The sequence below is a fragment of the Nerophis lumbriciformis genome, linkage group LG33 (assembly GCF_033978685.3).
Source record: "Nerophis lumbriciformis linkage group LG33, RoL_Nlum_v2.1, whole genome shotgun sequence".
NCBI classification, from domain to species: domain Eukaryota; kingdom Metazoa; phylum Chordata; class Actinopteri; order Syngnathiformes; family Syngnathidae; genus Nerophis; species Nerophis lumbriciformis.
The window spans coordinates 24,299,207-24,365,000 of record NC_084580.2 but is presented as its reverse complement, the minus strand read 5'-3'; the positions used below and the strand labels follow the sequence as shown (position 1 = coordinate 24,365,000).

The window sequence follows — 65,794 nt, the reverse complement described above, 5'->3', positions numbered from 1 at the left end:
AAGTTGATCCGGACATTTAATTGCTGAAAGTAAAAAATAAAAAAAACGTATTACTTATTTTTAACACTTTTATGAGTGGGACCCTTTTTGGGGAAAAACAAAATATTCAAAGTTTTATTGGACAAAAAGGGCAATAAAAAAATGAACTAAAAAACCATGAAAATAATAAATCATAATTTTAACACTTTTATGAGTGGGCCCCTTTTTGTATCCCCAATCATTTTAGTAGAATTGTTCTTTAAAACTGTCATTGCTCTAAAAATAATAATGAATCAAAATCAATGTTGTTATGATTTATTGACATATTTAAGGCTCCAATTACTTCACATCAAATATTACACTTTGAAATATTTTTTGGGGAAAAAAACAAAATATGCCAAGTTTGATTGGACAAAAAGGGCATTAAAAAATGAACAAAAAAACATGAAGTAATAAATAATAATTTTAACACGTTTATGAGTGGGACCCTTTTTGGATCCCCAATAATTTTAGTGGGATTTTTTTTTTTTAACTATCTTTGCTCAAAAAAAAAAGAATCAAAATCAATGTTGTTTTTCAATTATCTTTGCTCAAAAAATAATAATGAATCAAAATCAATGTTGTTATGAATTATTGACATATTTAAGGCTCCAATTACTTCACATCAAATATTACACTTTGAAATATTTTTGGGGGGAAAATCAAAATATGCAAAGTTTTATTGGACAAAAAGGGCATTAAAAAATTAACAAAAAAACGTGAAAATAATTTTAAAAAATTGTAATCAACCAATTGATGTAAAGTTGATCCGGACATTTAATTGTTGAAAGTAATAAAAAATATATATATTACTTATTTTTAACACTTTTATGAGTGGGACCCTTTTTGGATCCCCAATCATTTTAGTGGGATTTTTGTTTAACTATCAAATCAATGTTGTTATGAATTATTGACATATTTAAGGCTTTAATTACTTCACTTAAAATATTACACTTTGAAATATTTGGGGGGAGGGAGGGCAAAATATGCAAAGTTTTATTCGACAAAAAGAGCATTAAAAAATAACAAAAAAGCATTATAATAATTTAAAAAAATTGTAATCAACATATAGATGTAAAGTTGATCCGGACATTTAATTGTTGAAAGATTAAAAAAAAAAATGTATGACTTATTTTTAACACGATTATGAGTGGGACCCTTTTTGGATCCCCAATCATTTTAGTGGGATTTTTTTTTTTTTTAACTGTCTTTGCTCAAAAAATAATAATGAATCAAAATCAATGTTGTTATGAATTATTGACATATTTAAGGCTTTAATTACTTCACATCAAATATTACACTTTGAAATATTTTTTGGGGGGAAAAGATTGTTTTCTATGGAAAAAACACAAATATGCAACGTTTTATTGGACAAAAAGGGCATTAAAAAATGAACAAAAAAAACATGAAAATATTAACAAATTGTAATCAACAAATAGATGTAAAGTTGATCCGGACATTTAATTGTTGAAAGTAAAAAAAAAAGTTAAAAAAAAAAAAAAATGTATGACTTATTTTTAACACTTTTATGAGTGGGACCCTTTTTGGATCTCCAATCATTTTAGTAGAATTGTTCTTTAAAACTGTCATTGCTCTACAAAAAATAATGAATCAAAATCAATGTTGTTATGATTTATTGACATATTTAAGGCTTTAATTAATTCACATCAAATATTACACTTTGAAATATTTTTGGGGGGAAAAACAAAATATGCAAAGTTTTATTGGACAAAAATGGCAACAAAAAAAAATGAACAAAAAAACATGAAAATAACAAAAACATGTAATAAAAAAAATAAATGTAAAGTTGATCCGGACATTTAATTGTTGAAAGTAAAAAACAAAACAAATGCATTACTTATTTTCAACACTTATAAGTGGGACCCTTTTTGGATTCCCAAATAATTTTAGTGGGATTTTTTTTTTTAACTGTCTTTGTCAAAAAATAATAATGAATCAAATCAATGTTGTTATGAATTATTGACATATTTAAGGCTCCAATTACTTCACATCAAATATTACACTTTGAAATATTTTTTGGGGGGAAAACAAAATATGCAAAGTTTTATTGGACAAAAATGGCATAAAAAAATGAACAAAAAAACATGAAAATAACAAAAAAATGTAATAAAAAAATAGATGTAAAGTTGATCCGGACATTTAATTGTTGAAAGTGAATAAAAACAAATGCATTACTTATTTTTAACACTTTTATAAGTGGGACCCTTTTTGGATCCCCAATAATTTTAGTGTGATTTTTTTTTTAACTGTGTTCGCTCAAAACATAATAATGAATCAAAATCAATGTTGTTATGATTTATTGACATATTTAATGCTTGGATTACTTCACATTAAATATTACACTTTGAAATATTTTTTGGGGAAAAAACTAAATATGCAAAGTTTTATTGGACAAAAATGGCGTAAAAAAATGAACAAAAAAACATGAAAATAACAAAAAAATGTAATAAAAAAAATAAATGTAAAGTTGATACGGACATTTAATTGTTGAAAGTAAAAAACAAAACAAATGCATTACTTATTTTTAACACTTTTATAAGTGGGACCCTTTTTGGATCCCCAATAATTTTAGTGTGATTTTTTTTTTTACTGTCTTTGCTCAAAAAATAATAATGAATCAAAATCAATGTTGTTATGATTTATTGACATATTTAATGCTTGAATTACTTCACATCAAATATTACACTTTGAAATATTTTTGGGGGAGAAACAAAAAATATGCAAAGATTTATTGGACAAATAGGGCATTAAAAAATGAACAAAAAACATAAAAATAATTTAAAAAATGTAATCAACAAATAGATGTAAAGTTGATCCGGACATTTAATTGTTGAAAGTTAAAAAAAAAAAATGTATGACTTATTTTTAACACGTTTATGAATGGGACCCTTTTTGGATCCCGAATCATTTTAGTGGGATTTTTTTTTTTAACTGTGTTTGCTCAAAAAATAAAAATGAATCAAAATCAATGTTGTTATGAATTATTGACATATTTAAGGCTCCAATTACTATACATCAAATATTACACTTTGAAATATTTTTTGGGGGGAAAACAAAATATGCAAAGTTTTATTGGACAAAAAGGGCATTAAAAAATTAACAAAAAAACATGAAAATAATTTTAAAAAATTGTAATCAACCAAATGATGTAAAGTTGATCCAGAAATTTAATTGTTGAAAGTAAAAATTTTTTAAAAGTTATTACTTATTTTTAACACTTTTATGAGTGGGACCCTTTTTGGATCCCCAATCATTTTAGTGGGAATTTTTTTTAACTATCTTTGCTCAAAAAAAAAAATGAATCAAATCAATGTTGTTATGATTTATTGACATATTTAATGCTTTAATTACTTCACATCAAATATTACACTTTGAAATATTTTTTTTGGGGGGGGGGCAAAATATGCAAAGTTTTATTCGACAAAAAGAGCATTAAAAATTAACAAAAAAGCATTAAAATAATTTAAAAATGTAATCAACAAATAGATGTAAAGTTGATCCGGACATTTAATTGTTGAAAGATAAAAAAAAAAATTTATGACTTATTTTTAACACTTTTATGAGTGGGACTCTTTTTGGATCCCCAATCATTTTAGTAGAATTGTTCTTTAAAACTGTCATTACTCTAAAAATAATAATGAATCAAAATCAATGTTGTTATGATTTATTGACATATTTAATGCTTGAATTACTTCACATCAAATATTACACTTTGAAATATTTTTTGGGGGGAAAACAAAATATTCAAAGTTTTACTAGACAAAAAGGGCATTAAAAAATGAACAAAAAAACATGAAGTAATAAATAATAATTTTAACACTTTTATGAGTGGGACCCTTTTTGGATCCCCAATAATTTTAGTGGGAATTTTTTTTAACTATCTTTGCTAAAAAAAAAAAAAGAATCAAAATCAATGTTGTTTTTTAACTATCTTTGCTCAAAAAATAATAATGAATCAAAATCAATGTTGTTATGATTTATTGACATATTTAATGCTTGAATTACTTCACATTAAATATTACACTTTGAAATATTTTTTGGGAAAAAAATAATACATGCAAAGTTTTATTGGACAAAAATGGCATTAAAAAATGAACAAAAAAACATGAAAATAATTTAAAAATGTAATCAACAAATAGATGTAAAGTTGATCCGGACATTTAATTGTTGAAAGTTAAAAAAAAAAAAATGTATGACTTATTTTTAACACGTTTATGAATGGGACCCTTTTTGGATCCCCAATCATTTTAGTGGGATTTTTTTTTTAACTGTCCATCCATCCATCCATCTTCTTCCGCTTATCCGAGGTCGGGTCGCGGGGGCAGCAGCCTAAGCAGGGAAGCCCAGACTTCCCTCTCCCCAGCCACTTCGTCCAGCTCTTCCTGTGGGACCCCGAGGCGTTCCCAGGCCAGCCGGGAGACATAGTCTTCCCAACGTGTCCTGGGTCTTCCCCGCGGCCTCCTACCGGTCGGACGTGCCCTAAACACCTCCCTAGGGAGGCGTTCGGGTGGCATCCTGACCAGATGCCCGAACCACCTCATCTGGCTCCTCTCCATGTGGAGGAGCAGCGGCTTTACTTTGAGCTCCCCCCGGATGACAGAGCTTCTCACCCTATCTCTAAGGGAGAGCCCCGTCACCCGGCGGAGGAAACTCATTTCGGGCCGCTTGTACCCGTGATCTTGTCCTTTCGGTCATAACCCAAAGCTCATGACCATAGGTGAGGATGGGAACGTAGATCGACTGGTAAATTGAGAGCTTTGCCTTCCGGCTCAGCTCCTTCTTTACCACAACGGATCGATACAGCGTCCGCATTACTGAAGACGCCGCACCGATCCGCCTGTCGATCTCACGATCCACTCTTCCCTCACTCGTGAACAAGACTCCGAGGTACTTGAACTCCTCCACTTGGGGCAAGATCTCCTCCCCAACCCGGAGATGGCACTGCACCCTTTTCCGGGCGAGAACCATGGACTCGGACTTGGAGGTGCTGATTCTCATCCCAGTCGCTTCACACTCAGCTGCGAACCGATCCAGTGAGAGCTGAAGATCCTGGCCAGATGAAGCCATCAGGACCACATCATCTGCAAAAAGCAGAGACCTAATCCTGCAACCACCAAACCAGATCCCCTCAACGCCTTGACTGCGCCTAGAAATTCTGTCCATAAAAGTTATGAACAGAATCGGTGACAAAGGGCAGCCTTGGCGGAGTCCAACCCTCACCGGAAACGTGTCCGACTTACTACCGGCCATGCGGACCAAGCTCTGGCACTGATCATACAGGGAGCGGACTGCCACAATCAGACAGTCCGATACCCGTACTCTCTGAGCACTCCCCACAGGACTTCCCGAGGGACACGGTCGAATGCCTTCTCCAAGTCTACAAAACACATGTAGACTGGTTGGGCAAACTCCCATGCACCCTCAAGGACCCTGCCGAGAGTATAGAGCTGGTCCACAGTTCCACGACCAGGACGAAAACCACACTGTTCCTCCTGAATCCGAGGTTCGACTATCCGGCGTAGCCTCCTCTCCAGTACACCTGAATAGACCTTACCGGGAAGGCTGATGAGTGTGATCCCACGATAGTTAGAACACACCCTTCGGTTCTCCTTCTTAAAGAGAGGAACCACCACCCCGGTCTGCCAATCCAGTGGTACCGCCCCCGATGTCCACGCGATGCTGCAGAGTCTTGTCAACCAAGACAGCCCCACAGCATCCAGAGCCTTAAGGAACTCCGGGCGGATCTCATCTACCCCCGGGGCCTTGCCACCGAGGAGCTTTTTAACTACCTCAGCAACCTCAGCCCCAGAAATAGGATATATATTATAGTATATATTATATTTATTATTCTACTTATTTTGTGTCTGGTTTTGTATTTAATTTGTATCATCCTGTGAGATGTACAGTATATTCTTTTTGTTATATTTGGATGTATTTGTTTAGTTTGTATGCTTGTGAATCTGGGCTATCCATTAAGTAAGACTACTTATTATGTTGAAGGGGGCAGGAAATGTAAGGTTTTCTTCATCATGTTCCTTCTCAAGCATAGGTGTGTAAATATGTGTTTAGTTGCTAAAGTTGAATTGTCTATTGATAATGAATGAATGAACTACTGGCCCCGGGAGATAGTGAAGAAGCTAAATTCTTTAAAAGTTGAATAACCAAATCTAGTGTTAACCATATCACTCCCTGTTGGACAAAATAGACCGCCCAATGCCACACTGTTCAACACATCCAGATGCGGTTTCCAAATATGGGCATGGTCAAGTGGACTAGACCCATATTTCCCGGTGATTGTTTGCATAAATCAAACCATGCCCAACACCGAACAACCCAGAGTGAACACCTATACTAAACGCGCTGGAGTCACAGTTGTAAGCGTACCATTTGATGATGTGGATAAATGTTCAAAGTAACAACTGGTGTGTATTAATTGGTTCCTCCTTTGGCTGTTAATTGGTTACTCATGGCAAAAAAAGTTTCATTGAAGTAATGAGCAAAACAACTCCTTTTTGCAATTGCACTACATATGACAAAATCTAGCCTGTAACCAAAGAAACAAAGCAGAAACCAATATTTGATAAACACGTGACAAAAGCTCATTTCACCTGCATTAACATGCTAGACTCTGGACAACAGTTAGGAAACTTATCATCAGACAACTGCTTACACATAGTAAATGTGTCTATATTTGTACGAAAATTGTTAACACGTCTGAACAGTTTGATACCCGGACATTGGAAAAGCCTGATGTAAACTGACAAAGTGTTGGAGATCCAACTTATATCGATACAATAGGTGTCCCTAGAGGTGTACCTGACGAGTACAAATTGGTAAATGAAGTTGCAGCTGGATTCAAATCATCCGTCTGCTGGTGGTGTACGTGTAACAAGAATGTTGACAGAATAAACTACGTCCACTACAACGTACAGAGATTAGGAAATTGGACGCAGGCCGGACTTGAAGTCGTCGCTGATCAACTCACCGCAACCTCCCTTATGGCCTTTCAAAACCGTTCGGCGCGTGTGCACAATATTGGGTGAACATTGTTGCACTTCATACCAAACTACACTGATGCAGAAGATAGCCTGACCAGAGCACTGGAAGGCCTCCGCACCCTCAACGGTAAAATGAAAGAGCACTCATCTATGTGGGATGGATGGTTGGATGTGTTCGGTAAATACAAGTCCTTGGTATCATCAATTCTAGTATCTATGGCTGCGTTTGCAGCGATACTGACGTTGTGTTGTTGTATTCCCTGTCTGCGTTCTCTGATTACAACAGCGATTAGCCCAGCAGATGATAAAACTGTTGAGATGCACCTTCTGGCGGACGACAAGAAAGATGAATCTGATGATGAGGATACCTACCTGGGCGGTGTTCCTGATCTGTTTCCAGACCCTGGTGATTATATACAGGTATATATAGAAGAAATATGATGATGTTGAACTCTGAGTGTAAACATAGCTTGGCCCTAAAGAAATGAACTTTTAACTGAAAATTGCAAGAGGAAGTTATTGGGGATAAAAAGATTCTGGGGAAGTTATGTGATAAACAGGAGGGAAATGTTAGAATAATTATGTATATATTATCATCATAACTTTATGCTTAAAGGTTGTTGCTATAAATTATTGTCAATTGTGCTGAAGTGGTATTTTTGTATCTGTGCAAGCTGGCAATCCAAAAGCCGGCTTTATCGGTATTGTGTCCAGCCTCGGCCTGCTGACTGCCAAGGCCGAACACCGCCGTGACGCAGACAGAGCAGAGACAAGACGATATCTCCAGCGTCAATTAATTTTCATTTATTCTATAATCATATATTGTGTCCAACTGGAGTTGTCGAGATTACCCCCTTCCCTCAGCGACAGCTTCAGTGATGTAACAGGGACCTTCCAAATAAATAGAGGTGGCACGCGGGCTTGACTTTTAGAACATAGTTTGGATCTGTAACTAGAATACAGCCCAAAACACGTGTCTCCTCATGAGCTAAATTGAACTCTGTCTCTGCATGATTCCTTGCTTCTTGTCTGATTATTAGATGTCATCAGTCTTTGAACCTGACATAGTGATGTGTTTGTTTATTGTTGTTTAATGTTCTTATTCACTAATATTGATGTTCATTTTATCATTATTATTGATACTCTTATTGATATTTTTCAATTTTGTTTGTCCTTTTTTTTCATGCATGTGTTGAATTTGTGTGTTGAAGTGTGTATTGTTATTTCAAGTGTCGTTGGTTTGGAGTTGTACGTTATTCTTTTCAATGATTATTCAGTGTGATGTTTGGCAACACAATAAAATCAAAAATAAAATGATTCTTCTCAACAATCATTGACGATCCGCAGGTAAGAAAGATGATTTATTACCATAACAAGGCAAGAATACAAAAATAGGAACGGAAAGCTAGAGAAAAGCTTAGACCAGGACTAGCCAACACGGGAACTAGAAGCAAAAATAACCTGTTGGGTGTAGCAAACAAAACTGCCAGACAGAGTATGACGTGAGGCAGGAATACATATCTCTCTGATTAGTGACCGGACGCAGGTGAGCGTCCTGACCACTAATCAGAGGCAGGGGTAAATAATCAGCATCCATGGCAACAAGGAACACAAAAACAGGGGTGCTGAAAAGAACTAAACAACTAAGAGAATCTCAAATTAAACATGACATAATCCGGGTAACGGATCATGACAGAACCCCCCCCCTCCCCCCCTTTAAGGGACGGATTCCAGACATCCCAGAAAAACAAAAAACAAAAAAGTCCATCGTCCATCGTCACGGGAGGGCGGAGGGAGGCCTAGGTGGTGGGTCCATGAGCCGACTGGAAGTCTTTGTTTTGATGACTCTTTGTTTTCCATCCATCGGAAGAAGGTGCTTCCTTGTACTCAACACTAACTGGACTCTGGAGGAGTACCCTGTGTCACCTCCGGCTCCGGCAGCAAGTCCTCTCCTGGGTCATAATAATAAATTGAGTCATCAAACAAGAGTCAAGGCCTTTCATAGACTTTGTGATACGCTGGCATCGTTGAATTAAAAAGGTGGCAAACCAAATATTACATCATTACATAACAATATCACTAATACTTGGTTAATATTCAAGTCACCAAATGTAAATCAAGTTTTCTTGGCGCTTTTGGGTGGTTATTTATTGGGTTCTACTGACGGAACAGAGGACCTACCATTGACTCATTTATGTTAACATGCCAGTTAGAGTGCATTAAAAACAAACATGTTTTCGTAATGACACATCTTGGCCACTGGAGGCCAGTGTTTGTCTAAACCAAGGGACAAAGTAGGTGTACTGTCACCACCTGTCACATCACGCCGAGATTCAGTTGGACTTTTTTGCTGTTTTCCTGTGTGTAGTGTTTCACTTCTTGTCTTGCGCTCCTATTTTGGTGGCTTTTCCTGTTTTGTTGGTATTTTCCTGTAGCAGTTTCATGTCTTCCTTTGAGTGCTGTTCCCCACACCTGCTTTGTGTTAGCAATCAAGACTATTTCAGTAGTTTTTATCCTTCTTTGTGTGGACATTGTTGATTGTCATGGCATGTACGGATGTACTTTGTGGACGCCATCTGCTCCACACGCTGTAAGTCTTTAATGTTACTTTGTAATGGTACTTTCACTTTAATGTTACTTTTTAATGGTACTTTCACTTTAATGCTACTTTTTAATGGTACTTTGACTTAAATTCTACTTTTTAATGGTACTTTCATTTAAATGTTACTATTTAGTGGTAAATGTACTTAAATGTTACTTTTTCATGGTACTTTCACTTAAATGTTACTTTCTAATCCAACTTTCAACTAAATAATACTTTTTAGTGGTACTTTCACTTGAATGTTAGTTACTTTTTAAAGGTACTTTCACTTAAATGTTACTTTTTATGGTACTTTCAATTAAATGTTACTTTTTAATGGTACTTTCTCTTAAATGTTACTTTTTAATGGTACTTTCACTTAAATGTTACTTTTTAATGGTACTTTCTCTTAAATGTTACTTTTTAATGGTATTTTCACTTAAATGTTACTTTTTCATGGTACTTTCACTTAAATGTTACTTTCTAATCCTACTTTCAACTAAATAATACTTTTTAGTGGTACTTTCACTTGAATGTTACTTTTGAATGGTACTTTCACTTAAATGTTACTTTTTATGGTACTTTCAATTAAATGTTACTTTTTAATGGTACTTTCACTTAAATGTTACTTTTTCAACGTACTTTCTCTTAAATGTTACTTTTTAATGGTACTTTCACTTTAATGCTACTTTTTAATGGTACTTTCACTTAAATGTTACTTTTTAATCCTACTTTCACTTTAATGTTACTTTTTAGTGGTACTTTCACTTAAATGTTACTTTTTAAGGGTGCTTTCACTTAAATGCTACTTTTTAATGGTACTTTCACTTAAATGTTACTTTTTACTCCTATTTTCACTTAAATGTTACTTTTTAGTCGTACTTTCACTTAAATGTTACGTTTTAGTGGTTCTTTCACTTAAATGTGACTTTTAAATGGTACTTTCACTTGAATGTTACTTTTTTATGGTACTTTCACTTAAATGTTACTTTTTAATGGTACTTTCACTTTAATGTTACTTTTTAATGGTACTTTCACTTTAATGCTACTTTTTAATGGTACTTTGACTTAAATTCTACTTTTTAATGGTACTTTCATTTAAATGTTACTATTTAGTGGTAAATGTACTTAAATGTTACTTTTTCATGGTACTTTCACTTAAATGTTACTTTTTAATGGTACTTTGACTTAAATTCTACTTTTTAATGGTACTTTCATTTAAATGTTACTATTTAGTGGTAAATGTACTTAAATGTTACTTTTTCATGGTACTTTCACTTAAATGTTACTTTCTAATCCTACTTTCAACTAAATAATACTTTTTAGTGGTACTTTCACTTAAATGTTACTTTTTCAACGTACTTTCTCTTAAATGTTACTTTTTAATGGTACTTTCACTTTAATGCTACTTTTTAATGGTACTTTCACTTACATGTTACTTTTTAATCCTACTTTCACTTAAATGTTACTTTTTAGTGGTACTTTCACTTTAATGTTACTTTTTAGTGGTACTTTCACTTAAATGTTACTTTTTAAAGGTGCTTTCACTTAAATGCTACTTTTAATGGTACTTTCACTTAAATGTTACTTTTTACTCCTATTTTCACTTAAATGTTACGTTTTAGTGGTTCTTTCACTTAAATGTTACTTTTTAATGGTACTTTCATTTAAATGTTACTTTTTAATGGTACTTTCACTTAAATGCTACTTTTTAATGGTACTTTCACTTAAATGTTACTTTTTGGTCGTACATTCACTTAAATGTTGCTTTTTCAAGGTAATGTCATTAAATGCGGAGAACGACTCTCTGCGCCACACGCTGTAAGTCTTTGCTGTCGTCCAGCATTCTGTGTTTCTTTACTTTGCAGCCAGTTCAGTTTTAGTTCCGTTCTGCATAGTCTTCCCTAAGCTTCAATGCCTTTTCTTAGCAGTACTCGCCTTTTGTTTATTGTTGGCGTAGATACCTTTTTACCTGCACCCTGCCTCCCGCTGTCGTCTGCATATTGTGATCACGACACACCATGTTCCCGACATCTACAAAGCACTTATCTACCTGCTGCCACCTACTGGTATGGAAGAGTATTACACGGTTTCTCTGCCGAGCTCTAGACAGCACTGACACTCAACAAGGACACATTATTTGCGGGTTATAATTACTGGTTTGTATTAACCCAATAAGTGAAATGACATAATCACCCACGTTGACAAACACTGGTCGACACACGTGATCAGTTGGTGTTGGTGGTGATGTCATCATGGTGACTCACCTGCGGCTTCCCTTTGAACGGGAGGTGTGACACGGGCCGGGGGCGCTGCTTCTGCCTGGGCCGACGGGGCGGGGGTAAGACGTGAGACGATGTCTTGTACTACATGACGACAACAACGCACACAATTATTGTCAATGCACACCTTCCACATTTTTGCCATTTCCACTGTCAACAACAACAACAACAAAAATGATTGGTCAACAGAAAAGCAGCCACATCACTGTGTACTAGAATGTTGGGTTGCACGACATTACACATGTTTTAACTCATATTTGTTCTTATGTAAGAGAAGAAAACTACAAAATCAGCAGAGGATGAAATAATTACAAACCCCAAAAGCAGTGAAGTTGTCACGTTGTGTAAATGGTAAATAAAAAGAGAATACAACAAATCCTTTTCAACTTATATTCAATTGAATAGATTGCAAAGACAAGATATTTCATGTTCACACTGAGAAACTTGTTTATTTAATTTTTTTGCATGGCCTTTCCTTTTAACAACACTCAGTAAAGGTTTGGGAACTAAGGAGACACATTTTTGAAGTGGAATTCTTTCCCATTCTTGCTTGATGTACAGCTTAAGTTGTTCAACAGTCAAAGCCACGCTGTTGTAACACGTGGCTTGGAATCGTCTCGCTGAAATAAGCAGGGGCGTCCATGATAACGTTGCTTGGATGGCAACATATGTTGCTCCAAAACCTGTATGTACCTTTCAACATTAATGGTGCCTTCACAGATGTGTAAGTTACCCATGCCTTGGCCACTAATACACCCCCATACCATCACACATGCTGCCTTTTCAACTTTGCGCCGAGAACAATCCAGATGGTTTCTTTCCTCTTTGGTCCGGAGGACACGACGTCCACAGTTTCCAAAAACAATTAGAAATGTGGACTCATCAGACCACAGAACACTTTTCCACTTTGCATCAGTCCATCTTAGATGAGCTCGGGCCCAGCGAAGCTGGCGGCGTTTCTGGGTGTTGTTGATAAATGGCTTTGGCTTTGCATAGTAGAGTTTTAACTTGCACTTACAGATGTAGCAACCAACTGTAGTTACTGACAGTGGTTTTCTGAAGTGTTCCTGAGCCCATGTGGTGATATCCTTTACATACTGATGTCTGTTTTTATGCAGTACGGCCTGAGGGATCCAAGGTGCGTAATATCATGGCTTACGTGCAGTGATTTCTCCAGATTCTCTGAACCTTCTGATGATATTACGGAGCGTAGATGGTGAAATCCCGAAATTCCTTGCAATAGCTGGTTGAGAAATGTTGTTCTTAAACAATTTGCTCAGGCATTTGTTGACAAAGTGGTGACCCTCGCCCCGTCCTTGTTTCATGGAAGCTGATTTTATACCCAATCATGGCACCCACCTGTTCCCAAATAGCCTGTTCACCTGTGGGATGTTCCAAAAAGTCTTTGATGAGCATTCTTCAACTTTCTCATTCTTTTTTGCCACTTGTGCCAGCTTTTTTGAAACATATTGCAGGCATCAAATTCCAAAAGAGCTAATATTTGCAAAACATAACAAAACGTTTCTCAGTGTGAACATGAAATATCTTGTCTTTGCAGTCTATTCAGTTGAAAAGGATTTGTTGTATTCTCTTTTTGTTTACCATTTACACAACCTGACAACTTCACTGCTTTTGGGGTTTGTATTGTCCAGGGTGTACCCCGCCTTCCGCCCGATTGTAGCTGAGATAGGCTCCAGCGCCCCCCGCGACCCCAAAGGGAATAAGCGGTAGAAAATGGATGTATTGGTATAATGCATATTTAAATCTCAAGTAACAGAACCTTTATTGTGAAACATTGTAATCTACTATATCATGACACAAGCTGAAGAGTAGGAATCATTGTTTCTTCAAATGTAAAACAACAACCTGGTAATAATTCATGATAAATGTTTCACTACTGCTCTTTCTTTTCCTTCTAGAATACTTCCTTGCGTCACTAACTGCTAAAATATGATCAGTAACATAACTTCCTGTAAAACTACTAACTCAAAACTTGGCATATCATTTGATCAAATACACATTTGAAGTCTACTGACTTTAAATGAATAAATAAATATATTAACACAGTTCTTGATTAAGATTAATTTAACTTTTTTATTATTAGAGTTACTTATAGGACAAAAATAATCCAAAGAGTTAAAAAAAAGGTTTTTCAAAATATATTAAATGTTTTTGTATTTTAAGGTCACTTGTGAAAAAGTATGGTGTTTATGTTTGTCGTTGTCTAATTAAATGTATTTGTGTGATTGATGCTGTGTTGCTACCATGTTACAAAGTAAAATCAAATAAAAAGACACAAGTAAACCTTCTTCAAAAATGTCATTGAATCCTTCCTTGTAGTATTTCAACATCCACTCCTGGTGGAAGTACATATCTTTGAAAAGGATCCAGTTGAAGTCTGGCAGAGGTGAGGACGTAGACGAGGCTTTCAGGGACGGAAGTTTCTGCCGGCAGAGAAGAATTAAATGATTGTGATGGACTGTAATGTTAGCTTACATAGCTATGCTAATGTTGCTAACATTTGTGTGCCTCACTTACTTCAAATACTCTTTAATGTCAATTTTATATACACTTGTCTCACTCTTTTATGTTACATTGTTGTATGTGATATATGACATCTATTACATTGTTGTATGTGATATATGACATCTATTATATTGTTGTATGTGATAATGACATCTATTGCGTTGTTGTATGTGATATATGACATCTATTACGTTGTTGTATGTGATATATGACATCTTTTACAATGTTGTATGTGATATATGACATATATTACATTGTTGTATGTGATATATGACATCTGTTACATTGTTGTATGTGATAAATGACATCTATTACATTGTTTTATATGATATATGACAACTATCACGTTGTTGTATGTGATATATGACATCTATTACGTTGTTGTATGTGATATATGACAACTATTGTGTTGTTGTATGTGATATGCGACATATATTACATTGTTGTATGTGATATATGACAACTATTACGTTGTTGTATGTGATATATGACATCTATTACATTGTTGTATGTGATATATGACATCTATTATATTGTTGTATGTGATAATGACATCTATTGCGTTGTTGTATGTGATATATGACATCTTTTACAATGTTGTATGTGATATATGACATATATTACATTGTTGTATGTGATATATGACATCTATTACATTGTTGTATGTGATATATGACATCTATTACATTGTTGTATGTGATATATGACATCTATTACATTGTTGTATGTGATATATGACATATATTATGTTGTTGTATGTGATATATGACATCTGTTACATTGTTGTATGTGATAAATGACATCTATTACATTGTTTTATATGATATATGACAACTATCACGTTGTTGTATGTGATATATGACATCTATTACGTTGTTGTATGTGATATATGACAACTATTGTGTTGTTGTATGTGATATGCGACATATATTACATTGTTGTATGTGATATATGACAACTATTACGTTGTTGTATGTGATATATGACAACTATCACGTTGTTGTATGTGATATATGACATCTATTACGTTGTTGTATGTGATATATGACAACTATTGTGTTGTTGTATGTGATATGCGACATATATTACATTGTTGTATGTGATATATGACAACTATTACGTTGTTGTATGTGATATATGACATATATTACATTGTTGTATGTGATATATGACATCTATTACATTGTTGTATGTGATATATGACATCTGTTACATTGTTGTATGTGATATATGACATATATTACATTGTTGTATGTGATATATGACATATATTATGTTGTTGTATGTGATATATGACATCTATTACATTGTTGTATGTGATATATGACATCTGTTACATTGTTGTATGTGATATATGACATCTAATACATTGTTGTATGTGATATATGACATCTATTACATTGTTTTATATGATATATGACAACTATCACGTTGTTGTATGTGATATATGACATCTATTACGTTGTTGTATGTGATATATGACAACTATTGTGTTGTTGTATGTGATATGCGACATATATTACATTGTTGTATGTGATATATGACAACTATTACGTTGTTGTATGTGATATATGACAACTATCACGTTGTTGTATGTGATATATGACATATATTACGTTGTTGTATGTGATATATGACAACTATTGTGTTGTTGTATGTGATATGCGACATATATTACATTGTTGTATGTGATATATGACAACTATTACGTTGTTGTATGTGATATATGACATCTATTACATTGTTGTATGTGATATATGACATCTATTATATTGTTGTATGTGATAATGACATCTATTGCGTTGTTGTATGTGATATATGACATCTTTTACAATGTTGTATGTGATATATGACATATATTACATTGTTGTATGTGATATATGACATCTATTACATTGTTGTATGTGATATATGACATCTATTACATTGTTGTATGTGATATATGACATCTATTACATTGTTGTATGTGATATATGACATATATTATGTTGTTGTATGTGATATATGACATCTGTTACATTGTTGTATGTGATAAATGACATCTATTACATTGTTTTATATGATATATGACAACTATCACGTTGTTGTATGTGATATATGACATCTATTACGTTGTTGTATGTGATATATGACAACTATTGTGTTGTTGTATGTGATATGCGACATATATTACATTGTTGTATGTGATATATGACAACTATTACGTTGTTGTATGTGATATATGACAACTATCACGTTGTTGTATGTGATATATGACATCTATTACGTTGTTGTATGTGATATATGACAACTATTGTGTTGTTGTATGTGATATGCGACATATATTACATTGTTGTATGTGATATATGACAACTATTACGTTGTTGTATGTGATATATGACATATATTACATTGTTGTATGTGATATATGACATCTATTACATTGTTGTATGTGATATATGACATCTGTTACATTGTTGTATGTGATATATGACATATATTACATTGTTGTATGTGATATATGACATATATTATGTTGTTGTATGTGATATATGACATCTATTACATTGTTGTATGTGATATATGACATCTATTACATTGTTTTATATGATATATGACAACTATTACGTTGTTGTATGTGATATATGACATATATTACGTTGTTGTATGTGATATATGACAACTATTATGTGTTTGTATGTGATATATGACATTTATTACATTGTTGTATGTGATATATGACATCCATGACATTGTTGTATGTGATATATGACATCTATTACATTGTTGTATGTGATATATGACATTTATTACATTGTTGTATGTGATATATGACATCTATTACATTGTTGTATGTGATATATGACATTTATTACATTGTTGTATGTGATATATGACATTTATTACATTGTTGTATGTGATATATGACATCTATTACATTGTTGTATGTGATATATGACATCTATTACATTGTTGTATGTGATATGTGACAAATATTGTATTGTTGTATGTGATATATGACATATATTACATTGTTGTATGTTACGATCCGCTGCCCGGATCATAGTTTGTTTATGTTTGTGTCACGTGTTTTCAGCACCTTGAGTTTAGTTTGTTTCTGTTGTCATGACGGCAGATTGTTCGCACCTGCCTCTGGTTAGTGTTCGGGACGCGCACCTGTTGCCCGGGCACTAATCAGAGGGCTATTTAGTCTTTGCTCTGGCCTCACTCTGTCTGGCTTCGTAGTTTGTTCTCACACAACTGATGACGATGATTATTTACTGTTTCTTAGCTACTAGCTCCCACGCTAGCCCTTTTGTTTATTCATCATATTATTTATATTTAAAATAAATCGTTTTTCCTACCTGCAAGCTGTGTCCAAGCCGTCTGCATCCTTGGGAGAACCACACCCGCATCACTATGCGACCACGTCGTTACAGTACGAAGCCAGCAGAAAACAATTCTCCCGCACTGGCTAACGAGGAGTTGGAAGAAGGTACGCTCATGGTGTTGCGAGCGATGGAAGCCGAGACACTTTGCTATTCGATGGAGGAGAGGTCGAATCTCATGTGGGGACCTGGAGGCTCTCTTATCCCCATCGATTCCCTCTGGTCGGAAGACATCGCCGCTACACCGCAGTACCGTGCGCGCCGTCAAAGACGGAAGCCGGCCAGGAGGTCTTTCCCTCGCCGCCAAGACGCGCCGCTCCTGCAAACTCCTCCCCCGGACCGAAGCAAGCTACATTCAGCCCAAACTCCCCCTCCTCAGATGTTTGGCAACCCCATCGACCACTTCGCCAAAAAGTTCTCCGATTGGGCTGTAAGTCACATGGACAGTTGCAACAGTGATGTCATTTCATTGGCGCCTCCCGAAGAGGTAACTCCGCCCACTTCTGATGACATCATTGAACAAGATTTTTTTTTTCCATCTTCTAATTCTTTCTGTCAGCCAATACCAAATGACTTTCATTGTAAGATAAGACATTATCAGGACATTTTTATTAAGTGTAAGTCTAGTCAGTCACATTCTGATTTTCAGACTCCACCTCCAGTGACTTTGGTTCCGCCCCCAGTGACTATTGCTCCGCCCACTGCACATATTTTTTCCCCCTGTGCTCCCACCCAATCTCAAGTGGGGGATGATAATAGTCAATTTGGACAATTTGAAGAAGAGTATACCCCCCTCCATACCTCCCCCCACCCACCCTTGAAGACAGTTCCAAACCGCAAAGAGCGCGTCTGGTATCCGCGTCTTGAGGGGGGGGCTAGTACTGGGAACTGTGCTAGTGCGGTGGCGCAACTTCGGCGTGCTAAGCCGCAACCTCCTGCACGGCCACCGCCACCAGTTTTTCGGCGTGCTAAGCCGCAACCTCCTGCACGGCCACCGCCACCAGTTTTTCGGCGTGCTAAGCCGCAACCCCCTGCACGGCCACCGCCACCAGTCTTTCGGCGTGCTAAACCGCAACCTCCTGCAAGGCCACCGCCACCAGTCTTCCGGCGTGCTATACCGCAACCTCCTGCACGGCCACCTCCACCAGTCCTTCGTCCTGCTAAGCCACAACCGCCAGCTAGGCCACCTCCAGCTGCACCTCGGCTAGCACCTGTTCCTGCACCTCGGCTGACACACCAAGCTTCGTCTCCAGTACCTCCACCACACCAAGCTCCACCATGCCAAGTTCCTCGGCTGGTTCCCACACCAGCGCCGGCTCCAAGGCTGGTTCTCACACCAGCGCCGGCTCCAAGGCTGGTTCTCACACCAGCGCCGGCTCCAAGGCTGGTTCTCACACCAGCGCTGGCTCCAAGGCTGGTTCTCACACCAGCGCCGGCTCCAAGGCTGGTTCTCACACCAGCGCCGGCTCCAAGGCTGGTTCTCACACCAGCACCGACTCCAAGACCAACCCCTGTCCCGGCTCCAAGGCTGGTTCCCACACCAGCGCCGGCTCCACGGCTGGTACCCACACCAGCGCCGGCTCCACGGCTGGTACTCACACCAGCGCCGGTTCCACGGCTGGTACCCACACCAGCGCCGGCTCCACGGCTGGTACCCACACCAGCGCCGGCTCCACGGCTGGTACCAGAACCTGCACCTGCTCCACGGCTGGTACCAGAACCTGCACCTGCTCCACGGCTGGTACCAGAACCTGCACCTGCTCCACGGCTGATACCAGAACCTGCACCTGCCTCCACGGCGACGACGTCTCCTCCTGCCTCCACGGCGACGTCGGCTCCTCCTGCCTCCACGGCGACGTCGGCTCCTCCTGCCTCCACGGCGACGTCGGCTCCTCCTGCTTCCACGGCGACGTCGGCTCCTCCTGCTTCCACGGCGACGTCGGCTCCTCCTGCTTCCACGGCGACGTCGGCTCCTCCTGCTTCCACGGCGACGTCGGCTCCTCCTGTTTCCACGGCGACATCTGCTCTCTCCTTGTCTTCGTCTCAGCGACCTCGAGTGGTCTGGCTGCGCAAGCGGCGCTCTCTGAGGTTTGTTTATGGACGCCAGTGGCGCAAACAGCAGCGACACCCGAGACGTAGTCGTAGAACTCTTCGGCTGCTGAACTTCTGGTGCCACTCACGCCCACCTTCTCGGCAGCCACGAATGTGGCCTTTCCGTGGTCGCCCGCCTCGCCTGCGGCAGCGGCGTTCCACTCGCCGCCGCCACCTGACTCTTCCCCGGTGGATTCGGGGACACGTGGCCTGGCGACCCACCACCAAATCCTCCCTCCACCCTCCCTTGACTCTCGAACTATTTCTTGTTTTTTGGGTTCTAGTTTTATTTAGTGTCAAGGGACATCTGGAATCTGTCCTTTAAGGGGGGGGTACTGTTACGATCCGCTGCCCGGATCATAGTTTGTTTATGTTTGTGTCACGTGTTTTCAGCACCTTGAGTTTAGTTTGTTTCTGTTGCCATGACGGCAGATTGTACGCACCTGCCTCTGGTTAGTGTTCGGGACGCGCACCTGTTGCCCGGGCACTAATCAGAGGGCTATTTAGTCTTTGCTCTGGCCTCACTCTGTCTGGCTTCGTAGTTTGTTCTCACACAACTGATGACGACGATTATTTACTGTTTCTTAGCTACTAGTTCTCACGCTAGGCTCTTTTGGTTTGCTAGCTCCCACGCTAGCCCTTTTGTTTATTCATCATATTATTTATATTTAAAATAAATCATTTTTCCTACCTGCAAGCTGTGTCCAAGCCGTCTGCATCCTTGGGAGAACCACACCCGCATCACTATGCGACCACGTCGTTACAATATGACCACTATTACGTTGTTGTATGTGATATATGACAACTATTACGTTGTTGTATGTGATATATAACATAAATTACGTTGTTGTATGTGATATAAGACAACTATTACATGTTTCAGTCCTAACCTGGAGAAAGTGTACGTGGTTCACAGTTTCTGCCAACTTGTCAAACTGGACACACATCCTCTGCTGCTCCTTGATCACAATGTCTGTCTTCTCCAGCGACTGCTCGACCCGACTGACCACCAGCTTCTCAATGTTGTGGATCCTCTCAATCAACTCCAATGAGCTGGTCATTATCTTTTTGAGTTCCTCATTCATCTTCGTCAGCTGCCAGGCACAGTCCTTCAAGAGAACCAGGAAGTTTGTGACGTGTGTGCATTTAACCCAAAAAGTGTGCGAGGGTTGTTTGGTCTTACTTTGACAGAGGAGAGTTTTGCTTTGAACTTCTCAACCATCTTCTGTGCCTGCTGGATGTTCTCCTGACAGTCGTGCTTCATCTTACCAAGCTGATTCTGGAGACAATGAAACATTCAAGACACATCAAGCCAAAAGAAACCCTTCATGACACCAGGGTGGTCTTCCTGCCTCATCAAAGCACCTTAACTCATCCTATGTACGAGTGGTCTACAAAAGTGTTCCCAGAGAACTGCAATCTATTCAGGTGCTGGATGACATCATTGTAAGACCTGAAAAATAAGCAAGTTGCTTTTTTAAAAGAGTGTTAAAATACTCCCCAAATATAGCAACCAATTGTGTTATGATCCGCTGCCCGGATCATATTTCTGTTTGGGTTTTCGGGTCACGTGTGTTTTCTGTTAGTCTTGGACTCATTTTGTTCCTGTCTGTGCACCTTTGAGTTGGTTACCATAGTTGCATATTAATTCCACCTGCCGCTTGTGTTTCTGACGCGCACCTGTTGTAATCACTGACATTATTTAAGCCTGCCTTTTCCAGTCAGTCAGCCTGGTTTCTTTATTTGCGTCACGCGACTGCTACGTAAGTTTTTGCTTGTCTCCTAGCCCCTGCTAAATGTCATAGTCGTTGCTAAGTTGTAGCCTTAGCTTCCGGTGCGCTCGGCACTTTTTTCAGTCGGTTTGTTTTCTGTTTTGTACCTGTTTTGTGTTGTTTTATTATTAAATCAAGCATTACCTGCAAGTTCTGTCCGGATTCGTCCCTTGCATCTTGGGAGAACAAAACCCCGCATCATCATGCACCACGACCGTGACACAATTAAATCATGAATATTTATACTGGCCTTTTATATTAGGTGTGATTTCTCATGTTGTCAGGCGGTTATGTGCAGGTAATTTCCCCAAGATGCAAACAGACATCCGGAAGCAGCGTGTAGGTAGGAATAAATTATTTATTGTAGTAAATCAGGTGAGAAAACAAGAATAGAAATGCGTGCCGATTGCACGGGAAGCTAGGGTATAGGCTTAACCAAAGACTAGCCAAAAGCAGGCGCAAGAAATAAGGAAATCCAACGTAGCAAACAAAACAGCCAGGCAGAGTGTGTCGAGTGGCAGGAATAAATAGCTCTCTGATTGGTGACCAGGAATATGTGAGTGTCTCGACCACTAATCATAGGCAAGTGACAATAATCAGCAGCCATGGCAACCAAGAAACAAACCAGGGTGCAGAAATCGAACTAAATCAAGAACTAAGTAAATACAAAACTTAACAAAACATGATCCAAGCAACGGATCATGACAGTACCTTCCACCCTTAAAGGCCTACTGAAAGCCACTACTAGCGACCACACAGTCTGATAGTTTATATATCAATGATGAAATCTTAACATTGCAACACATGCCAATACGGCCGGGTTAACTTATAAAGTGCAATTTTAAATTTCCCACGAAATATCCGGCTGAAAATGTCTCGGTATGATGACGTTTGCGTGACGTCACGGGTTGAAGCAGACATTTTGGAATAGCACGGTGGACAGCTTATGTCGTCTGTTTTCACCACATAATTCCACAGGATTCTGGACATCTGTGTTGGTGAATCTTTTGCAATTTGTTTAATGGACAATGAAGACAGCAAAGAAGAAAGCTGTAGGTGGGATCGGTGTATTAGCGGCTGGCTACAGCAACACAACCAGGAGGACTGAGTTGGATAGCAGACGCGCTATCCGACGCTAGCTGCCGACCGCACCGATGATCGGGTGAAGTCCTTCGTCGCGTCGTCGATCGCTGGAACGCAGGTGAGCACGGGTGGTGATGAGCAGATGAGGGCAGGCGTAGGTGGAGAGCTAATGTTTTTAGTTTAGCTCTGTCAAGGTCCCGTAGCTAAGTTAGCTTCAATGGAGTCGTTAGCAACAGCATTGCTAGGCTTCGCCAGGCTGGACAGCATTAACCGTGTGGTTACAGGTCCAGGGTTTGGTTCGGTGTCTCCTGATAGTAGAAATAATAATAGTATTGTTGATCTTCTGTCTATCCTTCCAGTCAGGGGCTTATTTCTTCTGTTTCTATCCGCATTTAAGCACGATGCTATCACGTTAGCTCCGAAGCTAAAGTGCTTCACCGATGTATTGTCGTGGAGATAAAAGTCACTGTGAATGTCCATTTCGCGTTCTCGACTCTCATTTTCAAGAGGATATAGTATCCGAGGTGGTTTAAAATACAAATCCGTGATCCACAATAGAAAAAGGAGAGAGTGTGGAATCCAATGAGCCCTTGTACCTGAGTTACGGTCGGAGCGAAAAAAGATACACCCTGGCGTCCTGCACTGCACTCTAATCCTTCACTCTCTCTTTCCTCATCCACGAATCTTTCATCCTCAATCAAATTAATGGGGTAATCGTCGCTTTCTCGGTCCGAATCGCTCTCGCTGCTGGTGTAAACAATGGATAAATGTGAGGAGCCCTTCAACCTGCGACGTCACGCTACTTCCGGTACAGGCAAGGCTTTTTTTTTAATCAGCGACCAAAAGTTGCGAACTTTATCGTCGATGTTCTCTACTAAATCCTTTCAGCAAAAATATGGCAATATCGCAAAATGATCAAGTATGACACATAGAATGGATCTGCTATCCCCGTTTAAATAAGAACATCTCATTTCAGTAGGCCTTTATATATATATATATATATATATATATATATATATATATATATATATATATATATATATATATATATATGGGCAGAACGGTGGCGCAGGGGTTAGTGCATGTGCCTCACAATACAAAGGTTGTGAGTTCAATCCCGGGCTCGGGATCTTTCTGTATGGAGTTTGCATGTTCTCCCTGTGACTGTGTGGGTTCCCTCCAGGTACTCCGGCTTCATCCCACCTCCAAAGACATGCACTTGGGGATAGGCCCCTCCCACCTCCAAAGACATGCACTTGGGGATAGGCCCCTCCCACCTCCAAAGACATGCACCTGGGGATAGGCCCCTCACACCTCCAAAGACATGCACCTGGGGATAGGCCCCTCCCACCTCCAAAGACATGCACCTGGGGATAGGCCCCTCCCACTTCCAAAGACATGCACCTGGGGATAGGCCCCTCCCACTTCCAAAGACATGCACCTGGGGATAGGCCCCTCCCACTTCCAAAGACATGCACCTGGGGATAGGCCCCTCCCACTTCCAAAGACATGCACCTGGGGATAGGCCTCTCCCACCTCCAAAGACATGCACCTGGGGATAGGCCCCTCCCACTTCCAAAGACATGCACCTGGGGATAGGCCTCTCCCACCTCCAAAGACATGCACCTGGGGATAGGCCCCTCACACCTCCAAAGACATGCACCTGGGGATAGGTTAATTGGCAACACTAAATGGTCCCTAGTGTGTGAATGTTATCTGTCTATCTGTGTTGGCCCTGTGATGAGGTGGCGACTTGTCCAGGGTGTACGCCGCCTTCCGCCCGAATGCAGCTGAGATAGGCTCCAGCACACCCCGCAACCCCAAAAAAAGAAAAGTGGTAGAAAATGGATGGATGGATATATATATATATATCACTGGACAACATTGCTACGTTTCACTAGCATTTTTACGTCACTTAAAAGAACTTTAGGGTGTGGCTGTCAACATCACACTGTGATCAAGGGCTATACAAATAAACTTTGATTGATTGATTGCATAATAATAATGATAATAATAACAGACCAAAAAAGAGAAAAAAATAATAATGTAGCATTGTTAAATCTTATCGCAATGATGCAAAATTGTGTGTTTTCGGCATTTAGTTTTTAGATTGTTAACTGGAGGATTGACTTTAAAGAAGAGGTTTAATTTGCCAAACGTGATGTAAGAAGGGATCTTATTCAGTGTGCATGCTCTTTGTGATGACGGGTGACTCGTGTGAATGGAGATGTTTTGATTATTATGATGATTAGCATACCTGTTGCTCTTGTCTTTCCACCTCCGCCATCACGACGTCATGGCCTTTGTGTTGGTCGATGACACACAGCGGGCAGATGCACTGCTTGTCCGTGCGGCAGTAGATCTCCAGCAGCCTGTTGTGTTGACCACACACGCACTCCTGGACCCTCTTGGAGGCCGTAATTAGCGTGTGTGTCTTAAACTCGTTTGATTGGCAGTGTGGTTGAATATGCAGGTCGCAAAACGAGGCCAAACACTCCACGCACGACTTGTCTGCCTTGTACTTCCTCTCCGGGCAAAGGTCGCACTCCACGTCGTCCTCCTCCGCCAGAGTTCGACCCGCCACGGCCTGCTTAAATCTTCCCACCATGTCGTCCAGTAAGATGTTTCGGCCAAGCACCGGCCGCGGGTTGAAAGTCTGCCGACATTGAGGGCAGTTCACGTTGCTATCATTGTCCCAGCAGCTGCTGATGCAGTCCAAGCAGTAACTGTGGCCGCATGGAATGGTCACTGGCTCCTTCAGGACATCCAGACACACCGCACAGTCGAACTGGTCTTTGTCCAGGACCACCCCGCCATGAGCCATCCTTCAAAGAGGTGCAGGAGGGGACCTGTGTGAACTTCTTCATTGCAAATATCATAGTCACACCGCTACGGGTTTTAAAGGTATTTCAAAATACATTTTCTGACTAGTTACGTCATCCAGCCCCCTCACCTAAACACGATCGCCCCAATCTTGGAAACTTGGAAGATTTTTCACCCCTCATCTGAGTAGGCTTCATCAGTTCATGCTCATAGACTTAGACTGGTCAGTTTTAATCCAGCGGCTGGTGCCAAAACCCAAAATATTTATACTCCAAAACCAGTAGGGTATGTCTGGGCAGGTATGGTTTTGCCCTATCGTGGTGAGAAAAACAACTGTTTTAATGCAAACGAGCAACCCTAACTGTCAAAGCCAACGACAGTCGTTGAAGTGTAAATTCCCCTCGTTAGCATTGAGGTATTGTTTGGCCGAAACCATCCTTGCCCAGGCACACCCTCCTGGTTTTTGGGGTATAAATATTTGGGGTTTTGGCACCAGCCGCTGGACTAGATCTGACCATTCTAAGTTTATGAGTACGTACTGATGAAACCTACTCGGATGAGCGGCGAAACCTCTTCCAAGACGATTGAATGCCCTGAGATGACAAGTTTGGGAAGATTGTGACAAACAAAACAATTTTACAGCACATATTCTTTTTTAGATAGTAAATCTAAATATTGATAATAGATACAGTACGTAAAACATATCGCATAGATCCAGAGCAAAAGAAATGGAAACAATTCAAGCAAGACCTTACGCTTTGTGGACCGAAGTGAAGTTATTTTCAAGTTGGATATTCAACAGATTGGACTCCAACCACACCGACTGTTTGGCGAAGCGTCCCCAGGATTAAAAGTTCAAAAGCAGCAACACGCAGATGGATGTTTACCTCCTTGATTCCAACATAGACTTTCAAGTCGGACCTGTTTGATCCTAGAGTAAAGTTTCTGTTTCGTTTTGATGCAGGCTTGAAAAACAATTGCGATTACCATAGTGTATCGATCTTTGGCAAAAGAAACATAAACAATTAAAGCCAGAAGTTACACTTTATTTATACAGGAAGTGGACCAAAGTGAGTTAGTTTCAAGTTGGATATTCAACAGACTGTTTGGGGAACCGCCCCATGGATTAAATTAACTACACAAAAATAGACATTTACTTCCTTGATTCACACACAAAGACTCAAGTCAAATCTGTTTGTCAATTCATCGCCGGCTGACTGAGAGTATGGCCCAACAGGAACATTTAGCTTTTGTTTTGACGCTGGGTTGAAAGAATAAATGTCTCTTGGAGGAGTGAGTCACGCCCAGGCAGAAACGATCGCTGGGTGAAAATTATGTAATACAATGCCTCGCCACGAGTGGACACAGACTGTCAGAATAATCGAAGTTATCACAAAACTTTGTGTTACATTGAGTTCAGCTCGCCCTGCAAGAGGACAAAAGCTGTCTTTGATCCTACTAAGCAAAAGGCTTGTAAAACTCCACTGTGTAGGATGGAGAGCGACATGAGGGTGTCGGTTTCTTTGATGTATTGTAATTCACAGGAAGATTTTGTGTTGACCCAAGATCTACAAAGCGGAGAGGAGGCAGGGCCTGACCTCCCTCCAGGCACGTTGTCTTAGAACTGTTTTGTGACCGAGGGCAACAGCTGTTTACGACCTTTTCTTTGAACCAACCTTTTCTTTGAACTGTTTTGTAACCAAAGGCGGCGGCTGTTTACGACCCTCTCCCTTAGAAACATGTGTTGCAATGTAATCAGGGAAAGTCCAAATAAAAGAGGAGGCGAACAATCTTTCATCAGAGCATGGTGGGACACTGTAAAGAGTACAGTTTCCAAATACACGTCGCCCGAATGAGATGTAAGTGTGCTAGCCACGAGGCTAAAACCCAACACAGCGGCTAGCACAACCTTTGAAGTTGTCAGGGACAGAGGTTTACAATTGTACACCTAGCGCAGCCACCCTGGCTGGCCCCCGTTACACCCGCATTAGTAAAGAGTTCCTTCCTGGGACTTACTGGGATTCCGACGGTGTTTTATTGACATCTTAACAACCACCCCAAAAGTACAGATACCCAAAAGTTTGCACTCTAGGCCCGCCATGACAATGTTTGCGCCGGAGGCACAACCGGCCACCACATTGGAGTCCATTTGGACACCACCCCGAAAGCGTACCTACTGTGCCGCGCGGCTGTTAACGGGTTAAAATCTACAGATTTGCAGCGATATATCTGTGTGTCCATTACCTGCCCTTGCGGTTCTGCCCCGTTCTGCCTGATTATATATGTCAGAAATTATGGTATGGTATGGTATGGTATGGTGTTGTATGGTCTTTATTGTTATTGCACAAGTACAACAAAACTTTGTTTTCTGCACAAACCCGTTCAAGATTAGACAAACAAACAGGGTTACGGAACAGGATTGCTGATGAGTCGCCACAAGGCACCCCGGGGTGTAAAAGATGGGAAAAAGGTAAACACTGGGGGAGGATGAGTATAAAAATACAATCTAGACTTGGCTCCTAAGAGGTAAGTCTGGAGTGGGAAAAAAACTCCATAGCAAAGCACATATACTTATTACAACATACAACTTGAGACTTGCAATAGAGGGGAGGTAATGGGGGTTACGGTCGCAGGCTGCAGCTCTTCAAGCGCTGCCCAGTTGTCCATCACTCCTCAGGGATTTGCGTCGAGGAAATCAGAATTGTATACCTGACTGGTTATACAAAGGATGGACTATTGACTCAAACCAATTATCTTCGCTGCTGTTTTGTGCATCTGTTTTTTCAGTTGTACAGTTAAAGTTGCCAAACCAAGCTACAGAATTATTCCATATCTTATTAGGCTCTCTCGGGGATCTTTGTTGAAAATGACCATGTTCTGATGTCTCACACCATACAGCCTCAGTCGTCTCTCGAAATATAGTCTCTAATGCAATTTTGTTCGACAAGTTATCAATTTGCCATTTCCAGCCGAGCAGGTTATCAACACGGACCCCGAGGTTGATTGGTAGTCTGGTCTTTAAAGACCACTGGCTCATGTGTAGTCACTTCCCTTGGGTCAAAAATCATCTCGTGTTTTTGCCAAATTTAAAATGACATGGTTTTTGTAACACCACGTATGCAGAAGACTCAACATTGCTGTGCCATCTGCAAATTTGAGAAACAAAGTTATCAGGATATACTTTCCCGCAGCCAGGAGTGTAAAGTGTAAAAATCATAGGTGAAAGTACACAGCCTTGTGGAACTCCGGTATGACCGTGTTGGAAGTCTGACAGAGTCTGATCAACCTTCACTTGCTGTGTACGGGTAGTTAAAACAATAATAAAAACATTCAATCAGGGTTGTGAATAACAAATCATTTTTAGTCAATGATTTTATTACCACTTCTAAACTTGACTTTATGTTTTTAACTGAAACATGGCTGGAACAAAATAACAGTGCAAGCATTCTGATCGAGACAGCACCCCCCAACTAAAACTTTATTGATATATGTAGATCGGGGAAAAGAGGTGGAGGGGAAAAAGATGTAACTTAGTGATTTTACATCATTTGAATACCTGTGTGCTGTGTTGAAATGCTCTCCTTAAATTCTCCTGTTAATTATTTACAGGCCACTTAAATATTATGCACATTTTTTCGATGATTTTACTGAATTATTTTCTAGCATCTCCACTGACTTTGACTGCCTGGTTATAACTGGTGACTTTAATTTGTATATTGATGATTTGAATGACAAGGGCGCAAAACAACATTTTTACTATTTTTGACACATTTGAACTGTCTCAGAGAGTTAAGGCTATACCTTATGTCAAAAATGTTGATGGATCAGTAAGGGTGGGGGGCGGGGCCAAATAACAACGGAGAACAAAGGAAAAGTCATAGGGGCGGGGCTATAGAACAAAGGAAACAAAGGTAACAAAGGAAACAAAAGGAACAAAGGGAACAAAGGGAACAAAATAAACAAAAGAAACAAAGAAAACTAAGGAAACAAAGGAACAAAGGAAACAAAGAAAACAAAGGAAACAAAAGGAACAAAGGAAACAAAGGAAACAAAGGAAACAAAGGACCCAAAGAAAACAAAGGAAACAAAGGCAACAGCTACTTATGAATATGAATGAGGTTGACCATCTGTCAAATTTGATGGATGCGGGGCCAAATGGGGTTGAATATTAATGAGGTTCGTGGGAAAATGGTGGAGGGGTTGAATGACATTGTGGGAAAAATGAGGATGGGGTAAAAACAACACTCAGTAAACGGTTACAACACTCAGTAAACGGTTGCGCGGTTGGTACTTTGGAACTTTATACGTTTTGAGCAGTAAATACTTTGTGAGTACGCTACGGAAATTAATTCATTTCAGCCATGATTAGCGAAACACCGGTGACCATTTATAAAAATAGTGTGTTGAAAACTTACCTTGACGCACCTCAGAAAGGTAAGGTTTTTCTGTGTCATACTCAGATACCGGCATCTGAGTCTTTGCGTGAGAAATGGGGTTTGGAAGCTTCCGGGATGGATGGATCTTTTGGATACGTTTTCAGATATGAGACGGGAGATGTCTGCTTATTCCAGCTGAAAGAGAAAAGAGACGGAAGCCTTTTCGCGAACGTTTCATCGCTATCTACCGTAGATTGGGCCGTGTTAAGTCTGGCGATGGACGATTTGCTGTGGCGTGATCCTTCACCGATCGATAAATGCGTAAAAGGAAGCTTGTCTACTTACCCGACGATGGCTGAGTTGAGTGAGAGAAGAATTCTGTTCAGCGCTACTTAGGAGACGAAATCTTTGGCCTCGGGTCATTGGATTTTCCGCGCGAGTCTTCGTGCTCTTAAAATCACCGGTCCCTATCCGACCGAGCCCGATGTCTTTTCCCTGGAGACTTTCAACTCTGAATGCGGGGTGTTTACACGGGTTGTGGTCGGACACGTCGTGGCATGGCGAGAGCGTATGGGGGAAATGGCACACAAGCACACACACACACACACACACACACACACACACACACACACACACACACACACACACACACACCCCCGTCGGAGGACGAAAGGACCAAAGGTCATCCCCCCCACAAGCCAAAAGATCTTTCAGAACACACACACACACACACACACACACACACACACACACACACACACACACACACACACACACACACATACACACAGAGACAGGCAGACACACGCATACACACCCAAACCCGGCTGTAGTGGTGATGAAAACAACGTGAATGCAGTTGAACTCTGAAAACTGCGGTCCAGTTGCTATTCAGATTGTGCGATCAAGAGAGTGACCACTGCAAAGATCCAGCCAATGGTGAATACACACACACACACACACACACCGATTGATAGCCGATGGCGGTGGTTCCCAGCTGTTCATCAATCCCAACTTTCCTCACAAAGTTGAAAACATGAATTCCAAACGTCTGTCCGAAGCCCAAAATTTAAAGCATGTCTGTGCTTGTTCCAGACTTTCTTTAACCCGTTTGCAGAACTAAACTGATATTAACTTTTGTGATGTCAACATTGACAGGTGGAAGAAGTCTGGTGCTCAGTCTGTGTCCACTCGTGGCGAGGCATTGTATTACATCATTTTCACCCAGCGATCGTTTCTGCCTGGGCGTGACTCACTCCTCCAAGAGACATTTATTCTTTCAACCCAGCGTCAAAACAAAAGCTAAATGTTCCTGTAAAGACACACTCTCAGTCAGCCGGTGATGAATTGACAAACAGGTTTGACTTGAGTCTTTGTGTGTGAATCAAGGAGGTAAATGTCTATTTTTGTGTAGTTAATTTAATCCATGGGGCGGTTCCCCAAACAGTCTGTTGAATATCCAACTTGAAACTAACTCACTTTGGTCCACTTCCTGTATAAATAAAGTGTAACTTCTGGCTTTAATTGTTTGTTTCTTTTGCCAAAGATCGATACACTATAGTAATCGCAATTGTTTTTCAAGCCTGCATCAAAACGAAACAGAAACTTTATTTACTCTAGGAACAAACAGGTCCGACTTGAAAGTCCATGTTGGAATCAAGGAGGGGAAAGTCTATCTGCGTGTTGCTGCTTTTGAACTTTTAATCCTGGAGACGCTTCACCAAACAGTCGGTGTGGTTGGAGTCCAATCTGTTGAATATCCAACTTGAAAGTAACTTCACTTCGGTCCACAAAGCGTAAGGTCTTGCTTGAATTTTTTCCATTTCTTTTGCTCTGGATCTATGCGATATGTTTTACGTACTGTATCTATTATCAATATTTAGATTTACTATCTAAAAAAGAACATGTGCTGTAAAATTGTTTTGTTTGTCACAATCTTCCCAAACTTGTCATCTCAGGGCATTCAATCGTCTTGGAAGAGGTTTCGTCGCTCATCCGAGTAAGTTTCATCAGTATGTACTCATAAACTTAGAATGGTCAGATCTAGTCCAGTGGCTGGTGCCAAAACCCCAAATATTTATACCCCAAAAACCAGGAGGGTGTGCCTGGGCAAGGATGGTTTCAGCCAAACAATACCTCAATGCTAACGAGGGGAATTTACACTTCAACGACTGTCATTGGCTTTGACAGTTAGGGTTGTCCGTTTGCATTAAAACAGTTGTTTTTCTCACCACGATAGGGCAAAACCATCCTTGCCCAGACATACCCTACTGGTTTTGGAGTATAAATATTTTGGGTTTTGGCACCAGCCGCTGGATTACAACTGACCAGTCTAAGTCTATGAGCATGAACTGATGAAGCCTACTCAGATGAGGGGTGAAAAATCTTCCAAGTTTCCAAGTTTGGGGAGATCGTGTCTAGGTGAGGGGGCTGGATGACGTCACTAGTCAGAAAATGTATTTTGAAATACCTTTAAAACCCGTAGCGGTGTGACTATGATATTTGCAATGAAGAACTTCACACAGGTCCCCTCCTGCACCTCTTTGAAGGATGGCTCATGGCGGGATGGTCCTGGACAAAGACCAGTTCAACTGTGGGGTGTGTCTGGATGTCCTGAAGGAGCCAGTGACCATTCCATGCGGCCACAGTTACTGCTCGGACTGCATCAGCAGCTACTGGGACGATGATAGCAACGTGAAGTGCCCTCAATGTCGGCAGACTTTCAACCCGCGGCCGGTGCTTGTCCGAAGCATCTTACTGGACGACATGGTGGGAAGATTTAAGCAGGCCGTGGCGGGTCGAACTCTGGCGGAGGAGGACGACGTGGAGTGCGACCTTTGCCCGGAGAGGAAGTACAAGGCAGACAAGTCGTGCGTGCAGTGTTTGGCCTCGTTTTGCGGCCTGCATATTCAACCGCACTACCAGTCAAACGAGTTTAAGACACACACGCTAATTACGGCCTCCAAGAGGGTCCAGGAGTGCGTGTGTGGTCAACACAACAGCCTGCTGGAGTTCTACTGCCGCACGGACAAGCAGTGCATCTGCCCGCTGTGTGTCATCGACCAACACAAAGGCCATGACGTCGTGATGGCGGAGGTGGAAAGACAAGAGCAACAGGTATGCTAATCATCATAATAATCAAAACATCTCCATTCACACGAGTCACCCGTCATCACAAAGAGCATGCACACTGAATAAGATCCCTTCTTACATCACGTTTGGCAAATTAAACCTCTTCTTTAAAGTCAATCCTCCAGTTAACAATCTAAAAACTAAATGCCGAAAACACTCAATTTTGCATCATTGCGATAAGATTTAACAATGCTACATTATTATTTTTCTCTCTTTTTTGCTCTGTTATTATTATGATTATTATTATGCAATCAATCAATCAAAGTTTATTTGTATAGCCCTTGATCACAGTGTGATGTTGACAGCCACACCCTGAAGTTCTTTTAAGTGATGAAAAAATGCTAGTGAAACGTAGCAATGTTGTCCAGTGATATATATATATATATATACCCATCCATCCATTTTCTACCACTTTTCTTTTTTTGGGGTTGCGGGGTGTGCTGGAGCCTATCTCAGCTGCATTCGGGCGGAAGGCGGCGTACACCCTGGACAAGTCGCCACCTCATCACAGGGCCAACACAGATAGACAGATAACATTCACACACTAGGGACCATTTAGTGTTGCCAATTAACCTATCCCCAGGTGCATGTCTTTGGAGGTGGGAGGGGCCTATCCCCAGGTGCATGTCTTTGGAGGTGGGAGGGGCCTATCCCCAGGTGCATGTCTTTGGAGGTGGGAGGGGCCTATCCCCAGGTGCATGTCTTTGGAGGTGGGAGGGGCCTATCCCCAGGTGCATGTCTTTGGAGGTGGGAGGGGCCTATCCCCAGGTGCATGTCTTTGGAGATGGGAGGGGCCTATCCCCAGGTGCATGTCTTTGGAAGTGGGAGGGGCCTATCCCCAGGTGCATGTCTTTGGAAGTGGGAGGGGCCTATCCCCAGGTGCATGTCTTTGGAAGTGGGAGGGGCCTATCCCCAGGTGCATGTCTTTGGAGGTGGGAGGGGCCTATCCCCAGGTGCATGTCTTTGGAGGTGTGAGGGGCCTATCCCCAGGTGCATGTCTTTGGAAGTGGGAGGGGCCTATCCCCAGGTGCATGTCTTTGGAAGTGGGAGGGGCCTATCCCCAGGTGCATGTCTTTGGAGGTGGGAGGGGCCTATCCCCAGGTGCATGTCTTTGGAGGTGGGATGAAGCCGGAGTACCTGGAGGGAACCCACGCAGTCACAGGGAGAACATGCAAACTCCATACAGAAAGATCCCGAGCCCGGGATTGAACTCACAACCTTTGTATTGTGAGGCACATGCACTAACCCCTGCGCCACCGTTCTGCCCATATATATGTATATATATATATATATATATAAAGGCCTACTGAAATGAGATGTTCTTATTTAAACGGGGATAGCAGATCCATTCTATGTGTCATACTTGATCATTTTGCGATATTGCCATATTTTTGCTGAAAGGATTTAGTAGAGAACATCGACGATAAAGTTCGCAACTTTTGGTCGCTGATTAAAAAAAAAGCCTTGCCTGTACCGGAAGTAGCGTGACGTCGCATGTTGAAGGGCTCCTCACATTTATCCATTGTTTACACCAGCAGCGAGAGCGATTCGGACCGAGAAAGCGACGATTACCCCATTAATTTGATTGAGGATGAAATATTCGTGGATGAGGAAAGAGAGAGTGAAGGATTAGAGTGCAGTGCAGGACGTATCTTTTTTCGCTCTGACCGTAACTCAGGTACAAGGGCTCATTGGATTCCACACTCTCTCCTTTTTCTATTGTGGATCACGGATTTGTATTTTAAACCACCTCGGATACTATATCCTCTTGAAAATGAGAGTCGAGAATGCGAAATGGACATTCACAGTGACTTTTATCTCCACGACAATACATCGGTGAAGCACTTTAGCTACGGAGCTAACGTGTTAGCATCGTGCTTAAATGCAGATAGAAACAGAAGAAATAAGCCCCTGACTGGAAGGATAGACAGAATATCAACAATACTATTATTATTTCTACTATCAGGAGACACCGAACCAAACCCTGGACCTGTAACCACACGGTTAATGCTGTCCAGCCTGGCGAAGCCTAGCAATGCTGTTGCTAACGACTCCATTGAAGCTAACTTAGCTACGGGACCTCGACAGAGCTATGCTAAAAACATTAGCTCTCCACCTACGCCTGCCCTCATCTGCTCATCACCACCCGTGCTCACCTGCGTTCCAGCGATCGACGGCGCGACGAAGGACTTCACCCGATCATCGGTGCGGTCGGCAGCTAGCGTCGGATAGCGCGTCTGCTATCCAACTCAGTCCTCCTGGTTGTGTTGCTGTAGCCAGCCGCTAATACACCGATCCCACCTACAGCTTTCTTCTTTGCTGTCTTCATTGTCCATTAAACAAATTGCAAAAGATTCACCAACACAGATGTCCAGAATCCTGTGGAATTATGTGGTGAAAACAGACGACATAAGCTGGCCACCGTGCTATTCCAAAATGTCTGCTTCAACCCGTGACGTCACGCAAACGTCATCATACCGAGACATTTTCAGCCGGATATTTCGTGGGAAATTTAAAATTGCCTTTTATAAGTTAACCCGGCCGTATTGGCATGTGTTGCAATGTTAAGATTTCATCATTGATATATAAACTATCAGACTGTGTGGTCGCTAGTAGTGGCTTTCAGTAGGCCTTTAAGGGTGGAAGGTACTGTCATGATCCGTTGCTTGGATCATGTTTTGTTAAGTTTTGTATTTACTTAGTTCTTGATTTAGTTCGATTTCTGCACCCTGGTTTGTTTCTTGGTTGCCATGGCTGCTGATTATTGTCACTTGCCTATGATTAGTGGTCGAGACACTCACATATTCCTGGTCACCAATCAGAGAGCTATTTATTCCTGCCTGGCTGGTTTGTTTGCTACGTTGGATTTCCTTATTTCTTGCGCCTGCTTTTGGCTAGTCTTTGGTTAAGCCTATACCCTAGCTTCCCGTGCAATCGGCACGCATTTCTATTCTTGTTTTCTCACCTGATTTACTACAATAAATAATTTATTCCTACCTACACGCTGCTTCCGGATGTCTGTTTGCATCTTGGGGAAATTACCTGCACATAACCGTCTGACAACATGAGAAATCACACCTAATATAAAAGGCCAATATAAATATTCATGATTTAATTGTGTCACGGTCGTGGTGCATGATGATGCGGGGTTTTGTTCTCCCAAGATGCAAGGGACGAATCCGGACAGAACTTGCAGGTAATGCTTGATTTAATAATAAAACAACACAAAACAGGTACAAAACAGAAAACAAACCGACTGAAAAAAGTGCCGAGCGCACCGGAAGCTAAGGCTACAACTTAGCAACGACTATGACATTTAGCAGGGGCTAGGAGACAAGCAAAAACGTACGTAGCAGTCGCGTGACGCAAATAAAGAAACCAGGCTGACTGACTGGAAAAGGCAGGCTTAAATAATGTCAGTGATTACAACAGGTGCGCGTCCGAAACACAAGCGGCAGGTGGAATTAATATGTAACTATGGTAACCAACTCAAAGGTGCACAGACAGGAACAAAATGAGTCCAAGACTAACAGAAAACACACGTGACCCGAAAACCCAAACAGAAATATGATCCGGGCAGCGGATCATAACACAATTGGTTGCTATACTTGGGGAGTATTTTAACACTCTCTTAAAAAAGCAACTTGCGTTTTTTTAGGTCTTACAATGATGTCATCCAGCACCTGAATAGATTGCAGTTCTCTAGGAACACTTTTGTAGACCACTCGTACATAGGATGAGTTAAGGTGCTTTGATGAGGCAGGAAGACCACCCTGGTGTCATGAAGGGTTTCTTTTGGCTTGATGTGTCTTGAATGTTTCATTGTCTCCAGAATCAGCTTGGTAAGATGAAGCACGACTGTCAGGAGAACATCCAGCAGGCACAGAAAAGAATTGAGAAGGTCAAAGCAAGCCTCTCCTCTGTCAAAGTAAGACCAAACAACCCTCGCACACTTTTTGGGATAAATGCACACACGTCACAAACGTCCTGGTTCTCTTGAAGGACTATGACTGGCAGATGACGAAGATGAGTGAGGAACTCAAAAATATAATGATCAGCTCCTTGGAGTTGTTTGAGATGATCCACAAGGCGAAGCCGCTGGTGGTCCGTCGGGTCGAGCAGTCGCTGGAGAAGACAGACATTGTGATCAAGGAGCAGCAGATGATGTGTGTCCAGTTTGACAAGTTGGCAGAAACCGTGAACCACGTGGACTTTCTCAAGGTTAGGACTGAAACATGTAATAGTTGTCATACATCACATACAACAACGTAATAGTTGTCATATATCACATACAACAACGTAATTTATGTCATATATCACATACAACAAGGTAATAGATGTCATATATCACATACAACAATGTAACAGATGTCATATATCACATACAACAATGTAATAGATGTCATATATCACATACAACAATGTAATAGATGTCATATATCACATACAACAATGTAATGTATGTCATATATCACATACAACAATGTAATATATGTCATATATCACACACAAACACGTAATAGTTGTCATATATCACATACAACAACGTAATAGTTGTCATATATCATATAAAACAACGTAATAGATGTCATATATCACATACAACAATGTAACAGATGTCATATATCACATACAACAATGTAATAGTTGTCATATATCACATACAACAACGTAATAGTTGTCATATATCATATAAAACAACGTAATAGATGTCATATATCACATACAACAATGTAACAGATGTCATATATCTGTCATGTCTGTATTATCATGTTTTGTTTAGTTTCTGTCTTTTCACTTCCTTGTCTGGTCACCATAGCAACCATTAGTTTTCACCTGTCACGTCACGCACCTGTTTCACGTTTTGACTCACACACACCTGTCACCAATCATGTCACTGTTATTTAAGCATACCCTGTTCATCACTCGTCCTGCCTGCATTGTCATTATGTCACTCCGGTTCAGGTCTCGTTTTGACAAAACCGTCTATCTTGCGTTGGAAGAACAACCACTCAGCAAGCTGTGACCCCCACTTGACAATATCACATACAACAATGTAACAGATGTCATATATCACATACAACAATGTAACAGATGTCATATATCACATACAACAATGTACCGTATTTTCCGTACTATAAGGCGCACCTAAAAACCACAAATTTTCTCAAAAGCTAACAGTGCGCCTTATAACCCGGTGCGCTTTATTACGATTCATTTTCATAAAGTTTCGATCTCGCAACTTCGGTAAACAGCCGCCATCTTTTTTCCCGGTAGAACAGGAAGCGCTTCTTCTTCTACGCAAGCAACCGCCAAGGTAAGCACCCGCCCCCATAGAACAGGAAGCGCTTCTTCTTCTACTGTAAGCTACCGCCCGCCCCCGGAAGAAGAAGAAAAAACGCGCGGATATCACCGTACGTTTCATTTCCTGTTTACATCTGTAAAGACCACAAAATGGCTCCTACTAAGCGAAAAGGATCCGGTTCATAAAAAGACGCAATCTCTCCATCCGCACACGGATTACTACCGTATTTCACAGCAACTGATATTCCTGTGAACCGCACTGTGGATACAACGGGAGCACGTACGGTGAATATTCGCACCACAGGGAATGAGAAGTCATCCTTCACTGTGGTTCTAGCTTGCCATGCTAACTTCCACCCATGGTGATATTCAAAAGGAAGACCTTGCCAAAAGAGACCTTTCCAGCCGGCGTCATCATAAAAGCTAACTCGAAGGGATGAATGGATGAAGAAAAGATGAGCGAGTGGTTAAGGGAAGTTTACGCGAAGAGGCCGGGTGGCTTTTTTCACACAGCTCCGAAGGCGAACACACCTTCACTAAGACGGGCAGACAGCGCCGGACGACATACGCCAACATTTGCCAGTGGATCGTAAATGCCTGGGCAGATATTTCGGTCACAACTGTGGTCCGAGCTTTCCGGAAGGCAGGATTGACAGAACAACAGCGACACTGACTCCCGATGACTTCGACGAGACGGAACCGGCCATTTTGGATCCCACGCTTGCGCAACTTTTCAATTCGGACACCGAAGACGAAGAATTCGAAGGATTTACGAATGAAGAATAACTTCAGAAGGTGAGCGCTATGTTTATTTTGTGTGTTGTGACATTAACGTTCGAGCAACATTATGTTACTATTGCTCTACACCATTTTGAATTTTACTATGTTTGTGATTGCACATTTGCGTACATTTTGGGACAGAGTTGTTAGAACGCTGGTTTTCAATATATTATTAAAGTTTGACTGAACTATCTGACTGTTTTTTTGACATTCACTTTAGCGCAGCGTTTTTTTGACATTCACTTTAGCGCAGCGTAGGCGCGGCTTATAGTCCGGGGCGGCTTATTGGTGGACAAAATTATGAAATATGTAATTCATAGAAGGTGCGGCTAATAATCCGGTGCGCCTTATAGTGCGGAAAATACGGTAATAGATGTCATATATCACATACAACAATGTAACAGATGTCATATATCACATACAACAACGTAATAGATGTCATATATCACATACAACAATGTAATAGATGTCATATATCACATACAACAATGTAATAGATGTCATATATCACATACAACAATGTAATAGATGTCATATATCACATACAACAACGTAATTTGTCATATATCACATACAACAAGGTAATAGATGTCATATATCACATACAACAACGTAATAGATGTCATATATCACATACAACAATGTAATAGATGTCATATATCACATACAACAACGTAATATATGTCATATATCACATACAACAATGTAATAGATGTCATATATCACATACAACAATGTAATAGATGTCATATATCACATACAACAATGTAATAGATGTCATATATCACATACAACAATGTAATATATGTCATATATCACACACAAACACGTAATAGTTGTCATATATCACATACAACAACGTAATAGTTGTCATATATCATATAAAACAACGTAATAGATGTCATATATCACATACAACAATGTAACAGATGTCATATATCACATACAACAATGTAATAGATGTCATATATCACATACAACAACGTAATATATGTCATATATCACATACAACAATGTAATATATGTCATATATCACACACAAACACGTAATAGTTGTCATATATCACATACAACAACGTAATAGTTGTCATATATCATATAAAACAACGTAATAGATGTCATATATCACATACAACAATGTAATATATGTCATATATCACACACAAACACGTAATAGTTGTCATATATCACATACAACAACGTAATAGTTGTCATATATCACATACAACAACGTAATTTATGTCATATATCACATACAACAAGGTAATAGATGTCATATATCACATACAACAATGTAATAGATGTCATATATCACATACAACAATGTAATAGATGTCATATATCACATACAACAATGTAATAGATGTCATATATCACATACAACAATGTAATAGATGTCATATATCACATACAACAATGTAATGTATGTCATATATCACATACAACAATGTAATAGATGTCATATATCACACACAAACACGTAATAGTTGTCATATATCACATACAACAACGTAATAGTTGTCATATATCATATAAAACAACGTAATAGATGTCATATATCACATACAACAATGTAACAGATGTCATATATCACATACAACAATGTAATAGTTGTCATATATCACATACAACAACGTAATAGTTGTCATATATCACATACAACAATGTAATAGATGTCATATATCACACACAAACACGTAATAGTTGTCATATATCACATACAACAACGTAATAGTTGTCATATATCATATAAAACAACGTAATAGATGTCATATATCACATACAACAATGTAACAGATGTCATATATCACATACAACAATGTAATAGTTGTCATATACCACATACAACAACGTAATAGTTGTCATATATCACATACAACAATGTAACAGATGTCATATATCACATACAACAATGTAACAGATGTCATATATCACATACAACAATGTACCGTATTTTCCGCACTATAAGGCGCACCTAAAAACCACAAATTTTCTCAAAAGCTAACAGTGCGCCTTATAACCCGGTGCGCTTTATTACGATTCATTTTCATAAAGTTTCGATCTCGCAACTTCGGTAAACAGCCGCCATCTTTTTTCCCGGTAGAACAGGAAGCGCTTCTTCTTCTACGCAAGCAACCGCCAAGGTAAGCACCCGCCCCCATAGAACAGGAAGCGCTTCTTCTTCTACTGTAAGCTACCGCCCGCCCCCGGAAGAAGAAGAAAAAACGCGCGGATATCACCGTACGTTTCATTTCCTGTTTACATCTGTAAAGACCACAAAATGGCTCCTACTAAGCGACAAGGATCCGGTTCATAAAAAGACGCAATCTCTCCATCCGCACACGGATTACTACCGTATTTCACAGCAACTGATATTCCTGTGAACCGCACTGTGGAACGGGAGCACGTACGGTGAATATTCGCACCACAGGGAATGAGAAGTCATCCTTCACTGTGGTTCTAGCTTGCCATGCTAACTTCCACCCATGGTGATATTCAAAAGGAAGACCTTGCCAAAAGAGACCTTTCCAGCCGGCGTCATCATAAAAGCTAACTCGAAGGGATGAATGGATGAAGAAAAGATGAGCGAGTGGTTAAGGGAAGTTTACGCGAAGAGGCCGGGTGGCTTTTTTCACACAGCTCCGAAGGCGAACACACCTTCACTAAGACGGGCAGACAGCGCCGGACGACATACGCCAACATTTGCCAGTGGATCGTAAATGCCTGGGCAGATATTTCGGTCACAACTGTGGTCCGAGCTTTCCAGAAGGCAGGATTCACAGAACAACAGCGACACTGACTCCCGATGACTTCGACGAGACGGAACCGGCCATTTTGGATACCACGCTTGCGCAACTTTTCAATTCGGACACCGAAGACGAAGAATTCGAAGGATTTACGAATGAAGAATAACTTCAGAAGGTGAGCGCTATGTTTATTTTGTGTGTTGTGACATTAACGTTCGAGCAACATTATGTTGCTATTGCTCTACACCATTTTGAATTTTACTATGTTTGTGATTGCACATTTGCGTACATTTTGGGACAGAGTTGTTAGAACGCTGGTTTTCAATATATTATTAAAGTTTGACTGAACTATCTGACTGTTTTTTTGACATTCACTTTAGCGCAGCGTTTTTTTTGACATTCACTTTAGCGCAGCGTAGGCGCGGCTTTTAGTCCGGGGCGGCTTATTGGTGGACAAAATTATGAAATATGTAATTCATAGAAGGTGCGGCTAATAATCCGGTGCGCCTTATAGTGCGGAAAATACGGTAATAGATGTCATATATCACATACAACAATGTAACAGATGTCATATATCACATACAACAACGTAATAGATGTCATATATCATATACAACAACGTAATAGATGTCATATATCACATACAACAACGTAATAGATGTCATATATCACATACAACAACGTAATAGATGTCATATATCACATACAACAATGTAACATAAAAGAGTGAGACAAGTGTATATAAAATTGACATTAAAGAGTATTTGAAGTAAGTGAGGCACACAAATGTTAGCAACATTAGCATAGCTATGTAAGCTAACATTACAGTCCATCACAATCATTTAATTCTTCTCTGCCGGCAGAAACTTCCGTCCCTGAAAGCCTCGTCTACGTCCTCACCTCTGCCAGACTTCAACTTGATCCTTTTCGATGATATTCACGTCTACAAGGAGTGGATGTTGGAATACTACAAGAAAGGATTGAATGACATTTATGAAAAAGGTTTACTTGTGTCTTTTTTATTTGATTTTACTTTGTAACATGGTAGCAACACAGCATCAATCACACAAATACATTTAATTAGACAACGACAAACATAAACACCATACTTTTTCACAAGTGACCTTAAAATACAAAAACATTTAATATATTTTGAAAAACCTTTTTTTTTAACTCTTTGCATTATTTTTGTCATATAAGTAACTCTAATAATAAAAAAAGTACATTCATCTTAATCAAGAACTGTGCTAATATATTTATTTATTCATTTGAAAGTCAGTAGACTTCAAATGTGTATTTGATCAAATGATATGCCAAGTTTTGAGTTAGTAGTTTTACAGGAAGTTAAGTTACTGATCATATTTTAGCAGTTAGTGACACAAGGAAGTATTCTAGAAGGAAAAGAAAGAGCAGTAGTGAAACATTTATCATGAATTATTACCAGGTTGTTGTTTTACATTTGAAGAAACAATGATTCCTACTCTTCAGCTTGTGTCATGATATAGTAGATTACAATGTTTCACAATAAAGGTTCTGTTACTTGAGATTTAAATATGCATTATACCAATACAAACCCCAAAAGCAGTGAAGTTGTCAGGTTGTGTAAATGGTAAACAAAAAGAGAATACAACAAATCCTTTTCAACTGAATAGACTGCAAAGACAAGATATTTCATGTTCACACTGACAAACTTTGTTATGTTTTGCAAATATTAGCTCTTTTGGAATTTGATGCCTGCAATATGTTTCAAAAAAGCTGGCACAAGTGGCAAAAAAGAATGAGAAAGTTGAGGAATGCTCATCAAAGACTTATTTGGAACATCCCACAGGTGAACAGGCTAATTGGGAACAGGTGGGTGCCATGATTGGGTATAAAAGCAGCTTCCATGAAATTTTTAAACAAGGACGGGGCGAGGGTCACCACTTTGTCAACAAATGCCTGAGCAAATTGTTTAAGAACAACATTTCTCAACCAGCTATTGCAAGGAATTTCGGGATTTCACCATCTACGCTCCGTAATATCATCAGAAGGTTCAGAGAATCTGGAGAAATCACTGCACGTAAGCCATGATATTACGCACCTTGGATCCCTCAGGCGGTACTGCATAAAAACAGACATCAGTATGTAAAGGATATCACCACATGGGCTCAGGAACACTTCAGAAAACCACTGTCAGTAACTACAGTTGGTCGCTACATCTGTAAGTGCAAGTTAAAACTCTACTATGCAAAGCCAAAGCCATTTATCAACAACACCCAGAAACGCCGCCAGCTTCGCTGGGCCCGAGCTCATCTAAGATGGACTGATGCAAAGTGGAAAAGTGTTCTGTGGTCTGATGAGTCCACATTTCTAATTGTTTTTGGAAACTGTGGACGTCGTGTCCTCCGAACCAAAGAGGAAAAGAACCGTCCGGACTGTTCTAGGCACAAAGTGTAAAAGGCAGCATGTGTGATGGTATGGGGGTGTATTAGTGCCCAAGGCATGGGTAACTTACACATCTGTGAAGACACCATTAATGTTGAAAGGTACATACAGGTTTTGGAGCAACATATGTTGCCATCCAAGCAACGCTATCATGGACGCCCCTGCTTATTTCAGCGAGACGATTCCAAGCCACGTGCTACAACAGCGTGGCTTCGACTGTTGAACAACTTAAGCTGTACATCAAGCAAGAATGGGAAAGAATTCCACTTCAAAAATGTGCCTCCTCAGTTCCCAAACCTTTACTGAGTGTTGTTAAAAGGAAAGGCCATGCAAAAAAATAAAATAAACAAGTTTCTCAGTGTGAACATGAAATATCTTGTCTTTGCAATCTATTCAATTGAACATAAGTTGAAAAGGATTTGTTGTATTCTCTTTTTATTTACCATTTACACAACGTGACAACTTCACTGCTTTTGGGGTTTGTAATTATTTCATCCTCTGCTGATTTTGTAGTTTTCTTCTCTTACATAAGAACAAATATGAGTTAAAACATGTGTAATGTCGTGCAACCCAACATTCTAGTACACAGTGATGTGGCTGCTTTTCTGTTGACCAATCATTTTTGTTGTTGTTGTTGTTGACAGTGGAAATGGCAAAAATGTGGAAGGTGTGCATTGACAATAATTGTGTGCGTTGTTGTCGTCATGTAGCGCAAGACTTCGTCTCACGTTTTCCCCTCGCCCCGTCGGCCCAGGCAGAAGCAGCGCCCCCGGCCCGTGTCACACCTCCCGTTCAAGGGGAAGCTGCAGGTGAGTCACCATGATGACATCACCACCAACACCAACTGATCACGTGTGTCGACCAGTGTTTGTCAACGTGGGTGATTATGTCATTTCACTTATTGGGTTAATACAAACCAGTAATTATAACCCGCAAATAATGTGTCCTTGTTGAGTGTCAGTGCTGTCTAGAGCTCGGCAGAGTAACCGTGTAATACTCTTCCATACCAGTAGGTGGCAGCAGGTAGCTAAGTGCTTTGTAGATGTCAGGAACATGGTGTGTCGTGATCACAATATGCAGACGACAGCGGGAGGCAGGGTGCAGGTAAAAAGGTATCTACGCCAACAATAAACAAAAGGCGAGTACTGCTAAGAAAAGGCATTGAAGCTTAGGGAAGGCTATGCAGAACGGAACTAAAACTGAACTGGCTGCAAAGTAAAGAAACACAGAATGCTGGACGACAGCAAAGACTTACAGCGTGTGGCGCAGAGAGTCGTTCTCTGCATTTAATGACATTACCTTGAAAAAGCAACATTTAAGTGAATGTACGACCAAAAAGTAACATTTAAGTGAAAGTACCATTAAAAAGTAACATTTAAGTGAAAGTACCATTAAAAAGTAACATTTAAATGAAAGTACCACTAAAACGTAACATTTAAGTGAAAATAGGAGTAAAAAGTAACATTTAAGTGAAAGTACCATTAAAAAGTAGCATTAAAGTGAAAGCACCTTTAAAAAGTTACATTTAAGTGAAAGTACCACTAAAAAGTAACATTTAAGAGAAAGTACCACTAAAAAGTAACATTTAAGTGAAAATAGGAGTAAAAAGTAACATTTAAGTGAAAGTACCATTAAAAAGTAGCATTAAAGTGAAAGCACCTTTAAAAAGTAACATTTAAGTGAAAGTACCACTAAAAAGTAACATTTAAGAGAAAGTACCACTAAAAAGTAACATTTAAGTGAAAGTAGGATTAAAAAGTAACATTTAAATGAAAGTACCATTAAAAAGTAGCATTAAAGTGAAAGTACCATTAAAAAGTAACATTTAAGAGAAAGTACGATGAAAAAGTACCGTATTTTCCGCACTATAAGGCGCACCTAAAAACCACAAATTTTCTCAAAAGCTGACAGTGCGCCTTATAACCTGGTGCGCTTTATATATGGATTAATATTACGATTCATTTTCATAAAGTTTAGGTCTCGCAACTACGGTAAACAGCCGCCATCTTTTTTCCCCGTAGAACAGGAAGCGCTTCTTCTTCTACGCAAGCAACCGCCAAGGTAAGCACCCGTCCCCATAAAACAGGAAGCGCTTCTTCTTCTACTGTAAGCAACCACCCACCCGCGTAGAAGAAGTAAAAGCGCGCGGATATTATCATTTCCTTTGTGTGTTTACATCTGTAAAGACCACAAAATGGCTCCTACTAAGCGACAGGGATCCGGTTCATGAAAAGACGCAATCTCTCCATCCGCACACGGATTACTATTTCACAGCAACTGATATTCCTGTGAACCGCACTGTGGATACAACGGGAGCACGTACGGTGAATATTGGCACCACAGGGAATGAGAAGTCATCCTTCACTGTGGTTCTAGCTTGCCATGCTAATGGCCAGAAACTTCCACCCATGGTGATATTCAAAAGGAAGACCTTGCCAAAAGAGACCTTTCCAGCCGGCGTCATCATAAAAGCTAACTCGAAGGGATGGATGAAGAAAAGATGAGCGAGTGGTTAAGGTAAGTTTAAGTTTACGCGAAGAGGCCGGGTGGCTTTTTTCACGCAGCTCCGTCCATGTTGATATACGACTCCATGCGCGCCCACATCACGCTGGTTTTTAATATATTATTAAAGTTTGACTGACCTATTTGACTGTTTTTTTGACATTCCTTTAGCGCAGTTAGATGCGGCTTATAACACGGGGCGGCTTATAGGTGGACAAAGTTTTGAAATATGCCGTTCATTGAAGGCGCGGCTTATAACCCAGGGCGCCTTATGGTGCGGAAAATACGGTAACATTTAAGTGAAAGTACCATTCAAAAGTAACATTTAATTCAAAGTACCATAAAAAGTAACATTTAAGTGAAAGTACCATTCAAAAGTAAAATTCAAGTGAAAGTACCACTAAAAAGTATTATTTAGTTGAAAGTAGGATTAGAAAGTAACATTTAAGTGAAAGTACCATGAAAAAGTAACATTTAAGTACATTTACCACTAAATAGTAACATTTAAATGAAAGTACCATTAAAAAGTAGAATTTAAGTCAAAGTACCATTAAAAAGTAGCATTAAAGTGAAAGTACCATTAAAAAGTAACATTAAAGTGAAAGTACCATTACAAAGTAACATTAAAGACTTACAGCGTGTGGAGCAGATGGCGTCCACAAAGTACATCCGTACATGCCATGACAATCAACAATGTCCACACAAAGAAGGATAAAAACTACTGAAATAGTCTTGATTGCTAACACAAAGCAGGTGTGGGGAACAGCACTCAAAGGAAGACATGAAACTGCTACAGGAAAATACCAACAAAACAGGAAAAGCCACCAAAATAGGAGCGCAAGACAAGAAGTGAAACACTACACACAGGAAAACAGCAAAAAAGTCCAACTGAATCTCGGCGTGATGTGACAGGTGGTGACAGTACACCTACTTTGTCCCTTGGTTTAGACAAACACTGGCCTCCAGTGGCCAAGATGTGTCATTACGAAAACATGTTTGTTTTTAATGCACTCTAACTGGCATATTAACATAAATGAGTCAATGGTAGGTCCTCTGTTCCGTCAGTAGAACCCAATAAATAACCACCCAAAAGCGCCAAGAAAACTTGATTTACATTTGGTGACTTGAATATTAACCAAGTATTAGTGATATTGTTATGTAATGATGTAATATTTGGTTTGCCACCTTTTTAATTCAACGATGCCAGCACATCACAAAGTCTATGAAAGGCCTTGACTCTTGTTTGATGACTCAATTTATTATTATGACCCAGGAGAGGACTTGCTGCCGGAGCCGGAGGTGACACAGAGTACTCCTCCAGAGTCCAGTTAGTGTTGAGTACAAGGAAGCACCTTCTTCCGATGGATGGAAAACAAAGAGTCATCAAAACAAAGACTTCCAGTCGGCTCATGGACCCACCACCTAGGCCTCCCTCCGCCCTCCCGTGACGATGGACTTTTTTGTTTTTTGTTTTTCTGGGATGTCTGGAATCCGTCCCTTAAAGGGGGGGTGGGGGGGTTCTGTCATGATCCGTTACCCGGATTATGTCATGTTTAGTTTGAGATTCTCTTAGTTGTTTAGTTCTTTTCAGCACCCCTGTTTTTGTGTTCCTTGTTGCCATGGATGCTGATTATTTACCCCTGCCTCTGATTAGTGGTCAGAACGCTCACCTGCGTCCGGTCACTAATCAGAGAGATATGTATTCCTGCCTCACGTCATACTCTGTCTGGCAGTTTTGTTTGCTACACCCAACAGGTTATTCTTGCTTCTAGTTCCCGTATTGGCTAGTCCTGGTCTAAGCTTTTCTCTAGCTTCCCGTTCCTATTTTTGTATTCTTGCCTTGTTATGGTAATAAATCATCTTTCTTACCTGCGGATCGTCAATGATTGTTGAGAAGAATCATTTTATTTTTGATTTTATTGTGTTGCCAAACATCACACTGAATAATCATTGAAAAGAATAACGTACAACTCCAAACCAACGACACTTGAAATAACAATACACACTTCAACACACAAATTCAACACATGCATGAAAAAAAAGGACAAACAAAATTGAAAAATATCAATAAGAGTATCAATAATAATGATAAAATGAACATCAATATTAGTGAATAAGAACTTTAAACAACAATAAACAAACACATCACTATGTCAGGTTCAAAGACTGATGACATCTAATAATCAGACAAGAAGCAAGGAATCATGCAGAGACAGAGTTCAATTTAGCTCATGAGGAGACACGTGTTTTGGGCTGTATTCTAGTTACAGATCCAAACTATGTTCTAAAAGTCAAGCCCGCGTGCCACCTCTATTTATTTGGAAGGTCCCTGTTACATCACTGAAGCTGTCGCTGAGGGAAGGGGGTAATCTCGACAACTCCAGTTGGACACAATATATGATTATAGAATAAATGAAAATTAGTTGACGCTGGAGATATCGTCTTGTCTCTGCTCTGTCTGCGTCACGGCGGTGTTCGGCCTTGGCAGTCAGCAGGCCGAGGCTGGACACAATACCGATAAAGCCGGCTTTTGGATTGCCAGCTTGCACAGATACAAAAATACCACTTCAGCACAATTGACAATAATTTAGAGCAACAACCTTTAAGCATAAAGTTATGATGATAATATATACATAATTATTCTAACATTTCCCTCCTGTTTATCACATAACTTCCCCATCATTTGCTTCTTTGTTTGTGGTTTTGGTGCTTGTAGTACTGCTGCTTTTCTGCTTCCCACAATAGTGCGTCCATCTTTGTTTAAAGAATGTCCTAGATATTTTACTTCTGTTTTGCATAATTGGACTTCTGTTTTGCTTACTTTGTGTCCTTCACAATGTAGATGATTTAATAACGCTAATGTATCTTTTCTACAGGTTTCCTTATTCGGTGATGCTAATAATATGTCATGTACGTATATCAGGACTTTTGTCTTCTTCCTGGAGGGTCGAATTTGGACATGCTTGCATGCATTGCTTGTGAATAGATTGTCGGACTTTCTGCGGTAGTCTTGTATAGGTGTATCTTTTCCCTTTATAGGTAAATGCAAACCAAAATGTACTTTCTTTATGTATTGGTACCGAGAAGAATGCATTACTGATATCAATCACTGTGAAATGTGTCCAAATCCTGCATATGATGTTTTAAAATTACAGCATTAATTGTTCTAATAAACACTAAATCAATATTCCTAATTCAAATGTTATACCTATTACTTCATGTAATTTTAGGTAACATTTTAAACCCACTAAAACTGTCTATAAGTGAACTAAACTTTAATTTTTTAACTCAGAAGAGCCATTCTTCCATTTCTTTGTATTTTTTATTTGTAATTATTATTCAACAATATTCAAAACAAACCGTTGTAATGGTTATAGTCATGCTCCTGCCTACTCTTGCCATGCCTCCTTATTTATTCAATGTTATGCCATTATTTTATCTTAGCTCAGCACCCAGATGTATGGTGTACTGCAAATGTGTAAAAAAAAAATTATAATCTAACCTAAGAATGTTAGACTACACTTTAAAGTTAGACAGACTTTAAACTTGCACGTAATACATTCATTTTCAAACTTCCACTCCCAATGTGCCACACACACACACACACACACACACACACACACACACACACACACACACACGCACACAAGGTTGTGTGTGTGTGTGAGTGCACACCCTAAGAGATAAGGCGAACAACACTCGAAGAGCGTTTTTATTTTTTTTCCCCTATGCCTATAAACATGTAACTTACTTTATATCACTTGATCATGCTATACATATCGACTCTTATTATAGTTATTAATCTAAGTTTTTATTTGTTGCACTATTTTAATTATTTGTATATTTATCACTGATGGGTCCCTCATAAAAACACTATTTATATATATAAATATATGTATATCTTCAGTCTACATTTTCTTCATATCTTATTTCAATACCTCCACATTATCTGGCGTACACATTAGTTTATTCCATTTTGAGTTTAATTATTATTATTGATTTCTTCCCATTTCTTCATTTATTTTTAAACATTTCTGTCACTCCTCACCTCTACCGTCTTTTTGACATCTTTGCCAGTGTCCAATATTTTATATTTCACTTATTTTTATTTGAAACTATTTTTATCTGAGCCTCTTTTTATTCGAACCTCGAGGTTTTTACACAATTTTTACACAATTTTTACACAATTTGTTCCAGGAAAGATACACACTTAAACAAACAGACAAACAAACAAACAAACTTGCAGCGATCTACCACCAATAGCATACGCTGACAACACGAACACCATGTTTTTCCACATGCACCTACATTTGTCACTTTCTCATCTTTTCTTGAACTTGCTTTTTTCCTCACAACACATCCTCTATCCATCTCTTCCTTACACTAGTACACAATGTTTATACGTCTATTCTCTTCTCCTAGAAACCATTCACGTAAGGTTATAAACGTCCCTTTTTCCATGTTTTCCCAATCCATTCTCTTCACCTCTCTCTCTCTCTCTCTCTCTCTCTCTCTCTCTCTCTCTCTCTCTCTCTCTCTCTCGCTCCTTCTCTATCCACACTACTCACAATAAAACTTAGATGTAATACATCTATGTTTCTATTTTTATCCATCTCAACACACACAACACAACACAACAGGGTCAACAACAATCCAAAACCATAAAATGCATGCGTATTTCTTTATCTCTTAACAGTCATTCCCCCTTCATAATCTAATGCTATCGCTAATCCTAGAACAGTCATCATGTCTTGTCCTTGTAAGTCTACTGGACGGACTGCTGATTTTTCAGAAATTGTGTTTCCACTTAGTTTTATTCTCTACATGTAATTCTTCATGCTCCAGTGTCACACAGAAATTTGATTTCTTTGTCATTTATTTCAATTATTATTCTGGTGTACTTGCTGTTTGTTCACTTTAGTTCTCATAACTTAGTATGTCTTATGATCACTCTGATCATTTTCTTTGTCTTTTGGTGTTGTCTTTGGAGATTTGGATGTCTCCTGACCTAGTCATGCTGAACCTTGATTGTTGTTGTTTGGTTGTTTTTTTTTAGGACAGTCTCGGGCAAAATGTCCTTCTTTCCCACAACACCAACATGCAGCAGGGTGTAACTGCTGTTTTTTTCGTTGTTATGAGAGAAGTAAGGCTATACCTTATGTCAAAAATTGTGATGGATGGGGCGGGGCCAAAGGTCAAGGAAGAACAAAGGAAAGGTCAAGGGGGCGGGGCTAGAGAACAAAGGGCACAAAGGAAACAAAGAGAACAAAGGGAACAAAGGCAACAAAAGAAACAAAGGAAACAAAGGACAAAACGGCAACAAAGGACACAAAGGGAACAAAGGAACAAAGGGAACAAAAGACACAAAGGAGACAAAAGAAACAAAGGAAACAAAGGAAACAAAAGAAACAAATGGAACAAAAGAAACAAAGGGAACAAAAGAAACAAAGAAAACAAAGGAAAAAGAGGAAACAAAGGCAATATCTGCTTATGAATATGAATGAGGTTGACCATCTGTCAAATTTGATGGATGCGGGGTCAAATACGGTTGAATATTAATGAGGTTCGTGGGAAAATGGTGAAGGGGGTTGAATGACGTCGTGGGAAAAATGAGGAGGGGGTTACAACACTCAGTAAAAGGTTACAAAACTCTGTAAACAGTTGCGCGGTTGGTATTTCGGAACTTTATACGTTTTGAGCAGTAAAGACTTTGTGAGTACGCTACAGAAATTCATTCATTTTAGCCATGATTAGCCAAACACCGGTGACCATTTATAAAAATAGTGTGTTGAAAACTTACCTCAACGCCCCGCAGAAAAGTAGGGTTTTTCTGAGTCGTACTCAGCTGCCGGCATCCGAGTCTTTGCGTGAGAAATGGGGTTTGGAAGCTTACGGGATGGATGGATCTTTTGGATACGTTTTCAGATGTGAGACGGGAGATGTCTGCTTATTCCAGCTGAAAGAGAAAAGAGACGGAAGCCTTTTCGCGAACGTTTCATCGCTATCTACCGTAGATTGGGACGTGTTAAGTCTGGCGATGGACGATTTGCTGTGGCGTGATCCTTCACCGATCGATAAACGCGTAAAAGGAAGCTTGTCTACTTACCCGACCATGGCTGAGTTGAGTGAGAGAAGAATTCTGTTCAGCGCTACTTGGGAGACGAAATCTTCGGCCTCGGGTCGTTGGTTTTTCCGCGCCAGTCTTCGTGCTCCTAAAATCACCGGTCCCTATCCGACCGAGCCCGACGTCTTTTCGATGGAGACTTTCAACTCTGAATGCGGGGTGTTTACACCGGTTGTGGTCGGACCCGTCATGGCATGGCGAGAGCGTTTGGGGGAAATGGCACACAAGCAAACACACACACCTCCGTCGGAGGACGAAAGGACCAAAGGTCATTCCCACCACAAGCCAAAAGATCTTTCAGATCACACACACACACACACACACACACACACACACACACACACACACACACACACACACACACACACACACACACACACGCACACACAGTCTCACCATGACACTTTTGAATGAAACCTAAAGTTCTTTAGATTTTTGAAGCATAACCTTAAATATCAGATGCTCGGGAAAATAGCGTCTCTTGTTTAACGTCTATTGAACTTTAGACACAATAAAGAACTTTACATTCAGAAAACATATTTAAATTCGGAAAAAACTCTGTATAACACAGTCTTCTGAGGTATTCCTCTAATATAGAACAATCATTATATTCTAAGAGACCACAGTTTGTAGGGTCAATGTGCACAATTAAGTAGCTTAATTGCTTAGACAGCAATTTGTTTGTATAAATTATTTTGGGGTAAGTTGTTTCTTTGTGGGCAAAGACGTTAATGTCTCTTGTTTTCATGTTAGCATTTCAGCTTGCGTGCTGGAACCAGTCATTCAGTGCAGTTATCAATCGTGTTTGTTTTTGATCATTTTCATTTAAAATGGTAATACTAACCGTTTTACCATGGTTATCAATTATACCCTTTATTGTTACATCCCTAGTGCCAACTAACAATAAAGATGGCAACTTTGTTCAGACATATTCATGCCTACCGTAAATGTGCTGTTCATTACACTGTTACATGAATACTAATAACTCTATTAAAGTTTTGTCCATTTTATAGCAATGACGGGAAAAGTGCTGATAAAAAACCATTAATCAATGTTTTAAGGACAGTCAAAATAGCCGCAATTTCAGCTCTTGTTATTACCAAATCTGTGTTATATGTGTTTTATGTTGCACGACTGCACCAAGAAAAATTCCTAGTTTGTGAACCCGTTCTCAAACAATGGCAATACAACTATTCTGATTTTGATTCTAATTCTGGTAAATACAAACAAAACAACACCAAAGCTTTTTTTTCTTTGATGGCGATGTGTTACGAAAGCCACACATATGTATATAGACAAAATTAGCTGGCAGACTTTGACTAAAAGCATTTTTTTTGACTCAACATCGTCTCACTGTAGTTAGTTAGCTCGCTTCCGGAATCCATCACTAATACAAAACACATTAACGTCTTACAAACAACACGCATTTGACCTTTAACAATAAACACTCTAAAACCTTTACAAATTAGAACATATAAAAACATATTTTAAAACTCATATAATAGTAGAACGATATTTATAATGTTTGTTCTGCTAAGGAAAGTATATTAAATAGGTGTGTTGCTAATTTCTTATACATGTGTTTATTTATTTTAAAAACACTTTGTTAAAATATTTCAAGGTATTAGTTATTTTTAAGCACATTTGACAATTCCGTGATAATTTATGATAACCGTGATATTTTGGTCACAATAACTCTGATATGGTTTTATTTTATTTTTCAACATTTCTAATTCACATAAACTTGTTGCAATGTTTTGTGTTCTAACATTAGGGAACGTATGTATTGTTTATTATTGTTGTTTGGCACAGTTTATTCCCAACACGCTTAATGTTTTATTGAAGTACATCACAGATTAACACTTGGACATGTCTGAGAAGGAGTACGAAGAAACGGAGCTAATTTACTGTTTTTGGCCAAATCGCAAGATTTTGTGCCATTCCCTCCCCTTGTGACAGACCCATGATGAGCTGACATGGGCTACATTCCATATGTTTATGTGCATGGTGTGGTCCATCATCCAGTGTAGTACCGTATTTTCCGCACTATTAGCCGCACCTAAAAACCACAAATTTACTCAAAAGCTGACAGTGCGGCTTTTAACCCGGTGCGCTTTATATATGGATTAATATCAAGATTCATTTTCATAAAGTTTCGGTCTCGCAACTACGGTAAACAGCCGCCATCTTTTTTCCCCGTAGAAGAGGAAGTGCTTCTTCTTCTACGCAAGCAACCGCCAAGGTAAGCACCCGCCCCCATAGAACAGGAAGCGCTTCTTCTTCTACTGTAAGCAACCACCCGCCCGCGTAGAAGAAGAAAAAGCGCGCGGATATTACCGTACGTTTCATTTCCTTTGTGTGTTTACATCTGTAAAGACCACAAAATGGCTCCTACTAAGCGACAGGGATCCGGTTCATGAAAAGACGCAATCTCTCCATCCGCACACGGATTACTATTTCACAGCAACTGCCTAAAGACTTTCAAGAAAAGCTGGCTACTTTCCGTGCATATTGTAAAAACAAGATAGCTGAAAAAAAGATCCGGCCAGAGAACATTATCAACATGGACGAGGTTCCACTGACTTTTGATATTCCTGTGAACCGCACTGTGGATACAACGGGAGCACGTACGGTGAATATTCGCACCACAGGGAATGAGAAGTCATCCTTCACTGTGGTTCTAGCTTGCCATGCTAATGGCCAGAAACTTCCACCCATGGTGATATTCAAAAGGAAGACCTTTCCAAAAGAGACCTTTCCAGCCGGCGTCATCATAAAAGCTAACTCGAAGGGATGGATGGATGAAGAAAAGATGAGCGAGTGGTTAAGGGAAGTTTACGCGAAGAGGCCGGGTGGCTTTTTTCACGCAGCTCCGTCCATGTTGATATACGACTCCATGCGCGCCCACATCACGCTGGTTTTTAATATATTATTAAAGTTTGACTGACCTATTTGACTGTTTTTTTGACATTCCTTTAGCGCAGTTAGATGCGGCTTACAACACGGGGCGGCTTATAGGTGGACAAAGTTTTGAAATATGCCGTTCATTGAAGGCGCGGCTTATAACCCAGGGCGCCTTATGGTGCGGAAAATACGGTAATCTGGCCCGTAATATTTCGGGGTAGATGTAAAAAAAAAAAAAAAGTTATGTTCTTTATGAGGGAGGCGTTCATGACAGAAAATAATTAAGGGGTTTGGGGGGAATCCAACAGTTATGTTTATTGTGCAGAAAATCTTTTTTTCAAGGAGTAGTGGATGCCCCCGTTGTATTATGTTCTCTGAGGAGGCTTACTGCGCCAACCCCTGATCTACATTCTTCTGCACTCCCCTGGAAGTTGAGACATTTTAGTCCTCGACTTCCTCTAAATTCTTAACTCACACTCAAGCAGTGAAGCAGTTTTGTTTACATTCAGAGTTTTCTCTTAAGAAGGGTTCCTCGTCTTCCACAGACCTCATGGGAGGAAAGAAGGCCCTGATTCAATTACTTTAAATAGCAGAGGTGTGGACTCGAGTCACATGACTTGGACTCGAGTCAGACTCGAGTCATGAATTTGATGACTTTAGACTCGACTTGACAAAATGTAAAAAGACTTGCAACTCGACTTCGACTTTAACATCAATGACTTGTGACTTCACTTGGACTTGAGCCTTTTGAATTGACATGACTTGACATGACTTGCTACTTTCCCCAAAACCCAAAGATGAAAAAGTTATTCGGGAGCGCTCCGTATTTTTCATTGTGTACTTGTCTATCAGCGTTGCGTGTGTCAGCTGGTGTGGTCTCAGTACAACAGCCAATCAAATTAGATCTACTTTGTTTTCATCACACAGCATTCATCCAATCAAATTGCAGGACAACCAACGAAGAAGACATGTCCAAACCACACGCCAGTGAACAAAAAATGATACCTAAAATAATTTTGTTTGGGTATAAAAATTACGAGGTGGTCAACACAAAACGGTTTGCAGTATGCAACACATGCGGTTCCAAAATGACTGATGGAGAGGCAACAACTTCCAACTTCGTCCGGCATTTGAAGTTGCACAAAGAAGGGTAAGTTTTGAATGTAAGATAACGTTTATTGGCTAAGTAACGTGACTTTTATTTGCTGTGTAGTTAAATCAGTGAGGCTGTAAACTCACTGCTAACGTTATAACGTTATTGCAAACACGGGAATCTGTTGCAGTTCACTACCTTATTCATACTTTTTGTTCAGTGATTTTTTTTTTAAGCAGGGTTACGTTAGTCAATATATCACACGTAACGAGACGGCGGTCAGCAGCACCGCGTATTTTAGCCACCTAAAAAAAGACAAAAATAGTCAAATAAAGGTCAGTTAAAATGTATACTATATTATGAATATGTGTACCGTTTTAGCTAGCTTTCTGACATACTGTTGGTTGTTTACCTCAGTGGTCCCCAACCACCGGACCGCGGCCCGCTACTGGTCCGTGGATCGATTGGTATCGGGCCGCACAAGAAATATATATATTTTTTTTTTTCTTTTTTTAATTAAATCAACATAAAAAACACAAGATACACTTACAAGTAGTGCACCAACCCAAAACAACTCTCTCCCCCCTTTTGTTCTGGGCATTGAACATGAAGACTCTTCCTTCACTGTTCCGAGTGGCCATGAGAGTCTTGGCAGTGCCTGCCTCCAGTGCTCCAGTGGAGCGAGTTTTCAGCCATGGTGGCATCATACTACGCCCCCATCGTGCACAAATGACTGACAGACTCTTGGCTAATTTGGTCTTTTGCAAATGCAATGCAGCATAGGGCCCTGACATATAAAAAGTACAACTTTTTTGTTATGTTCACGTATATGTCATGTTTTTTCAATGTTAACACTTTTGTACAAATAAGTACATTTGCACTTTATTTTTCAATGTGTTTGTTCTGTATAGGAATGAGTTAATGTTTAAAATGACTGGTTAATAGTGCTATTATAAAGTGCAATGTCAGCACAATTTTCTTTCCTGCAATTTAAAATGCACTTGTTTTAATGAATAAATACAGCGTTTGAAAAGCATACACAATCTGTGTTAATATATTAGTCTGTGGTTAAAAGGACTTGAAAGGACTCGAAACTCAAAATGCAGGACTTAGGACTTGACTTGAGACTTTCCAGTCTTGACTTTGGACTTGACTCGGGGCTTGCCTGTCTTGACTCGGGACTTGACTCGGACTTGAGGGCAAAGACTTGAGACTTACTTGTGACTTGCAAAACAATGACTTGGTCCCACCTCTGTTAAATAGAGGCACGGTCGTTGCTACTAACACCTTGCTCTCCGTCGCCTACACTTAATTGTGGCATATTTTGCTTATGTTTAATATCTCATTTAAAGCTGTTAAATATGTTTGGACTGTGGACCAACCTAAATCAAGATGACTAATGGGGTAATGTGCTCCCCCATAGCTGCTCCACAGGCAATAGAGGTGCTCCTCCCCAGAAGCACACTATTGTCAAGGGACGAACAATGACATTTTTGTTCAAGTTTTCTGGACTTTGATGACCCACCATGTCTTTAACAGAATCTGTGAACAAATCGAACCCCTTTTTTTCCAGTAACACATTAATGACATCCTACGGTATTCACACATTCAAACTGGGTTTTTCAGATAGCAGGTCGGGAGGGGAGTTTTTCTATTGATCCATCTATTAATTAATAGAAAAAACACACTGTCTAGCCTCAATGTGAATTTTAGGGAAATTTGTTGACGTAAACAAAGATTGTTTTAATGACCGTCATTTTGGTCATTCTCCCCTGGGATACTTTTCCCAGGGGAGCTTTACTATATATTACTTACATTAAAAAGAAAAAAGTTTTTGTTTTTTTTAAACCTGTGGAACCAGATGCACATGAATCAGGTAATAGAAACGTTGAAGAAAGAACCAAACCAAACAAAAAGACAAAGTATGGTGAATTGAGTTACAATGTATTCAACAATTACACATACCGTATTTTCCGCACCATAAGGCGCCCTGGGTTATAAGCCGCGCCTTCAATGAACGGCATATTTCAAAACTTTGTCCACCTATAAGCCGCCCCGTGTTGTAAGCCGCATCTAACTGCGCTAAAGGAATGTCAAAAAAACTGTCAAATAGGTCAGTCAAACTTTAATAATATATTAAAAACCAGCGTGATGTGGGCGCGCATGGAGTCGTATATCAACATGGACGGAGCTGCGTGAAAAAAGCCACCCGGCCTCTTCGCGTAAACTTAAACTTACCTTAACCACTCGCTCATCTTTTCTTCATCCATCCCTTCGAGTTAGCTTTTATGATGACGCCGGCTGGAAAGGTCTCTTTTGGCAAGGTCTTCCTTTTGAATATCACCATGGGTGGAAGTTTCTGGCCATTAGCATGGCAAGCTAGAACCACAGTGAAGGATGACTTCTCATTCCCTGTGGTGCGAATATTCACCGTACGTGCTCCCGTTGTATCCACAGTGCGGTTCACAGGAATATCAGTTGCTGTGAAATAGTAATCCGTGTGCGGATGGAGAGATTGCGTCTTTTCATGAACCGGATCCCTGACGCTTAGTAGGAGCCATTTTGTGGTCTTTACAGATGTAAACACACAAAGGAAATGAAACGTACGGTAATATCCGCGCGCTTTTTCTTCTTCTACGCGGGCGGGTGGTTGCTTACAGTAGAAGAAGAAGCGCTTCCTGTTCTATGGGGGCGGGTGCTTACCTTGGCGGTTGCTTGCGTAGAAGAAGAAGCGCTTCCTGTTGTACCGGGAAAAAAGATGGCGGCTGTTTACCGTAGTTACGAGACCGAAAGTTTATGAAAATGAATCTTAATATTAATCCATATATAAAGCGCACCGGGTTATAAGGCGCACTGTCAGCTTTTGAGAAAATTTGTGGTTTTTAGGTGCGCCTTATAGTGCGGAAAATACGGTACACACATTTTAAAAAGGTATTGATTGGAGGAGTGATGTTGCATTTTTTGTTTAGCACACACTGTAGGCGCTAACATGTCCTAATGTGTTTGAAGAAAGCAAGTCAAATACATAAGCCAAAAAAAAAGGCTTTTACCTTGTTTCTGCTTGTTTGCTGCTCTTAAATATGCAGAATGATTTCTGGCAATGTTACATCACATTATGAAATGCAAGCTGGCTTTCCCAGTGCAAACATTTCACAATGATGTCTGTCTTTTTCAGTTTTAAATGATCTTAAAACTCTGATCTTCTCTGAGCTCTTTGCTGTCTTTCAACTTTGCTTTAGTTTTTCTGAGCCATCTTCCTCTATCGACACGCCAGTAGTACCATCCCCCTTCCCGCACACACAAACCATTTAGTCATGACATGCAGTAGCTCCCCAGGCACTGCTTCCTATGAGGAAGCAGTGCCTGGGGAGTCTGTGGTGGGCTCTCCTATTTCTGGGGCTGAGGTTGCTGAGGTAGTTAAAAAGCTCCTCGGTGGCAAGGCCCCGGGGGTAGATGAGATCCGCCCGGAGTTCCTTAAGGCTCTGGATGCTGTGGGGCTGTCTTGGTTGACAAGACTCTGCAGCATCGCGTGGACATCGGGGGCGGTACCACTGGATTGGCAGACCGGGGTGGTGGTTCCTCTCTTTAAGAAGGGGAACCGGAGGGTGTGTTCTAACTATCGTGGGATCACACTCCTCAGCCTTCCCGGTAAGGTCTATTCAGGTGTACTGGAGAGGAGGCTACGCCGGATAGTCGAACCTCGGATTCAGGAGGAACAGTGTGGTTTTCGTCCTGGTCGTGGAACTGTGGACCAGCTCTATACTCTCGGCAGGGTCCTTGAGGGTGCATGGGAGTTTGCCCAACCAGTCTACATGTGTTTTGTGGACTTGGAGAAGGCATTCGACCGTGTCCCTCGGGAAGTCCTGTGGGGAGTGCTCAGAGAGTATGGGGTATCGGACTGTCTGATTGTGGCAGTCCGCTCCCTGTATGATCAGTGCCAGAGCTTGGTCCGCATTGCCGGTAGTAAGTCGGACACGTTTCCAGTGAGGGTTGGACTCCGCCAAGGCTGCCCTTTGTCACCGATTCTGTTCATAACTTTTATGGACAGAATTTCTAGGCGCAGTCAAGGCGTTGAGGGGATCTGGTTTGGTGGCTGCAGGATTAGGTATCTGCTTTTTGCAGATGATGTGGTCCTGATGGCTTCATCTGCCCAGGATCTTCAGCTCTCACTGGATCGGTTCGCAGCCGAGTGTGAAGCGACTGGGATGAGAATCAGCACCTCCAAGTCCGAGTCCATGGTTCTCGCCCGGAAAAGGGTGGAGTGCCATCTCCGGGTTGGGGAGGAGATCTTGCCCCAAGTGGAGGAGTTCAAGTACCTCGGAGTCTTGTTCACAAGTGAGGGAAGAGTGGATTGTGAGATTGACAGGCGGATCGGTGCGGCGTCTTCAGTAATGCGGACGCTGTATCGATCCGTTGTGGTGAAGAAGGAGCTGAGCCGGAAGGCAAAGCTCTCAATTTACCGGTCGATCTACGTTCCCATCCTCACCTATGGTCATGAGCTTTGGGTTATGACCGAAAGGACAAGATCACGGGTACAAGCGGCCCAAATGAGTTTCCTCCGCCGGGTGGCGGGGCTCTCCCTTAGAGATAGGGTGAGAAGCTCTGTCATTCGGGGGGAGCTCAAAGTAAAGCCGCTGCTCCTCCACATGGAGAGGAGCCAGATGAGGTGGTTCGGGCATCTGGTCAGGATGCCACCCGAGCGCCTCCCAAAGGAGGTGTTTGGGGCACGTCCGACCGGTAGGAGGCCACGAGGAAGACCCAGGACACGTTGGGAAGACTATGTCTCCCGGCTGGCCTGGGAACGCCTCGGGATCCCCCGGGAGGAGCTGGACGAAGTGGCTGGGGAGAGGGAAGTCTGGGCTTCCCTGCTTAGGCTGCTGCCCCCGCGACCCGACCTCGGATAAGCGGAAGAAGATGGATGGATGGATACTTATTTTTAACACTTTTATGAGTGGGACCCTTTTTGGATCCCCAATCATTTTAGTGGGATTTTTTTTAACTATCTTTGCTCCAAAAAAAATGAATCAAATCAATGTTGTTATGATTTATTGACATATTTAAGGCTTGAATTACTTCACATCAAATATTACACCATTTTTTTGGGGGGGGGTTAATATGCAAAGTTTTATTTGACAAAAAGAGCATTAAAAATTAACAAAAAAGCATTAAAATAATTTAAAAAAAAATTGTAATCAACAAATAGATGTAAAGTTGATCCGGACATTTAATTGTTGATAGATTTAAAAAAAAAAAATGTATGACTTATTTTTAACACTTTTATGAGTGGGACCCTTTTTGGATCCCCAATCATTTTAGTAGGATTGTTCTTTAGAACTGTCATTGCTCAAAAAATAATAATGAATCAAAATCAACATTGTTATGATTTATTGACATATTTAAGGCTTTAATTACTTCACATCAAATATTACACTTTGAAATATTTTTTGGGGAAAAACAAAAAATATGCAAAGATTTATTGGACAAATAGGGCATTAAAAAATGAACAAAAAACATGAAAATAATTTAAAAAAATGTAATCAACAAATAGATGTAAAGTTGATCCGGACATTTAATTGTTGAAAGTTAAAAAAATAAAAAAATGTATGACCTGTTTTTAACATTTTTATGAGTGGGACCCTTTTTGGATCCCCAATCATTTTAGTAGAATTGTTCTTTAAAACTGTCATTGCTGAAAAAATAATAATGAATCAAAATCAATGTTGTTATGAATTATTGACATATTTAAGGCTCCAATTACTATACATCAAATATTACACTTTGAAATATTTTGGAGGGAAAAGATTGTTTTCTATGGAAAAAACACAAAATATGCAACGTTTTATTGGACAAAGAGGGCATTAAAAAATGAACAAAAAAAACATGAAAATACTAAAAAATTGTAATCAATGAATAGATGTAAAGTTGATCCGGACATTTAATTGTTGAAAGTAAAAAAAATAAAAAATGTATGACTTATTTTTAACACTTTTATGAATGGGGCCCTTTTTGGATTCCCAATAATTTTAGTGGGATTTTTTTTAACTGTCTTTGCTCAAAAAATAATAATGAATCAAAATCAATGTTATGAATTTTTGACATATTTAAGGATTTAATTACTTCACATCAAATATTACACTTTGAAATATTTTGGAGGGAAAATATTGTTTTCTATGGAAAAAACACAAAATATGCAAAGTTTTATTGGACAAAAGGGCATTAAAAAATTAACAAAAAAAACATGAAAATAATAAAAAATTGTAATCAACAAATAGATGTAAAGTTGATCCGGACATTTAATTATTGAAAGTAAAAAAAAAAAATGTATGACTTATTTTTAACCCGTTTATGAGTGGGACCCTTTTTGGATCCCCAATAATTTTAGTGGGGTTTTTTTTAACTGTCTTTGCTCAAAAAATAATAATGAATCAAAATCAATGTTGTTATGAATTATTGACATATTTAAGGCTCCAATTACTTCACATCAAATATTACACTTTGAAATATTTTTTGGGGGAAAAACAAAATATGCAAAGTTTTATTGGACAAAAAGGGCATTAAAAAATTAACAAAAAAAACGTGAAAATAATAACAAAAAATTGTAATCAACAAATAGATGTGAAGTTCATCCGGACATTTAATTGTTGAAAGTTAAAAAAATATAAAAAATGTACGACTTATTTTTAACACTTTTATGAGTGGGACCCTTTTTGGATCCCCAAACATTTTAGTAGGATTGTTCTTTAAAACTGTCATTGCTGAAAAAATAATAATGAATCAAAATCAATGTTGTTATGAATTATTGACATATTTAAGGCTTTAATTACTTCACATCAAATATTACACTTTGAAATATTTTTGGGGGAAAAGATTGTTTTCTATGGAAAAAACACAAATATGCAAAGTTTTATTGGACAAAAAGGGCATTAAAAAATGAACAAAAAAACATGAAAATATTAACAAATTGTAATCAACAAATAGATGTAAAGTTGATCTGGACATTTTATTGTTGAAAGTAAAAAAAAAAATGTAAAAAAAAATGTATGACTTAATTTTAACACTTTTATGAGTCGGACCCTTTTTGGATCCCCAATCATTTTAGTAGGATTGTTCTTTAGAACTGTCATTGCTCAAAAAATAATAATGAATCAAAATCAATGTTGTTATGAATTATTGACATATTTAAGGATTTAATTACTTCACATCAAATATTACACTTTGAAATATTTTTTGGGGGGAAAAACAAAATATGCCAAGTTTGATTGGACAAAAAGGGCATCAAAAAATTAACAAAAAAACATGAAAATAATTTTTTAAAATTGTAATCAACCAATTGATGTAAAGTTGATCCGGACATTTAATTGTTGAAAGTAAAAAAAATTACAAAATTATTACTTATTTTTAACACTTTTATGAGTGGGACCCTTTTTGGATCCCGAATCATTTTAGTGGGATTTTTTTAACTACGGTATCTTTGCTCAAAAAAAAAAAGAAGAATCAAATCAATGTTCTTATGATCGATTGACATATTTAAGGCTTTAATTACTTCACTTAAAATATTACACTTTGAAATATTTGGGGGGGAGTGGGGAAACAAAATATGCAAAGTTTTATTCGACAAAAAGAGCATTAAAAATGAACAAAAAAGCATTAAAATAATTTTAAAAGATTGTAATCAACAAATAGATGTAAAGTTGATCCGGACATTTAATTGTTGAAAGTTAAAAAAAAAAATGTATGACTTAATTTTAACACTTTTATAAGTGGGACCCTTTTTGGATCCCCAATAATTTTAGTGGGATTTTTTTTAAACTGTCTTTGCTCAAAAAATAATAATGAATCAAAATCAATGTTGTTATGAATTATTGACATATTTAAGGCTCCAATTACTTCACATCAAATATTACACTTTGAAATATTTTGGAGGGAAAAGATTGTTTTCTATGGAAAAAACACAAAATATGCAAAGTTTTATTGGACAAAAAGGGCATTAAAAAATGAACAAATAAAACAAGAAAATAATTTAAAAAATTGTAATGAACAAATAGATGTAAAGTTAATCCGGACATTTAATTGTTGAAAGTTTTAAAAAAAATAAAAAAATGTATGACTTAATTTTAACACTTTTATAAGTGGGACCCTTTTTGGATCCCCAATCATTTTAGTAGAATTGTTCTTTAGAACTGTCATTGCTCAAAAAATAATAATGAATCAAAATCAATGTTGTTATGAATTATTGACATATTTAATGCTTGAATTACTTCACATCAAATATTACACTTTGAAATATTTTTTGGGGAAAAACAAAAAATATGCAAAGGTTTAATGGACAAAAGGGCATTAAAAAATGAACAAAAAAAACATGAAAATAATAAATAATAATTTTAACACTTTTATGAGTGGGACCTTTTTTGGATCCCCAATCATTTTAGTGGGATTATTTTTTAACTATATTTGCTCAAAAAATAATAATGAATCAAAATCAATGTTGTTATGAATTATTGACATATTGAAGGCTCCAATTACTTCACATCAAATATTACACTTTGAAATATTTTGGAGGGAAAAGATTGTTTTCTATGGAAAAAAACACAAAATATGCAAAGTTTTATTGGACAAAAAGGGCATTAAAAAATGAACAAATAAAACATGAAAATATTAACAAATTGTAATCAACAAATAGATGTAAAGTTGATCTGGACATTTTATTGTTGAAAGTAAAAAAAAAATGTTAAAACAAAATGTATGACTTAATTTTAACACTTTTATGAGTGGGGCCCTTTTTGGATCCCCAATCATTTTAGTAGGATTGTTCTTTAGAACTGTCATTGCTCAAAAAATAATAATG

General features: G+C 39.4%; 2 protein-coding genes across 10 annotated transcripts; one reads left to right on the top strand and one right to left on the bottom strand.

Moving 5' to 3' along the window:
- Positions 1-8,812: 8,812 nt before the first annotated feature.
- Positions 8,813-30,584, bottom strand: LOC133575752 (E3 ubiquitin/ISG15 ligase TRIM25-like). Of its 6 annotated transcripts, none has more exons than XM_072912175.1 (8): positions 29,979-30,584; positions 26,319-28,858; positions 24,998-25,601; positions 21,069-21,164; positions 20,776-20,994; positions 14,206-14,344; positions 11,886-11,984; positions 8,813-8,989 (listed from the first exon to the last, which is right to left on the bottom strand). In XM_072912175.1, the coding sequence occupies exons 3-8, from the start codon at positions 25,562-25,564 to the stop codon at positions 8,931-8,933; spliced, it is 1,179 nt and encodes a 392-aa protein (XP_072768276.1). In that variant the 5' UTR covers positions 25,565-25,601; positions 26,319-28,858; positions 29,979-30,584; the 3' UTR covers positions 8,813-8,930. The 6 variants fall into 6 exon arrangements, with proteins under 6 accessions (XP_072768276.1, XP_072768277.1, XP_061784552.1 ...); XM_072912176.1 differs by having other exon boundaries at positions 26,319-28,709; positions 29,989-30,584; XM_061928568.1 differs by lacking the exon at positions 26,319-28,858 and having other exon boundaries at positions 24,998-25,565; positions 29,989-30,134; positions 30,285-30,584.
- A 330-nt stretch (positions 30,585-30,914) lies between these two features.
- Positions 30,915-48,838, top strand: LOC133575754 (E3 ubiquitin/ISG15 ligase TRIM25-like). 4 transcript variants are annotated; one of them, XM_061928574.2, is made up of 7 exons: positions 30,915-31,735; positions 32,465-33,056; positions 36,904-36,999; positions 37,074-37,292; positions 42,766-42,904; positions 45,037-45,135; positions 48,102-48,838. In XM_061928574.2, exons 2-7 carry the CDS (start codon positions 32,490-32,492, stop codon positions 48,158-48,160), a joined length of 1,179 nt encoding a protein of 392 aa, XP_061784558.1. In that variant the 5' UTR covers positions 30,915-31,735; positions 32,465-32,489; the 3' UTR covers positions 48,161-48,838. The 4 variants fall into 4 exon arrangements, with proteins under 4 accessions (XP_061784558.1, XP_061784555.1, XP_061784556.1 ...); XM_061928571.2 differs by having other exon boundaries at positions 32,453-33,056; XM_061928572.2 differs by having other exon boundaries at positions 30,916-31,735; positions 32,489-33,056.
- The last annotated feature ends 16,956 nt before the right edge of the window (positions 48,839-65,794 follow it).

What these genes read in the sequence shown, in the direction of transcription:
- LOC133575754 (XM_061928574.2), top strand. Translation starts at nt 32,490, where the DNA reads ATGGCTCATGGCGGGATGGTCCTGGACAAAGACCAGTTCAACTGTGGG. An exon ending in GAATGACATTTATGAAAAAG is followed by an intron (nt 42,905 to 45,036) that starts GTTTACTTGTGT and finishes GTCGTCATGTAG; the next exon opens with CGCAAGACTTCGTCTCACGT. An exon ending in CGTTCAAGGGGAAGCTGCAG is followed by an intron (nt 45,136 to 48,101) that starts GTGAGTCACCAT and finishes ATTATGACCCAG; the next exon opens with GAGAGGACTTGCTGCCGGAG.
- LOC133575752 (XM_072912174.1), bottom strand. Translation starts at nt 30,017, where the DNA reads ATGACACAGAAAAACCTTACCTTTCTGAG. An exon ending in AAAAACCTTACCTTTCTGAG is followed by an intron (nt 25,566 to 29,988) that starts GTGCGTCAAGGT and finishes ACCTCTTTGAAG; the next exon opens with GATGGCTCATGGCGGGGTGG. An exon ending in ACCACGTACACTTTCTCCAG is followed by an intron (nt 14,345 to 20,775) that starts GTTAGGACTGAA and finishes CTCTGCCGGCAG; the next exon opens with AAACTTCCGTCCCTGAAAGC.